Source organism: Amphibalanus amphitrite, unplaced genomic scaffold (genome assembly GCF_019059575.1).
Source record: "Amphibalanus amphitrite isolate SeventyFive unplaced genomic scaffold, NRLGWU_Aamphi_draft 000718F_arrow, whole genome shotgun sequence".
In the NCBI taxonomy this organism is placed as follows: Eukaryota; Metazoa; Arthropoda; class Thecostraca; order Balanomorpha; family Balanidae; genus Amphibalanus; species Amphibalanus amphitrite.
Genome location: NW_024882212.1, coordinates 51,617 through 123,231, shown reverse-complemented (window position 1 = coordinate 123,231; position 71,615 = coordinate 51,617). Strand labels below are relative to the sequence as shown.

The 71,615-nt window shown below is 49.7% G+C and overlaps 2 protein-coding genes and 2 long non-coding RNA genes across 6 annotated transcripts; 1 reads left to right on the top strand and 3 right to left on the bottom strand.

Moving 5' to 3' along the window:
* Positions 1–24,730: 24,730 nt before the first annotated feature.
* LOC122365139 lies at positions 24,731–55,457 on the bottom strand. Its single transcript, XM_043336112.1, has 3 exons — positions 55,419–55,457; positions 38,510–41,795; positions 24,731–26,374 (listed from the first exon to the last, which is right to left on the bottom strand). Exons 1-3 carry the CDS (start codon positions 55,455–55,457, stop codon positions 26,031–26,033), a joined length of 3,669 nt encoding a protein of 1,222 aa, XP_043192047.1. The 3' UTR covers positions 24,731–26,030.
* LOC122365140 (ATP-dependent DNA helicase pif1-like) lies at positions 25,097–25,915 on the bottom strand. The gene has a single exon (XM_043336113.1). It carries the CDS (start codon positions 25,913–25,915, stop codon positions 25,097–25,099), a length of 819 nt encoding a protein of 272 aa, XP_043192048.1.
* Positions 29,246–31,889, top strand: LOC122365137. The gene is made up of 3 exons (XR_006253683.1): positions 29,246–29,329; positions 29,846–29,958; positions 30,817–31,889. It is a non-coding gene; the product is annotated as an uncharacterized LOC122365137 (long non-coding RNA).
* On the bottom strand, positions 32,524–36,669 carry LOC122365138. 3 transcript variants are annotated; one of them, XR_006253686.1, is made up of 3 exons: positions 35,967–35,981; positions 34,091–34,355; positions 32,524–33,574 (listed from the first exon to the last, which is right to left on the bottom strand). It is a non-coding gene; the product is annotated as an uncharacterized LOC122365138 (long non-coding RNA). The 3 variants fall into 3 exon arrangements; XR_006253685.1 differs by lacking the exon at positions 35,967–35,981 and adding an exon at positions 35,772–35,786; XR_006253684.1 differs by having other exon boundaries at positions 34,091–36,669.
* Positions 55,458–71,615: the final 16,158 nt, after the last annotated feature.

Genomic DNA, 71,615 nt, shown 5'->3' with positions numbered 1-71,615 from the left:
ACCCGTCTGTAACGGCTCCACACCAGCGTCTATGAGGGCCCACAGCAACGCCTGTATAAAGGACCCTCACCGGTGCCTCTGAGAGAATCACACTAGCAGCTCTGAGCGCCCACACTGGCACCTGCATGACGGCCCCACACCAGTGTCTCTAAAGGCCCCTTACCGGCGGCTCTGAGGGCCCTACCCCGGTGATTCTGAGGGTGCTACCGATAACCGAAGGCACCACACAAGCCCTTAGTGTCGCTGAGCTTTAATCCCATACCGGCCTTCCGAGGGCGTCACGTCACATGCACTCATTGCCCCACACCTCTCCCTCACACCCGGAGCGGGTTAACTGTGTTATACCTATAGCAACGATTTTACCACCGTTGTACGTTATGTATTTCTCAAAGTTGTTTCAAAATGGTCCAGTATAAAATCTGGCCTGCCAAACTTATGGCCAAGGTCAGGGCCAAACCCAAGAGGGATGACCATAGCAGATGTTGTCAAATCGATACTGTATCAGCAGAAACCATTCAGGATGGCAGTTGATGTTTAGATGTATAAAGGAATCAAGAAGGAAAGAAGCCCGGAAAAGGGAGGAAAGATCCTTTCTCGCTGCCTCAAAGTTGAGGGGGCACCGCCCCCTCGGCTCTCAAGTTGGGGGGGGGGGGGGGCAAGCGCCCCCGCTGCCCCCCCCCCCCCCCCTGTTCCCGGGTCTATGCGCTGGCTTTAAAATTTTAAATTCAGGCCCTACCGGACTTTTGGTAGGTCCGTGCTTAGGCAGCCTGGTCTGCATAGCTCTGCACGAATGAGCATATATTGAGGGCTATCCAACATGACGCCTGACGGGACAGGCTCGATGGTTAGGTACTCTCCGGACATGGTTCTCGTGAAATATTGCATTTTGTTCCTGGAACTTAAACCTCGCCGGCACAGGCCATTTTGCGTCCTTCGATGGCACAAGGGAGGGGGGGGGGTTGGTAAGACCCCCCTCGCGTTTGGCCTCTAATCGAGCTAGAGCTTCGCGGAAAAAAAACGAGCGTGTTGCCCGTCACGAGAGAAAGCCGATGATACCCAATTTTAAGGTCCTAGGTCATCGGTTGACCTTCCAGGTCAGGTCAGTGACCCAAAAATCGGGGAAATCGTGACCTGTTGGAAAGTCGTAAACTGTGGCTGCTATGGGGTTTCCGGGGTGCTGATCACGAATATCGTGTTAATTTTGATCACAGATGATGCCTTTAAGCATTTAGACCAGGTCGGGTCAGGTCAGGTCAGGTCTACCGGTAGGGGCCGTGACGGATATTTGTAGTACGTGTCAACCGCCTCTGACAGCTTCGTAACATGTTACGAAGGCACCAAAACTACTTCGTAAATGTTCATATGGTTGCTAAATTCGAATTCAGCTCCAAAAACTGGCCTAGAAACATGTAAAACTCGAAAAAGTGAACCGAGGTCACCAAAGGTAAATGACCTGACCTGATCTTCAGGTGACCTTGACATCCACCCTAATGCATGGGAGCAACATCAAATCACATGTTTGAACGTTTGAAACCACGAAAAACTTGCAAAAGCGCGGCTAAGGCTAGCCGGCATACGCCGAATCGCGATTCCGGCCAAACATGGTCTCGGAAAGTAGGTTACAGGTCAAAGGTCATTTCGGTCAGGGTCATGAAATTTTTAGAGTAGGTGTAAAATTGATCAATGCGAGGGAACTGAAAGTTTCGTCGCGATCGGCCGCTTTTTACGCGAGTTATTCGCGAAAAAACCTTAGGGGGGTTGCATCAACCCCCCCCCACTCCTGTGCCGGCGAGGGTTAAATAATAACGCTATATTTGCCGTGCTATATTTACATTTATTTACTCAAAAATGATTAAACTTGATTAAAAATGTTTAAAAATAGCACATTGATTTCAATAAACGAAAGTCATAGATATGCTGCCGGATGCTGGGGCTCCAAATGAGGAGCATGGAGATGCCAGCTTGTCCACCTCCAGCGCGTCTCGAGCACAGGGCGATACTATGCGCGTTCAATGCTCATGTTAGGTCCGTCCTCCAATACGGAAGTGTCATTTGTAGCGGTGCAGCCCAGTCCCACCTGGTACGGCTGGAGCGGCTACAGCACTGCTTTCTCATGTGGCTAGGGGCTAAAACGCTAAGAAGCTGTCATGGACTATCGTAGTCTACTGCAAACCTTTAAAACTGAGTCCATCAAAGCCCGCCTCATTCATACCGATGTCATGTTCTTGTACCAACTCCTTCACCACCGTACCGACTGCGCTTAGGTGGTATCGATGTTTGGCCTTAACCCTCGCCAGCACGGGGGGGAGGGTTGATGCGACCTTCCCCCCTCGGTTTTTCGCGAATAACCCGCGTAAAAAGCGGCCGATCGCGACGAAACTTTAAGTACCTTCGCATTGATCAATTTTACACCAATCCTTAAACTTTTATGACCCTGAGCCAAATGACCTTTGACCTGTGACCTACATTCCGAGACCATGTTTGGCCGGAATCGCGGTTCGGCGTATGTCGGCTCGCATTAGCCGCGCGTTTGCAAGCTTTTCGTGGTCTCAAACGTTCAAACATGTGATCTGATGTTGCTCCCATGCATGGTGGATGTCAAGGTCACCTGATGGTCAGGTCAGGTCACTGACCTTTGGTGACCTCGATTCACTTTTTCGAGTTTTACATGTTTCTAGGCTAGTTTTTTTAGCTGAACTCGAATTTATCAACCATTTCAACATTTACGAAGTAGTTTTGGTGCCTTCGTAAAATGCTACCGAAGCTGTCAGAGGCGGTTGACACGTTCTACGAATACCCGTCACGACCCCTACCGGTTGACCTGACCTGACCTGACCCGACCTGGTCTACATGCTTAAAGACATCATCTTTGATCAAAACTAACACGATATTCGTGATCAGCACCCCAGAAAACCCCATAGCAGCCACACTTTACGACTTTCTAACAGGTCCCGATTTTCCCGACTTTTGGGTCATTGACCTGACCTGAAAGGTCGGCCGATGATCTAGGACCTTAAAATTGGATATCATCGGCTTCCTCTCATGACGGGCAGCACGCTCGTTTTTTCCTCGAAGCTCTAGCTCGATCAGGGGCCAAACGCGAGGGGGGGTCGTACCACCCCCCCCCCCCTTGTGCCGTCGAAGGACGCAAATTGGCCTGTGCCGGCGAGGGTTAATGTGCCTGGGAGGCGTAACCGCCGCACGGGCTTGTTTCATGGGCCCTTCGGGAGAGTGAACACCGTAAAGAACTGTCTTTCTGTGCATATTCCTCGGTTGTGCAATCAATTTTTGGCACAAGGTCCGTCGGTGGACTTTTACCACCCTTCCACGTCCTTCCGGCGTGAGGCTTTCCAGTACGCCCAAACACTGGGCAGCTATGGGATCTCTCTGTCATCATGTCCCACTTGATTCATTGACCCAGGTTGTGTTGTACTGAACTTTTAGAATATTACAGAAAATTGGATATTGTTAGGCTGGCGGCTGCTTATACATGCTTGTATGGTTTACCCAAACAGAGGAACTAAGTATGGTGTTGTGAATGTCGATAAATTTTACAGCCATTGACATTGTTTGCCAACCTTCATTTATGTTAGATTGGAGATCTTACTTAGTCCCAAGCACCATAATATCAGATGTAATGTAAACACAAATATCATGCATCTTAATTTGTGGTAATTTGTTCAATGTATATTCTCTTAGTCACTGAATTGAGTAAGCATAGTATTTGCATGATTCACTGAGCTCATTACAGAAGAAAATTATTGTTACTGGAGAATACTGGAGAAGAAAATACTGATTATTGAGGGCCTTGAGTCAGCTGGGAATGTTTTGATGAGGCTGGGGGTGCTTTAAGGAGGCAGGGGGTGCTTTAGGGAGGCAGGGGGTGCTGAGCTCAGGATTGGGGGTGCTTGAGCACCCACAAAGAGATATAAAGTTACGCTTATGACCTTGGGGTAAGATGCCCCCTGTGCTGATGGGGAAAGACGCCCCCCCCCTAAATCCGTAGGCTGTCCTTCAAGCAGCCCGTCAACTCATTTATTACATACTTGTGATGAGAGACAAAAGCAAATCTGGGACTATTGAGAGTCCAGTACGGTCGGGTGCTCCCCATGCCGGTCTCTCGGCCCACACAGCGACTTTTTGGGCGGCATCTGACTCTGAGAGCCCTCACGACGGCCTCTGTGGGCCCCATTATTGGCTCCAGGGCCCCTCACGACATCCTTTGAGGGCTCCCACGTTGGCTCCACGGGCCGCGCTGGCATCTGAGGTCCCCACGATGGGCTCGAGGGCCCTCAAGCATCATGAAGACCTATAAGGGCCCCACAGTGGTCTCCAAACGCCACCACGGAGGCTTGTTTGGCCGCGCTGGACTATGATGGCCCTAACGATGACCTCTGAAGCCCCTTACGACTACTTTTGAGGGCCCTTACGATGACGTTTGGTGTCTACTGCAGGCTCACAGCGGGAAGAAAGGTGACCGGATAATTTCGTTACACCCCATATCCTTCTATAGGCTATTTTACTGATACGTCAGTCATATTACCCTAATTATGTCACTTTTGTCATCCTGAGGCTCTAAATGAATGCTTAGATCAAAAGGAATGACAAAATCGTAACCAGTGACTTCAAATACAGCAAATGAGACTGATCATGTGTAAACGTCAACCAAAGGCCATTCGAGGTCACATGAGGTCAACATAAAACTTGACCTTTTCAAACAACCTATATGTGATTCGACGTGTCTTGACATGACCAATGCGTTGGTACCACTGCTTTAGGTCTAGGACGTTTTTTGGTGAAGAAATCTGCAAAAAAGCCGCAGCTCGGGGTCGCTAACCTAACCTTTGACCTAATGTCGCTAACCCTTTGACCTAATGTAGGTTGGTATCAATTCTTTTTTTTGTCCCATAGGTACCTATTGAATTGTCCAGTGTCCACCATGCGAAACATAGTGGAACAGGTATGCAGGAGTGCCCTTCCATGCCCATGTGACCTGGCTACGTTAAATACCATAGAACTTCATTCAACGAGGGGAATTCAAGCACATTAGGTCACATCACTCCCCGCTCTTTTTTTAGCTATGGACAGCCCGCCACCACAGGTATTAGTAAAAAGGTTACCCCTGGGGACCCAGCAGACAGATAGCATGGCTAGTGACGTCCGCTGAGTACCCAGGGCTGACAATGGTTAGGTAGGATAAGGACAAAAAGAGACGAAATATGAAAAAGCAAACAATGCATGTAAAATGTGTTTCTATTTTTTCCCCAAAACCACGAGGCATTCGGGGGCTATCGCAACTATTCGTCCGAGGTGTGTATGTGGGGGGGGGGGGGGGGGGGGGAGGACGAAAAACACCCTCCCTGGGTCCGCGTGGGTTAACGCATCTGACGAGTATTACGGCTGACAGAATATGTCCGTACAAGTTGGGGACCCGTGGCGACGCCCCTGTTGCTTCCTTTGTCAGAAATTTTACCATGCCACTTCTGGTCGTGTTTAATGATACGGTATTTTCATGGTCATTGGTCAAAAATCACAATTAGGTATTTGCGAGAATTCGAGGCTGACAAGTTAACCCTCGCCGGCTGAGGAAAGGGGCGGGGCGGGGCCCACCATCGTACTTTTTTGCGATAGCTTAAACCACGCTTGTGATAGAAAGTTAAAATTTATCATATTAACTTTTGACTCAAGCCAGATCATGTGACATCAACCGCGTTAGGCGCGTTTTCAGGTCAGGTCAGGTCACTGACCTATGACGTCATACGTAAACTTCTGCACGGTGCTAAACTGTGAATGTCACAAATCCGCAATGAACCTAATGCCAGAAGAGCTTTCACAGGGAAATAAAACGGACAGGACCGTGTCCTCCAGAGGCCTCACAACTTGTATTGTATATCTCGGATTTTTCCTCGAAGGCCACCTGAGGTCAGAGGGGTGTTCACGGGCACCGCACACTGCTGCGTGCGGTGTGTGCGGTGCGTCCAGCAGGCGTGGGGGTAGGGGATGGGTAGGCGGTTCTGACGTCACGGCTGCGTGCGGTGGACGGTCCGCTGTGGCCAGTCCCGACCGGCCACAGCGATCGCTGTGTGCGGTGACGGAAGGCTGACGTAGGGACGAAGTGGGCGGAGCTTCGAGGCTGTGTGCGGTCCGACCGCACACAGGGCCCGTGAACAGCCCTCTGGTTACTCAAGTGACCTTGTCATCATAAGCCGACATCATAGGGGGGATATGGAAACTTCAATGCCGATTGGCATTTGGCCGACGACCGAGGTCGTGCGATGGTCAGCACACAGAAGACGCGTTTACATTGGGTTTGTTGCTGTAGCGGCGGAACACCTTCAATTAAGGGGGGGGGGCACTACCGACTTTTGTATACAAGCGACACCACTGCATAATTACATACCCAAACGCCGAAGAGTGAGATGTCGTACTTACCACTTCATTGGTCATCAAATTTGTGGTCGATCTCGTGGTGGATCTCTGTCAATCGGACTTATAGAAGCCGAGTTATGCCGCCGCGGTCCAACCCGTACGACCGACCACTTTGCAATCTAGCTGGATTCCGCTGGATGGAGGCACATCGGTCACAACTCACATGCAAAAGCTAGATTTGAAAACTGTTGAATCACCCAAGGCTATCAACCAACAGCTGAGGATCACGGGGCGGCGCTGTTTTCTGCTTGATATATTTAGGCAAATACGTTGATATTTTTTTATTCAAATTAAAACTAGCCTTTTCAAGATTTTTCAAAAGATGTTTTTTCTTTACCCAGAGCAAATATGTATTTCAAGCTAGCAATTTTCTACCACGACAATATTTCTGCTAGATTTAGTAAAAGTAAGGTTCTTGAGAACGGCTGTTCACAGGCCCTGTGTGCGGTCGGACCGCACACAGCCTCGAAGCTCCGCCCACTTCGTCCCTACGTCAGCCTTCCGTCACCGCACATAGCGATCGCTGTGGCCGGTCGGGACTGGCCACAGCGGACCGTCCACCGCACGCAGCCGTGACGTCAGAGCCGCCTACCCATCCCCTACCCCCACGCCTGCTGGACGCACCGCACACAGCGCACGCAGCAGTGTGCGGTGCCCGTGAACACCCCTCTGCTGTAAGCAATCATGTTTGTCGACAATTGCAAGACACCTAAAGACAATTGCGAAGAGGTTCACTGGTCCCTTGTACTTTATATGCACGTGGCATTGCCGCTACCTGACCGCTTGGAACAGCGTGAGAGTTCCGGTTAGCACCTTGGTCCACTGGATGTGGTGCTTAACCCAAAACCAACCAACCAACCTTGTACTTTATGGCATCTTGCTATTTGACTGGGGAGCATTCCGGTCTAGGGGTAAGTTACTTGCCTGTACACCTTTTTAGGCGCAATTTCAAAAATTTAAAGACCAAATTCAAAAAGTTTACATTCAAAATGCACGTGAACGTTTTGAATTTGGTCTTTAACTTTTTGAAATTGCGCCTAAAATGCTGTAGATTCGGCCATCCGGGTTCGATTCCCGGGCAATGTGAATGCATGTGGCATTGCTGCTACCTGACCGCGTGGAATAGCATGAGAGTTCCGGTTAGCGCCTTGGTCCACTGGATGTGGTGCTTAACCCAAACCAACCAACCAAGCGATTTGAATAACTTATAAAGTGCATACAACCATTTATCATGAAAAACTTCAAATAAACAAATATAAACAAATTATCCACAAATAAATTGAAATAAATTGAAATGAAATGTGTTCAGCGAACAAGTGACGTTATCGGCCAACTTTTGATGAACAAACAGCAAACAGCAGAGCTCACCAACGCTCATGAACTGCTCATGAACACGATGAAGAGGGGGTGAATAATGACCCTCAAGAATCTGTCATGCCATTTTGCGGCAGAATTTGGGCAGAATATTCTGCTGTGATGTCATACATTGGAAGCTCTGCCCCTTGCTCTGCCCACTGATGTAACGACAGGACCTCGACGATCCTGTCCTGTCGAGGCCAAGCCTTAGTATACGGGAAGGCCGGGGAGGTCATGACCCCCACCTTCGAGGTGGGGGGCCAGCAATGTTAACTGCCCCCTCCCCCACTTTTTGCTTTCATAGGCATAAGAACAGGGCAGGGGGGGCCATGGCCCCCACTTTCGGAGGTGGGGTAGCAATGTTGTGTGCCCCTTCCCCACTTTTGCTGACTTTTGTGTCTGTCTGTACTTACCACCCATCAGTGGCCTTAAAACTTGACGATTCTCCAGCTTCCCCTTTGATGAAGATTTCCTTTTATGTCCCATAATTACCCGGACATTGTTAATTAGCGTATAAAATAAGGCAAACATGATTGCGCTTTCCTCTTTTTATCGTCCTATATAGTCAACTAGGGTGGCTGTGAAATAGCACATGCAATAGATACGCTTGTTACAAGATCAGCCGACAATGATGGAAAATGCCGGCCATTGCTGGTCTTAGTTGTTTTACGGGTCTCCCGAAACTGGGTGTAGGCCTGTTTTCTTTCACCTCTTGCCGGAGGATAATACGATCATATAAGATAAACTTGACATCAAAGTGTTCCCAGGCCATAAGGTATTATCCCCCAAAACAAAAATTTCTGCCTACGCCTCTTTTGCTGCGTTTTTTTACATCTGGGGTGGAGAAGCTCCATGTCTGAACATTGGACAACTTTGGCTTCCAACAGATTTGATTTCCAAAACAAACCCGTTCATGGCCATTTGGTTCACGGCATCCAGTTTTCGCTCTGGTAGAATATTACCGCAGTAGTACTCTGTGCTAACGGTTGTCTTTGGGCCATCATATCAAGCCCAATGAGTGCGCGATGACTACAACTGATGTATCTTGGTGAGTTATTGACTACAACTGATGTATCATGGTGAGCGTCGTGACACGTGCGACGTGAAGGGCCAAGAGTGTTTGTTATTCTGCTGCAGTAGCGATTTTGGGTTGCTCATATATCTTGAACCCTGAACTGCCACGCCGATTGCGCTCAAATTTGGTACACTGTTTGGGACTGGTTGATAGGGATGTGTTTTTTTTTATAGCGCGCATGTGTTTTTTTATAGCGCGGAGAAAAAAGTAGGGATTGTTAGGGTTAAGCAGGGAGTCACCGATGTTAGATCCCTCTCTGGGTCTTTTCATAGGGGGTCACGGTCCTGACCCGAGATAGCTGAGCTGTGTCGCAGCCCTGACCTCAGACAGCTGAGCTGTGCACGCCGTCGGCTCGGCCGTCAGTCGCCACAGCCGCTGACGCCAGTGTACAAACAGCTCCAAACAATATCCGGCCCTGTATAGCAGGATAAGCCATCAGAGGCGGGAGGGATCACCGGGACGGGCTGCATGGTACAGGACGGGCTAGGAACACGTCAACTCCAGCATGACGTGTTCCCAGTGTACCTGCATGTAGTTTCTTTATTCCTCAGCAGTTGTCATCCCCTTGGCGTTAGTGTTTCGCGTCCCTCCATTGATCACTCCCGCCTCTGATGGCTTATCCTGCTATACAGGGCCGGATATTGTTTGGAGCTGTTTGGACACTGGCGTCAGCGGCTGTGGCGAATGACGGCCGAGCCGACGGCGTGCACAGCTCAGCTGTCTGAGGTCAGGGCTGCGACACAGCTCAGCTATCTCGGGTCAGGACCGTGACCTATGAAAGGACCCAGAGAGGGATCTAACATCGGTGACTCCCTGCTTAGCCCTAACAATCCCCACTTTTTTGTCCGCGATATAAAAAACACATGCGGTTAGGCTACCTGTGTCGAATCAATTAAAGATTATTATGTCAAAGTTTCAAAACATCAATCCGGTCTGCATGTCTGACTGCTCGCAGAACGGTTCTAGAGGCAGTGTCAGCTCGCGCGGAACGGTCCTCAGATGTGTCGACTTTCAAGCGCGGAACGGTCCTACTGCGCCACCAGACTCCTCTCCCTCTCCCCTCCCCTGACCTTCTCAGGTGCCAGCTGAGACGCTGGTCGGCCTACAGAACCTGCTCGTTCACCTGCGGGCAGGGGCGGATCCAAGGGGGGGGTCACATGGGTCATGGCCCCCCCCCTTGAGGCCCGGGGGCCCAAAGACCTGCCAGGGGCACCACCGGCCTATCAGGGGTATCACAGTCCTGACAGGGGCACCACAGGACCGCCAGGGGCACCACAGGCCTAGCAGGGACACCACGGGCCTGGTGCCCCTGGGCCCTGACAGGACTGTAACGCCCCTGACAAGCCTGAAGTGTCCCCGGCAGGCACGTGGTGCCCCTGACAGGCCTGAGGCGCCCCTGCAAGGCCGATGGTGCCCCTGGCAGGCCTGTGGTGTCCATGGCAGGCCTGTGGTGCCCTTGCTAGGCCTCTGGTGCCCCTGATAGGCTTGTAATGCCCCTGGAAGGACTGTGGTGCCCCTGGCAGGCCTCTGGTGCCCCTGACAGGCTTGCGGTGCCCTTGGAAGGACTGTGGTGTCCCTGGGCCCTGACAAGCCTGAGGTGCCCCTGACAGGCCCGTGGTGCCCTTGTGAGGCCTGTGGTGCCCCTGGCAGGCCTCTGGTGCCCCTGGCAGGTCTGTGGTGCCCCTGGCAGGTCTGTGGCGCCCCTGGCAGACCTGTGTTGACTGGTGCCCCTGCTAGGTCGCTGGTGCCCCTCACAGACCTGTGGTGCCCCTGGGCCTTGACAAGCCTGAGATGCCTGGCTATGACAGGCTCGTGGTGCCCCTGATAGAACAGTGGTGCCCTTGCTAGGCCTGGAGTGCCCCTGGCAGGCCTCTGGTGCCTCTGCTACCCCTGCACCCGGAGAGGACTATGGTGCCCCTGAAAAGCCTGAAGTGCCTCTCGACAGGCCCGTGGTGCCCCTGACAGGCCCAAGTTACCCCTGCGAGGTCGGTGGTGCTCCTGACAGGCCTCTGGTGCCCCTGGCAGGTCTGTGGTGCCCCCCCCCTGGCAGGCCTGTGTTGACTGGTGTCCCTGCTAGGCCGCTGGTGCCCCTCACAGGCCTGCGGTGCCCCTGGAAGGACTGTGGTGCCCCTGCCCCTAGGGGTGCTCATGGGCCCAACAGGCCCGTTGTGCCCCTGACAGGCCTGTCGTGTATACTTGCTAGACCTGTGGTGCCCCTGCTTCCTGGCAGGCCTGTGGTGCCCCTGCTTCCTGGCGGGCCTGTGGCGCCCCTACAAGGCCGTAGGTGCCCCTGACAGGTTTGTGGTGTCCCTGGAAGGACTTTGGTGCCCCTGACAAGCCTGAAGTGTCAAGGACAGACCCTTTAGACGCCAGGGTCAAGTTCGTCGGACTGACAACGATTCGCTTACCTGATAACGTTCCTGGTAAGTACTCACTACTCAGCGTCCACAACATATATACACATAACACATTCATACATATATACTTGCTCAGTGTCCCAAAATTTACCAGTTTGGGTGGGAAATGACATCCAAATCAAAATAATTTTCCACTCTCACCTCCAACTTTCCAGAGCAATTTTTCACTCCCTATTTTAGCAATAAAGAGCATCTGCGGGTACCTTTTACCTCCCTCCATTTTCGATTCAATTATCTTATAAAGCAGCTCCCACATCCTTCAACATTCACAAATACATTGTTGATCCCTGTTTTCCGCTCTTTTTTGTGCCTTCCTGACTGGCATTTTTCCACTCTCAGCCCTCGTTCTAGTGACGAATATTCCCCTCTGACACCCAAGCCGAAATATAATTTTGGGACGCTGTACTTGCTTACAATTGGTAAATGTGGTTGTGGGTAAGAGTTAAGATACTGACTAAAAAAAAAATAAAATAAAAAAAACTGAAAATGGGGGCACCACCAAAATGAAGTGGACGAAATCCGTTGAGTTTTTAATTTTGGGTATAGGTAGGGGCACCACTTCGATTCATGACCCTCCCCTTGGAGTTTTCCTGGATCCGCCCCTGCCTGCGGGACGTCTCGGCAGAGAACGCGCACCTCTACCAGTACCGACTCTGGGACGCTAAGAGGGTCAAGGTGGAGACTGCCCAGAACAGGGTATGTAACACAGACCGTAACACAAACCGTAACGCAGGTCGTTACACAGCGCGTAAAATAGATTGAACACAGACCGTAACATAGATCGAACACAGACCGTAACACTCATGGCTGCGTACGTGCGGGCACTCGGCCGGCCGGAACTGGGCTGGACCCATTGGGCAATGAACAGGTGCTTTCTCTGACAGCGTCACCGTTGCAGGTCAGTCAGGGACACACAGACACTGCACCCGGCGCCCTTGTGCATGGTACACGTCTCGCGGGTTTTAGCGGTAGGTTTTGCACCTAGAAAATTTAGTGTACTTCAGGCTATATCTTCGTCGTCTTAAGCTTTTAAGTGTTGAAGATGCGATCGACTTGTTGGGTAACAAGCCGGCCATGATCGTGTAAAATGGCTTCATCGTAGATCGATTAGTTTCTGAGATATAACCGGAAATGTAAAAGTGCAAAACCTACCGCTTAATCTCGCGAGACCTGTACCTGAGCCCTGAGCGCGCCCATGTGTCGCCCCCAGGTCGTGTCGCCGGACGGTTCTGTGTGTCGGACTGAAACCTGAACCTGCCTGAGTGTTATGCTATGACCCCCCAGGGCGTGTCGCCGGATGGGGCGGCCGGCTACCGGGACGGGCTGCGGCGGGCCACCAACGGCCACCCGCTCTCCGCCGAGGAGGTACAGAAGGTCGTCAGCCGGGTGAACCAGCTCTCCAGCTAGCGGCGCAGAGGTCAGTCACCGCACCGGGCGTATTGCACGGGGACCCTAACAGACGCCTCACTCCTTTCCCTCATCTCAGTTGTTCTTTCATTTTTTTATTATTATAAATAATGGAGATAGACCAGAGCATTTTCGGTGCATTTATTAGGGTCATGTTACTCCAACGGGGTTGCGTTGTCGGCACAGTCCTGTCTGGTCTGTGTGCTGCGGCGATGCTCTGCTATCCGGTGACCCAACGCCACTGTCCGCTGACCGAGTGTCGGCTCTCTGCTGACCGTGTAACGTCTGTCCGTCAGGGTGGTGGCCGTGAACGCCTGTCTGACGGCGCCGGAGGGCAGCGCCGGCCGGCTGCTGTCACTGCTGGACCAGCTGCGGCCGCCGGACACCGGAGCGCTGCCCGACTGGGGTCTACATCCTGGTACGTTACTGGGAGCGGCACGGTGTGTGTTGGGTGCTTCTGACGGTCAGTTGTAGTAACTGTTAGTTCCTCTACTGGCCACCAGGTGAAAAGCGTATTAGCTGTACAGCAATGTAGAGTTGCTTCAGCTTTGGCGTAAACTTTCTCCTCTTCCGCTCACCATTCACCACCAGAGTCAGCAGCGTCTCGGCTGGCGGTCCAGTCAGTCAGGGCGAGTGTCTTCACTCGCCACAGCGGGCCGGACCCATTACAGGGCAGCAGAGTTACCAGTTACCAAGCCTTGGCCTATAAAGAAAACCAGGAAATAGTAGCAATTGCATATATGTAATGATTCTACTCTATTACGATTGAGCTAGCGAAGCGTATTCCTGTAACGTTTTTAATAGGCTTGTAAGTCAGCAATCGCTGGGCTGATTGACCTGCGTTACTCTTTGTTGCGTAATCCTATCCCTTCCATCTCGTTATTGAGTACAACTGATGTATCTTGGTGAGTTATTGACTACAACTGATGTATCATGGTGAGCGTCGTGACACGTGCGACGTGAAGGGCCAAGAGTGTTCGTTATTCTGCTGCAGTAGCGATTTTGGGTTGCCCATATATCTTGAACCCTGAACTGCCACGCCGAATGCGCTCAAATTTGGTACACTTTTTGGGTCTGGTTGATAGGGATGTGTTTTTTTTTTTATAGCGCGCATGTGTTTTTTATAGCGCGGAGAAAAAAGTAGGGATTGTTAGGGTTAAGCAGGGAGTCACCGATGTTAGATCCCTCTCTGGGTCTTTTCATAGGGGGTCACGGTCCTGACCCGTGATAGCTGAGCTGTGTCGCAGCCCTGACCTCAGACAGCTGAGCTGTGCACGCCGTCGGCTCGGCCGTCAGTCGCCACAGCCGCTGACGCCAGTGTACAAACAGCTCCAAACAATATCCGGCCCTGTATAGCAGGATAAGCCATCAGAGGCGGGAGTGATCACCGGGACGGGCTGCATGGTACAGGACGGGCTGGGAACACGTCAACTCCAGCATGACGTGTTCCCAGTGTACCTGCATGTAGTTTCTTTATTCCTCAGCAGTTGTCATCCTCTTGGCGTTAGTGTTTCGCGTCCCTCCATTGATCACTCCCGCCTCTGATGGCTTATCCTGCTATACAGGGCCGGATATTGTTTGGAGCTGTTTGGACACTGGCGTCAGCAGCTGTGGCGACTGACGGCCGAGCCGACGGCGTGCACAGCTCAGCTGTCTGAGGTCAGGGCTGCGACACAGCTCAGCTATCTCGGGTCAGGACCGTGACCTATGAAAGGACCCAGAGAGGGATCTAACATCGGTGACTCCCTGCTTAACCCTAACAATCCCCACTAGAGGTGGCAAAACATGAAAATTTTGGGAACTAGACTCGAACCAGACCCGGCTGGACATTTCTGAAACCAGTCGGACCATGTCTTAGTTGGAACCGGAACCAGTTGGACCCGTTCCCCAAAAGTCAATTAATACAAACTACTTGTAGGAATCTTTAGTTGCATCAAGTGAAACAGCCTATTTCCCAATGGGAATACTCATGAGCTACTGTGTGCAAAGAAACATTCGCTTCATTGACTTCATATTTTGCAATAATGTGTAGTGTGGAAGATGTAAAGTTTGTAGGACCCGGTTGGGCCCGTCCGAAAATTTCCAGGAACCGGTCTGGACCCATATGGGTCCAGACTGGTTCTTTGGACCGGGTCCTCGGGTCCACATTTTGCCACCTCTAATCCCCACTTTTTTGTCCGCGATATAAAAAACACATGCGGTTAGGCTACCTGTGTCGAATTAATTAAAGTTTATTATGTAAAAGTTTCAAAATATCAATCCGGTGTGCATGTCTGACTGCTCGCAGAACGGTTCTAGAGGCAGTGTCAGCTCGCGCGGAACGGTCCTCAGATGTGTCGACTTTCAAGCGCGGAACGGTCCTTCTGCGCCACCAGACTCCTCTCCTTCTCCCCTCCCCCTGTCCGCTGGTCTATGTCAGACACCAGTACACCACTGACCTCCCCTACCCTCCCCTGACCTTCTCAGGTGCCAGCTGAGACGCTGGTCGGCCTACAGAACCTGCTCGTTCACCTGCGGGACGTCTCGGCAGAGAACGCGCACCTCTACCAGTACCGACTCTGGGACGCTAAGAGGGTCAAGGTGGAGACCGCCCAGAACAGGGTATGTAACACAGACCGTAACACAAACCGTAACGCAGGTCGTTACACAGGGCGTAAAATAGATTGAACACAGACCGTAACATAGATCGAACACAGACCGTAACACTGGCTGCGTACGTGCGGGCACTCGGCCGGCCGGAACTGGGCTGGACCCATTGGGCAATGAACAGGTGCTTTCTGTGACAGCGTCACCGCTGCAGGTCAGTCAGGGACACACGGACACTGCACCCGGCGCCCTTGTGCATGGTACAGGTCTCGCGGGTTTTAGCGGTAGGTTTTGCACCTAGAAAATTTAGTGTACTTCAGGCTATATCTTCGTCGTCTTAAGCTTTTAAGTGTTGAAGATGCGATCGACTTGTTGGGTAACAAGCCGGCCATGATCGTGTAAAATGGCTTCATCGTAGATCGATTAGTTTCTGAGATATAACCGGAAATGTAAAAGTGCAAAACCTACCGCTTAATCTCGCGAGACCTGTACCTGAGCCCTGAGCGCGTCCATGTGTCGCCCCCAGGGCGTGTCGCCGGACGGTTCTGTGTGTCGGACTGAAACCTGAACCTGCCTGAGTGTTATGCTATGACTCCCCAGGGCGTGTCGCCGGATGGGGCGGCCGGCTACCGGGACGGGCTGCGGCGGGCCACCAACGGCCACCCGCTCTCCGCCGAGGAGGTACAGAAGGTCGTCAGCCGGGTGAACCAGCTCTCCAGCTAGCGGCGCAGAGGTCAGTCACCGCACCGGACGTATTGCACGGGGACCCTAACAGACGCCTCACTCCTTTCCCTCATCTCAGTTGTTCTTTCATTTTTTTTTTATAAATTATGGAGATAGACCAGAGCATTTTCGGTGCATTTATTAGGGTCATGTTACTCCAACGGGGTTGCGTTGTCGGCACAGTCCTGTCTGGTCTGTGTGCTGCGGCGATGCTCTGCTATCCGGTGACCCAACGCCACTGTCCGCTGACCGAGTGTCGGCTCTCTGCTGACCGTGTAACGTCTGTCCGTCAGGGTGGTGGCCGTGAACGCCTGTCTGACGGCGCCGGAGGGCAGCGCCGGCCGGCTGCTGTCACTGCTGGACCAGCTGCGGCCGCCGGACACCGGAGCGCTGCCCGACTGGGGTCTACATCCTGGTACGTTACTGGGAGCGGCACGGTGTGTGTTGGGTGCTTCTGACGGTCAGTTGTACACCTTTTTTTCAATCCGAATCGGCATCCGGTCAGTTAGTTTCGGCAGATCTGCATTAGGAACGTCAGCTGGAGTGCGCTTTCGACAAACCACGCTCCAAACTCGGCATAGTGCAGAGGCGTGACATGGGGCATTTAATTTCGACACTGAGCGTGGTTTCGACACTGGCCAATGGATTTCGGCACACGGCATAGGACTGTGACATCGGGCATCAGAAAAAGGCAAATTTCATTTTACAATGGCAATGGTCATTCAGTTTCGTTGCCGTTATAACAAGCAAAATCAAGCAAATTTCATACAACATTTTGTGTATTGAGGTGTTTCCAATGCTTACCACTTGAATTTATGGCATTTCATCCTTTTGTTAGACTTCCCTTGGTTAATGGAACACAAAATACGCCAAGGCCGCGGTTTTAAGGTCTGAACGTTTTTTTCTTCTGTGAATGGAGGGTGAGTAGGCTGGCAAGCCATGTCAGAGTCGTGAGATGAGAGGATCATGCGGAGGAAGCATCATTGGGTGTCTACCAGTGACCGGTGAGCTGCGGCGGCTGACAAGGCGCCGGTATAAAACTGTCCCGCTACGGATATGCAGCCAAAGCGATCGATGGGTCAGCCCGTAGGGTTTCCACCTTTCCAGAGGGCAGTTTTTTTTTGTCCGGAAATACAGTTGACCATGACTGACCACACCGCCGTCCTGCAAACATTGTTGCCGCTCTCCGGTGACATGCCTATTCCCATCTCGGCAGACCTGAACCATCCGCGCTGGTGGTCAGCGCCACTCACAATGTGTCGACAGGTCGACACAAATGAAAAAAATCAATATTTTTGTTTTTCATGCAAGAAATACGGCTAAAACATTGTCAGCTTTGGATGCGTTGAAAGGAGCGAGGCCCCGAATGACCCCCGTCAACCTTTGAATTCGCCAGGAGCGTGGCCCCGAATGACCCCCGTCGCCCTTTGGATTCGCCAGTGCTTCCACATTGTCACAGAGTGACGCACGGATGGTGACCTCGAATGAGGTCAGCTGGTGTGCCGGAAGCGGGTGATGTTAGGGACGAACCGGTGGTAAGGTTCCAGAGCGACTGACGAAATTAGGTGCCCGTTGCCGTATTCCAATGAACGGTTGCCGATTTGGATTGAAAAAGGTGTGGTTACTTAGCAACCAAGCGCCCATATTGAGTGTCTCTTTACAGCACCGTGGAACATTTTAACGCACATTCTTAAAATGCCTTTCCGAAAAGATAAGAGTTGCTTAATTCACTGATGAGATAAATTGACCATTGTCTAGCTTGGATGCAAGCTGCCGACGTAAAATGCAATATGACAAAACAGAATGCCCTTTGTCGATATTAAATGCCCCTGCCGTTGTTCAATGACCCTGGTCGAATATCAACAGATGCTAGTCTAAATCCGTAAAACGTGTCGAAATGCGTGCTCCAGTGTCGAGTTGTTGGAGTGCCTGTCGAGATAAGGTGCCCGCTGCCGTAATTGAATGAACGGATGCCGATTCGGATTGAAAAAAGGTGTAGTAACTGTTAGTTCCTCTACTGGCCACCAGGTGAAAAGCGTATTACACCTTTTTTCAATCCGAATCGGCATCCGGTCAGTTAGTTTCGGCAGATCTGCATTAGGAACGTCAGCCGGAGTGCGCTTTCGACAAACCACGCTCCAAACTCGGCATAGTGCAGAGGCGTGACATGGGGCATTTAATGTCGACAATGAGCGTGGTTCCGACACTGGCCAATGGATTTCGGCACACGGCATAGGACTGTGACATCGGGCATTGGAAAAAGGCAAATTTCATTTTACAATGGCAATGGTCATTCAGTTTCGTTGGCGGTATAACAAGTTATATCGAACAAATTTCAAACCATATTTTGTACATTGATGCGTTTCCAATGCTTACCACTAGACTTTATAGCATTTTTCCTTTTCTTAGACTTCCCCCTTGGATAAATGGAACTCAAAATACGCAAATGCCGTGGTTTTGAGGTGTAAACATTTTTTTTTTCTTCTGTGATTGGAGGGTGAGTAGGCTAGCAAGCCACGTCAGAGTCGTGAGATGAGAGGATCATGCGGAGGAAGCATTTGGGTGAGTCTACCAGTGACTGGTGAGCTGCGGCGGCTGACAAGGCGCCGGTATAAAACTGTCCCGCTACGGATATGCAGCCAAAGCGATCGATGGGTCAGCCCGTAGGGTTTCCACCTTTCCAGAGGGCAGTTTTTTTTTGTCCAGAAATACAGTTGACCTGACTGACCACACCGCCATCCTGCAAACATTGTTGCCGCTCTCCGGTGACACGCCCATTTCCATCTCGGCAGACCTGAACCATCCGCGCTGGCGGTCAGCGCCACTCACAATGTGTCGACAGATCGACACAAATGAAAAAATCAATATTTTTGTATTTCATGCAAGAAATACGGCTAAAACATTGTCAACTTTAGATGCGTTGAAAGGAGCGAGGCCCCGAATGACCCCCGTCGCCCTTTGGATTCGCCAGTGCTTCCACATTGTCACAGAGTGACGCAAGGATGGTGACCTCGAATGAGGTCAGCTTGTGTGCCGGAAGCGGGTGATGTTAGGGACGAACCGGTGTTAAGGTTCCAGAGCGACTGACGAAATTAGGTGCCCGTTGCCGTATTCCAATGAACGGTTGCCGATTCGGATTGAAAAAGGTGTGGTTACTTAGCAACCAAGCACCCATATTGAGTGTCTCTTTACAGTACCGTGGAACATTTTAACGCACATTCTTAGAATGCCTTTCCGAAAAGATAAGAGTTGCTTAATTCACTGATGAGATAAATTGACCATTGTCTAGCTTGGCAGCAAGCTGCCGACGTAAAATGCAATGTGACAAAACAGAATGCCTTTTGTCGATATTAAATGCCCCTGCCGTTGTTCAATGACCCTGGTCGAATATCAACAGATGCTAGTCTAAATCCGTGAAACGTGTCGAAATGCGTGCTCCAGTGTCGAGTTGTTGGAGTGCCTGTCGAGATAAGGTGCCCGCTGCCGTATTTGAATGAACAGATGCCGATTCGGATTGAAAAAAGGTGTAGCTGTACAGCAATGTAGAGTTGCTTCAGCTTTGACGTAAACTTTATCCTCTTCCGCTCACCATTCACCACCAGAGTTAGCAGCGTCTCGGCTGGCGGTCCAGTCAGTCAGGGCGAGTGTCTTCACTCGCCACAGCGGGCCGGACCCATTAAAGGGCAGCAGAGTTATCAGTTACCAAGCCTTGGCCTATAAAGAAAACCAGGAAATAGTAGCAATTGCATATATGTAATGATTCTACTCTATTACGATTGAGCTAGCGAAGCGTATTCCTGTAACGTTTTTAATAGGGTTGTAAGTCAGCAACCGCTGGGCTGATTGACCTGCGTTACTCTTTGTTGCGTAATCCTATCCCTTCCATCTCGTTATTGAGTACAACTGATGTATCTTGGTGAGTTATTGACTACAACTGATGTATCATGGTGAGCGTCGTGACACGTGCGACGTGAAGGGCCAAGAGTGTTCGTTATTCTGCTGCAGTAGCGATTTTGGGTTGCTCATATATCTTGAACCCTGAACTGCCACGCCGAATGCGCTCAAATTTGGTACACTGTTTGGGTCTGGTTGATAGGGATGTGTTTTTTTTATAGCGCGCATGTGTTTTTTTTTATAGCGCGGAGAAAAAAGTAGGGATTGTTAGGGTTAAGCAGGGAGTCACCGATGTTAGATCCCTCTCTGGGTCTTTTCATAGGGGGTCACGGTCCTGACCCGAGACAGCTGAGCTGTGTCGCAGCCCTGACCTCAGACAGCTGAGCTGTGCACGCCGTCGGCTCGGCCGTCAGTCGCCACAGCCGCTGACGCCAGTGTACAAACAGCTCCAAACAATATCCGGCCCTGTATAGCAGGATAAGCCATCAGAGGCGGGAGTGATCACCGGGACGGGCTGCATGGTACAGGACGGGCTGGGAACACGTCAACTCCAGCATGACGTGTTCCCAGTGTACCTGCATGTAGTTTCTTTATTCCTCAGCAGTTGTCATCCCCTTGGCGTTAGTGTTTCGCGTCCCTCCATTGATCACTCCCGCCTCTGATGGCTTATCCTGCTATACAGGGCCGGATATTGTTTGGAGCTGTTTAGACACTGGCGTCAGCGGCTGTGGCGACTGACGGCCGAGCCGACGGCGTGCACAGCTCAGCTGTCTGAGGTCAGGGCTGCGACACAGCTCAGCTATCTCGGGTCAGGACCGTGACCTATGAAAGGACCCAGAGAGGGATCTAACATCGGTGACTCCCTGCTTAACCCAAACAATCCCCACTTTTTTGTCCGCGATATAAAAAACACATGCGGTTAGGCTACCTGTGTCGAATTAATTAAAGTTTATTATGTCAAAGTTTCAAAACATCAATCCGGTCTGCATGTCTGACTGCTCGCAGAACGGTTCTAGAGGCAGTGTCAGCTCGCGCGGAACGGTCCTCAGATGTGTCCACTTTCAAGCGCGGAACGGTCCTACTGCGCCACCAGACTCCTTTCCCTCTCCCCTCCCCCTGTCCGCTGGTCTATGTCAGACACCAGTACACCACTGACCTCCCCTACCCTCCCCTGACCTTCTCAGGTGCCAGCTGAGACGCTGGTCGGCCTACAGAACCTGCTCGTTCACCTGCGGGACGTCTCGGCAGAGAACGCGCACCTCTACCAGTACCGACTCTGGGACGCTAAGAGGGTCAAGGTGGAGACCGCCCAGAACAGGGTATGTAACACAGACCGTAACACAAACCGTAACGCAGGTCGTTACACAGGGCGTAAAATAGATTGAACACAGACCGTAACATAGATCGAACACAGACCGTAACACTGGCTGCGTACGTGCGGGCACTCGGCCGGCCGGAACTGGGCTGGACCCATTGGGCAATGAACAGGTGCTTTCTGTGACAGCGTCACCGCTGCAGGTCAGTCAGGGACACACGGATACTGCACCCGGCGCCCTTGTGCATGGTACAGGTCTCGCGGGTTTTAGCGGTAGGTTTTGCACCTAGAAAATTCAGTGTACTTCAGGCTATATCTTCGTCGTCTTAAGCTTTTAAGTGTTGAAGGTGCGATCGACTTGTTGGGTAACAAGCCGGCCATGATCGTGTAAAATGGCTTCATCGTAGATCGATTAGTTTCTGAGATATAACCGGAAATGTAAATGTGCAAAACCTACCGCTTAATCTCGCGAGACCTGTACCTGAGACCTGAGCGCGCCCATGTGTCGCCCCCAGGGCGTGTCGCCGGACGGTTCTGTGTGTCGGACTGAAACCTGAACCTGCCTGAGTGTTATACTATGACTCCCCAGGGCGTGTCGCCGGATGGGGCGGCCGGCTACCGGGACGGGCTGCGGCGGGCCACCAACGGCAACCCGCTCTCCGCCGAGGAGGTACAGAAGGTCGTCAGCCGGATGAACCAGCTCTCCAGCTAGCGGCGCAGAGGTCAGTCACCGCACCGGGCGTATTGCACGGGGACCCTAACAGACGCCTCACTCCTTTCCCTCATCTCAGTTGTTCTTTCATTTTTTTAAAAATAAATAATGGAGATAGACCAGAGCATTTTCGGTGCATTTATTAGGGTCATGTTACTCCAACGGGGTTGCGTTGTCGGCACAGTCCTGTCTGGTCTGTGTGCTGCGGCGATGCTCTGATATCCGGTGACCCAATGCCACTGTCCGCTGACCGAGTGTCGGCTCTCTGCTGACCGTGTGACGTCTGTCCGTCAGGGTGGTGGCCGTGAACGCCTGTCTGACGGCGCCGGAGGGCAGCGCCGGCCGGCTGCTGTCACTGCTGGACCAGCTGCGGCCGCCGGACGCCGGAGCGCTGCCCGACTGGGGTCTACATCCTGGTACGTTACTGGGAGCGGCACGGTGTGTGTTGGGTGCTTCTGACGGTCAGTTGTAGTAACTGTTAGTTCCTCTACTGGCCACCAGGTGAAAAGCGTAATAGCTGTACAGCAATGTAGATTTGCTTCAGCTTTGGCGTAAACTTTCTCCTCTTTCGCTCACCATTCACCACCAGAGTCAGCAGCGTCTCGGCTGGCGGTCCAGTCAGTCAGGGCGTGTGTCTTCACTCGCCACAGCTGGCCGGACCCATAGGGCAGCAGAGTTATCAGTTACCAAGCCTTGGCCTATAAAGAAAACCAGGAAATAGTAGCAACAAGCGACTTTGTCGCTTGCTTTGCGTCGCGAGGATATGGTTTGCGCATAATTGACCAGTTCGAGTAGTGGATGTTTCACGTCAGTGGGACATCTATAAGCAAAGATGTACTCGAAAATGTGAATTTATGGCCACTTGCTATTAATATGGCATAAGGTCAGTATATGGGTCAAGTTAGGTCCGTTGGATTATGTCAGGACGCGCTGAGTTGTGCCAGTTCACAGTGGTCACTGAAAGTCGGTAATCACAGGGGTTACCTTTGGCCACGCTGGAGCATGTCATATCAAATGGGTTATATGGGGTCAGGCCACCGTCACATCGGTTCGTGCCATGTCACAGGTGTTATATGTACTATGTCAAGCCAGATCGCAGGGTCTACCTCTGCCTGTGCCCGGTCAGTCCCTCACTGGGCGAGGCCTTATATTTATTTGATAATTAAGAAGTTTTAAGCGGGGCCCAAATGAATAATTGCAAATGTCACTGAAGAAGAACTTTACAGAGAAGGGCGGTGCAAGAACGCTTTGATACTTTTCTTTGCATTTTACCAATTCTATTTCGATTTCCCGACGTGACCGTTTTACACAGAAACATATATGCATAGACACAGACATGGTCAAGGACATTCAAGCGTTCAGCCGCCGATCACCGCAGCGGTGACGCAGCATGCTCCCTTGGCAGCTACAGAGACCCACCAGAACGCTATACTCGGATAATCTTTCTGCATATGCTCTCGTGAAGATAAAAGAAATATAGGTAGCCATTACGCTTGCGCTCTTCACCAAGAACGTCTGTCTCTTCGACGCAGCTGGGCGTCGTAGTGGTACCATTTATCACGGCCCACACCGTACACATCGGATACATAGTGACCTGAGTGTGTACCGCCACCGTAATTACTCACAATACCACCAGTATAGCGCCTTTTGGGGCGACTAACGGAGCGAGCGGGAGGGTGAGCCTTGCACGTGCGAAATTTCGAGGGGGTACCTCCAACTGACTTGTGCACGGCACCCTACTAACCGGTCTCTAGCGATGTGCCAAATTTGAGCACAATCGGCCCAGCCGTTTTCGAGATCTGGAAGCGGCACCCTGCACGTGCGCACGTGCAGAATGGGTCCTAACTGACTTGTGCACGGCACCCTACTAACTGGTCCCTAACCGTGTACCAAATTTGAGCGCCATCGGTCCAGCCGTTCTCGAGATCTGGAAACGACCCCTGCACGTGCGCACGTGCAGCAGCACCCCAACTCTGGCACATGGATATGCAGTGTCTAGTGGGTGCCTACCTACATGCCAACTTTCAGCGCAATCGGCCGAGTAGTTACCGAGATATTGCAACAATTATAAAACTGACACCTCTTCGTTTTGCGCGTGGCACGTGCATATGGGGTCACCCACATGCATAGGGAATAGTTCAATACTTGGTAGAAGGAATGAAGCTACCCTACAAAAATTACCCCGTGTAAATCGGTCAAGTGGTTGCTGAGATATAAGCCTCGCAAAAGCGTGACCACGGCCGGCCGGCCGGCCGCTCATACTCAGAAATTTCCGTTAATCTAAGGAAAGACTACGCTCGCTTCGCTCGCTCCGTAATTACGGTGGAACTTGCTCTCAGTTTGTTATCCGATGTCAAGTCTTATACGATTTTCAATGGATGGTTATTGTTACGCTCTCCCCAAACCACGTCTCTGGCAAAAATTGGGTTCAGGCGCTGATGTAGCATTATGCCGATGTTAAGACTCACAGACATATCAAGATTAATATATGACCAAGGACCTATTGTCATGTCATTCACAATTGTCCATGTATCAGATGTTCCTGGCTCAGTATTTATTAATAGGTGGTTTCCCCCTCAACCATCGTCTCGTATTTTACGTTTTTCTCAGCCCTCCTTTTTCGCTGTACATTTCGCTGTGTCTATTTCCGTGTTCCGATGTGAAATTTTCCATGATGGGCCCTTTTGTTTGTCCTCATAGATCCTATGTGTCGTGGATCGCGTTCATTTCCTCACCTGTCGAGTTCCAGAATTTGCTGTTCCTGTTCCCTCACGCCCATCGTCAAACCGCAAACCTCCAGAATAAAGAGATGTAGATAACGTGAAACTCCATATATGTGCGTGTCCACTTCGGCATTATGTTTATGCACTCACCTTCCACACTATTTACATGCAGCTGTGCAGCCTGTCTAAGTACGGCTAAGATACACGTGCATTTCATAGCAATACGTGCATGCAAATGTTATAGCTCAGCGTACATACACCATTGGCGGCTATGACACACACCTTTGGAGGACAGATGTATAAATACCGACAATTTTCTGTACTTTTACAACAAATGTGAATATCAAAGCTATAAAACATCACTTATCATACAAATATAAGAAACATCCAATAAAGAAGATATAAAAAGGTCGAGCAGACGGTGCTCACCGGCGGCAGACTCTGGCTGGCAGTGCCCCTCTAACGTAGGACCTCGGGGTAGACTACTTTGCGGGTCGTTGGCCCGCCGAACAGCTCTATGCCGCCAATGCTACCCACTCGGGACATTGCGACATAGAGCTGTCCGTGAGAGAACACGGGGTTCTTTAGGCAGACTCCCACACGCTTCTTCGTCTGGTCCTGGCTACGGCTGATCGTCATCCCGAAGGCCACGCTCACGGGGAACTGTAGCCTCCGGAATGAAAATCCCAAGCCAGAGTCAGCCGAAGACTCGAGTGGGAGTCGCGGAACAAAAATACTGTTGCCGCGGTCCGGTCCGGTGAGCACCGTCAGCTCCAACACGTTGTGCATCAGCGTCTTTACGACACAGAGGGTGCCGTTGACAGCCCGAGGTGCATCCAAATTCCTGATCAAAATGACCGGAGCGCCGGTCTTCAGACGAATTTTGTGGGCCGGCATTCCAGAAAGTTCGATGTTGTTTAGCACCTCGGTTGCCAGCGGCACCGCGTCAGGGTCGGCCATGGAGTCCACGCTTGTGTACTCCATCTCTGGTCCAGGCATACGCGCGATGACCAGGTCGTTGACCTTCTTTGCGTCGGAATTTAGGACGGTCAAAATGGCGCGCTCTTCGAGCCAGCCCAAGTTGGGCAAATTTTGGGCCAGATCGGGGTATATCCGGTCTATCAGCTCGTCCAGAGTCCGAGCCGGACTCAGGACGGCTGGCGGGAGCTGTACAGTGTCGGGTGTGCCTGGACACAGAGGGAGCCGACCCGAGCCAAGCTCGGCCAGGAACTGGGCGTACTGGCCCGCCCCCGCGTCGCCCTGGAGCTGCACCCGCATGTTGGTGTGCAGCTCCACACACACCACCTCTCGCCAGAGGGGCGACGCCTTCAGAGAGGCGGCCACTACCTGGTGGCGGGCAGCGCCGCGCACCACCGGCAAAATCTGGTGCCAGTCACCGGCAAAGAGCGTGAGCAGCCCCCCCAAACGGCCGGTCGCACCCCCGAATGTCCCGGAGGGTCCGATCGACCGCCTCCACTGCCCAGCGGTGGGACATGGCAGCCTCGTCCCACACCAGGAGGCGGCAGCGCTGGATGCTGTCGGCTGCCTCCGTCCTCTTGCGGATGTCGCAGGTGGATGTGGGAGTCAGTGAGACGGGGATCTTGAACCGGGAGTGGGCGGTGGTGCCGCCGTCCAGGAGGCTGGCGGCGACGCCTGTGGTAGCGACGGCAATGGCCTCGCCACCCTCGGCTCTGACGGTGGCCAGGAGGGTGTTCTCCAGGAAGGTTTTCCCGCACCCTGCGGATCAAGCAATAAGGCTATACTGTGGAATAGTGCTTTCAGCAAAGGACAGATAGCGATGCTTTAAAGGAAGTTGCAAAGTTGTATACGAAAATCAAAATGCGATATAGGGCAGTGTAAGAGAATGGTCTCCACCTTTTTGCTTGACGACAGTCAGCACAGGACACACCACGAACCGGAACCATCATTTGTTTTTCTTTGTATTTTTATATCCCCGTTCTTACATCAAACGCTTATGAATAAATCGGTGTTGACATTGCTACACGCTATTTGAGGAAGGGGAGAGCACTAAATTAACGCCATGAAATTTTCCAGCATTGATTAGCAGGACGTACGCAGTTTTCGGGCCGTCACGTTGGTGCTAGAGGTGTCAATTTCAGAAATTTCTTGTCCGATGTCCGTCCAATGTCCAAAATCCTAGCTCACTTTTGTCCGAAAAATGTCCAAGGCATGGATTTGTCCGAAAACTGTCCGAAAGCTGGATATGGAAAGAGAGGATGGGTGAATTGATCTATATTAGGTATATGTTATTATGTACCACATGATAACTAAATAACAGATATCCGCCATCTGGTTTTGAGTGCAAAATATTGGCAACTAAAAATGTTGAAGCAATATCATATGCAGTAGGGAATGGGCATTTGGGCAAAAGGCCTAATCTGATATACAACACAAACACAGCATATTGTGACAAGCCTATTCTTCTTTAAAATGTGCTACAGCCTACAACTGAAGCTGAGTAGGCAGGAATAATGCAAAACATTGCCTTATCCCTCAAACTTGTGTTCTCAAATATTGACTTCTTGCCGCATCCCTTTTTTGACACTAAGCCACTTGATGATGAATTAATACAGCAATAATGCAAGAAGCTAGTCACTTACAATAATGCATATCTTCATCTTATATCACACTGGCTGACATGTAAAGAAGAACACTTTTTGCAAAAGCAAAATAGTTCAAGTTCATGTAAGAAGAAAAATGTGAGATAGGTAGGTACATCTGGAATAGAGTTGCAAAATTTCCCTACCGCACTACCGGCATGCCGGTAATTTTTCACTACCGCAGGTTTTTTCGTGGTATTTGGCATATTCTGCCGGTAGCATGCCGGTATTTTTGATTTTGCACCAAAAAAAAAAAAAAAATATCAGCAAATGATTCAAACTTTGGACACTAAGAGGCTATTGAATTGTAATAACAGCAATCTTAGCCACTGCAAAATACATTTTGTGGTAGAAGTTCCATTGCTAAGGGTAATTGTACACATGAACCTCAGCATTTCACAGGTTTGGCTCTAATAAGAATTGTCAAGAATCTAGGTACTGTGGTCTATCAAAGGAAGAATACTCATTCATGTTGCAAAAGCACAACCAATTAGTAAGTCTAATGGTAGGTAATAGGTATAATGCAATAAAATAAATTAATGTTGATGGCAACATTCCCTAGGCAAAATGCAGAATCAAAACAACACAAAACACATTGTTTGGAAACTGGCCTTGAGTCCTGAGATGTGGTCTGAGATACTCTACAAAGAATTTGACACTGAAAATCCAGCTGAAAAGGCAGGTGTTAGGAAGCCCTGAGCCTAACTTCGGTCCCAAAATGAAATGAAAATGAATTAAACTGGCATTTTGTCTTATCTTTACAAGAAAACACAACATGCAGACCAAATGAATACAAAGTGGCGCAATATGATCAGCTGATCAAGCAACCAAGGATTGACTTTTAAGATCCTCTGTCCCCTAAAAAAAGGATGTAAGCTGATGACGTAATATTTATTCATATGCCCTTTTGGTTGAATTACTCAAGAGAAGTGGATTTTCTTGTAGTGAATAACACTCACAGTGTTGATTTTATTGGATTTTAATATCGTGTTGGATGATTTTTATCAAAAAAATCATTCACGAGGCAGTAGTTTGCAGTCCTAAAACTTTTTTTGCAGTGTTTTAATCAGCTGGTTAAAAACTGTGTTATGGCGCATATGTTTCGATCCTTTATAACCTTGTGTTTGTTCCTGCGTTTGAGATGGGAGAGGATATTATATCGTTTTTATACATATTATTTGGTGACTTCTCAGGACAAGTGAGTTATTAACACATATTTTTACATGATTCGTATCTTACTCACGAGCCAGCAAGCCATGGCGGATAGGAAAAAGCAGATGTTGATCTCGCTACCTCAGTTAGGAACATGGCTTAATCTGTAGTTTTTTTATATTGTGATTTATGACTAGCTATAGTTCATTTTAGGGTAATGTGGAAAATAAGAACGCTTGTGGTAAATGTGATTGCTGCTCACTGTGCAGTCTTCAGGAACACATTTCAGTAATTCAAGTTCTTTTTGACCTTGCTTTTTTGATGAATGTGTGTAGGCTTTTTGTAGGCAATACCTCTTTGATTCCAGGTGATATTTTAACAGCTGTAAACTGGAGTTGAGTTTCAAAATTGTGGTATTTGTGGGGCTAACTCAGCCAAAATCAGGCTGCTGGAGTTTTGGTTGGACAATGGGTGGCTGCTGGGTGGGGCGGTAACTGAAATTGCCAAAATGTGGCATCTCAGTAGGGGTAAGCCAGAATTAAGAATGCAGGTTTTTAAAGGAAGACTGCCACCTTCAAAAAGTTTTCTCAGATCGGCCCATGATTTTTTCCCTGGATAAAACGAAATTTTAGAATTCACCTGGCAAGCTATCATCACGTGAATCGCGTAAAAAATTATCGATTATCATAAATTATCAATCGGATAATGTCTAGCGACAATGTTGACACATCACTAGACTTCAAGGTCATAAGATATGGAAGCGGGTTTTGTCGCCATAAACGGCGCGCATGTTACAATTGAAATATACAATGATCCTTGCTTTGGTTATGTATGTCGTGTTTACGCTTTTGGAATTGCCTGTTTTAATGAGTTATGTTATCTATATCTTAAAATATTCCAATTCTGATTCATCTGATAGGTATATATATACATGTATTTTGGCATGTGATATTAAAAGCTAGACTATTTCCAGGTTTATATGAATAGTGATAGACTAAGTTGAGACAAGTGCTATTTGAATAACAAATACCTATGGTATTGGAAAAATTGTCATGAATCTGATAGTGTTTCCATTCCAGCACCAATTTCCCAGTCTTCAAAGTGTGGCAGGGAGCTCAATCCGTGACAAGATGTTTGGGACAGTCAAAACATTGCCCCAAGCGGAATGCCGAGACCTGGGCAACCCAATTCCTTTCATGAGGGCCCCTCATGAATATGATGAAAATGATATAATTATGAAGTGCATCATTTACTAAGTATGAGAAGCGAAATGAATCAATGCTGTGACAAGCTTTCAACTTCTGCCCCAGATTTCCTTGCTTCTGCCCCAAAATTCCTCAAACCTGCCACAACCTGTGGTGTGTGCCCTGACAACATATTGTCAAGACCTGCCACGTTTTGCAGACTGGCCCATTTCTGTATGCCTACCTTCCAGGTGAAGATGCCTGGTGAGCGAGGGAGAGGACGAGGACGGGTGAGGAGAGGAGGTGGTCGAGGGGCAAGAAGAATTCTCAACTTTTCACCCACCGCCCAGCCCGAGCCCCAAAGGTAAATAACTGAATGTTTCTTACGATGCGATGTGAAAGTATGAAACAATTGTTAATATTTATTTAATTGCCATGTGTGGCCTAGCCTTTATCTAGGTTGCTAGCCAATATATATTTTAAGGTGATTATTGCAATTAAAATTATCATGTACCTACCTTGAAAAGTCAGGTACACTACAAGCAGAAATAATACAACCTAATCTAACCTTACCTAACCTTACCTAATGTAAGATAATCTCACCTGACTCATTGTGTGGTTTGGTGGAAGTTATAAATGTTTTGTGAAAAAAAAAAATATGGTTAGTACACAAAACATTTCTAAGGATGTGTTCTTTCTAATCATGTTTTAATTTTGTGAGTCTCTTCATTTTCTAAAGAGTGCAAAAGGAGGTATTCAACTCTGCTCATGATAATTCAAAAGGAATTCTTAAATACAATGCACCCATAAATCACTGATTTTCACTTTGTGGTTCATCAGAAAACACATTCAACATCATTGTCTTTCTATAATGAAAGATGGCACTAAAACATGAACCACTTTTCTTTCAGAAAAGTGGTGCTAGGTGAACTTGATACAGGTGAACTTATTACTTAATACTTAGGACACATGTCTTGACACAAGTCTTGATCTTATCGTGGGAGGCGGCTCGGGTTGGAGATACACGTACACTGGTTATTAGGGAGACCATTAGGTACCATTAATGATTTTACATTGCTGTGCGATACGAGGTTGTACCTAGTGATGTTGCGTCATTTGTGGACTTCCCCCCTGCGAGTTGTCTGGTCCTAGGATTTCATGCACATCTTCCTTCACTTCAAACTGGGATTTACCGGTGACGTGTTTTCTCTGTGTGCGCCAGGTGTACCAGTGGAAGCTCCTGCACCACGTCTTTAAGGACCACCTTGTGATGCTGAACCCGGTGCACCTTTCCCTACAAGTGCACCGTCTGTACGGCCACATTCGCATATGTATACAAACAGTTCGAGAATGACGTCTACAGCCCTCACTCTGTCGTCGCCAAGAAGATTATGGAGTCGTTTGGCCGTAGGAAGGCAGCTGCGGCGGCGGCCGCCACCGGACAGCCCATCAAAATCAACAACGAGATCACAATTCACAATCATCCCTCACACGGGCTCGGGCGGTGCGGCAAAGGGCTCGTCTCAGGCCAGCTCGACGCCGGTGAAGCGGCGGCGACCGGAGTCGGCGCCGGCTCCCGTGGAGCGTGAGTGCGAGCTGTGCGAGCATCGCGCGCTGCCGTGGTGCAGCCGCGGCCGCTGACGGAGCACTACGCCTGCACCAGGGCCGGCCAGAGCTCGAGTTCACGCCGCTGATGCGCGACCCCAAGTGCGCCACCTTCGTCACAGAGGAGATCTGCGAGCAGCTGCGCCGGCGCGCCGCCGCCGAGGACTCCGACAGTGGGGTCGAGGTGGAGGTGAGCGACGCGAAGGACGGCGCGGCCGGCGGCGCCCCGTCCGCCTCCGGTGGCAGCGCGCTCAGCAAGCTCAACGAGGAGACTCACGCCTATTGCCGCGGCGCGGCCCCGCCGGCTGGTGACCGTCCGGAAACCCAAGCCGTTCATGGGTGACTGAGTGAAACGAATGGACGTGCATGTGCGTTTTTGTTCTGTGTATGCGTGCGTTTGGAAATGGCGTCTCTATGTGCGTGCTTGTTTTGTAGAAGCGCTAGCGGTGCCGACGGACCCAGCGATGGCGCGGAGGGCTTTGATGTACCGTGTGTCTTTGATGTTGATGCATTCTCGTGTTTTGTTGGTCGCGCGCCCAGCAGCACCGTGTACATAGCCGGGGGCGTTCCTGCTCGACGCCACGTTCTGTTCGTTGTATCTCAATGCCAGCTTTTTGCTCCAAGTCCCGCTCGTGGAACACGCGACTCGCTCGATTCAAATAATAAATATACACTTTATTTCTCTGACAACCTGATGTCCTCTCTCTCCTCTCTCCTCTCTCCATATAAAAAAATACGGCCACGGTGAGTAGGTGCCGGCCGGCGTTAACTGCCTCCGGCCGGACGGTTCTCAGTTGATATGTGACAACAGTTAGGAATGTAACACCGCCATAGTACCCTCCATCACTGCCGGGCGCGGCGGTCCCCGCACACAGGACCGGCGGGGGGGGGGGGGTAGCGACCGCCGCCAGCTGCTGGCCGCCCATCAGCTGCAACACCAGCTGCTGCAGATGGACAAGCTGCTGGCGGTCCTCGTTTAGCACGATCAGCTCCTGTTCGCGCGCCGCCGACACAGCGTTCACAGCGCCGCCGCCGATGAATTGCTGCAGCCGCGCGCGCAGCTCCTTTCGCTCTCTGATGAGACTGAGACTGAGCCAGCCAGAGCCAGAGTCGAGACTGAGCCAGCTGAGTCTTGACAGACCGGACAACACACAAGGCGCCAAAAACGAAGCAACATGATTGGTCGACACATCGAACCGTCTGTCACAGCGACTGTGCTTGGACCACGGCCATCCCGCAATAGTGACAAGACAAGGCATTATCCTGAACACGCGCAGAATCACGCCCAAAGTCAATCGACACACCAAGAAACGTAAAAACATGCAACGGAACGAGAACTAATTTATTGAAATTAATACACAACCCAACACTAGTCAGAAACGCAGCGATACCATTCAGCGTCCTTGGACATGAAAAGAAAATCATCTAAATACGCCAAACACCTGACGTTAAATCTCGACTCTACAAGTTCACTGAAAGCATCTGTTAGGTACTGCATCTCCGAAGGAGATGCAGTACCTAACTGCATCTCCTTCAGTACCTAATAATGCAGTACCTAATAATGGTACTGCATCTCTACCTAATAATGCAGGAGATGCAGTACCTAATAGGGCCCATTGGTAACAGAGAAAGGGTATAAGCACGTTTTACCATCATACAAAACACCAAAAGGACGTGTGGAACGTGCGCGAGAAATGTGATGAAATCCATCTTTTAAATCAATCTTGATACCGGTATAAACCCCAAAACGATAACTCTAACGCATCCCCAATAGACGGCAAAGAGCACGGCCGGCACGGCAAGAGGGGCGTAAGCACTGACAAATCGTATACCAGTCTGGCCACAGTCGCACTTTTTGGCACAGTAGCAGGCCAACTAAACAGCGACTCGCTCGCGACCGGTGCCGACGGCGATGAAGATTCGTCGTCACCAGCGTCCTCCCCAGGCGCGCTGCCGACGGGGCACGCCGCCACCGGCCCGCCAGCATCACCGTCGACCGATGATGTCTTCAAAGAAGAGCCGTTCCCCTCAGTGGCGGCAGCAGAAGAGACCGCAGGCGGCGGGGACCCGGAGCAGGGCACAGAGACGTTGCCCCCCGCCGCGCCTCAAACGCCGACCTAAGCCGGACGTCTCGGCGAGCCGGGCCCGCGGCGCGCGGCGGAGCGCGCAGGCTGGACGGCCAGGCGGGGCGCGGGCGTCGCCAGCTCCGCCGTCGGGTGAGCTCCGGAAATGATGATGGAGAATGATGGAAGGATGATGTCATGGAGCCGCGGATGCTGCTCCATGGCAGAAATCACCTCTGCAGCTGCGCCGTGCGGATGTTGGTGGCGAACGCCCCCTGGGCTCTGAGTCAGCTGGCTGGTGGCTTGCGCGCTCTGTGGGAGAGCAGGACAAGGTGTAAAATGCTGCTACGGGACACGTAAGCAGATGTAATACCTCTGCTCGAGCTACCACATGCAGATAAGACTAAAGTCTGTTCCATTTCAAGCCTGCAGCCGAAGTACCATGCTGTAAACAACACATGCTTTATGTGTGCATAGCTCCTACATTAACCCTCGCCCTGGCAGGACATTTTTCATAACACGGCCTGGCAGGGGGGGTGATGCGACCCCCCTCGCGATTGGCTCCTATGGCACCTAGAAACACCAAATTTGGTAGGTAGGTGGGCCCCCTGGAGTTCTCGCCCCTGCGCAAATTTGGTTGCTCTAGGTCAATATTTAGGGGGGTTTTGGGGGGTATAAATGTAAAAATTTTGCTGCAGTATGCTCGAGGCACGTCCATGGTCAAAATAATAGATAAAGCCCAATTTGAATAATTCTAGCAGAAAGACACCAGAATCACCCCTCAAGCAAAAAAGAAAAGGTTGTCATAAATAGGTTGCCAGTTCTCACCTGCTTCCACTCCACCGCCGTTTACCAGCTCGCAGCTGATGTCCATGCGGTGTTGACACCAGCGGCGCAGGTGACGTCGCCGACCTCTCCGGCACTGGCAGAGTCGACGCCACGGCCGTCGCTGGATGGTCCAGTGCCGCGGATGGTCCAGCTGGTGACGGCGTCACGGCCGTCGCTGGATGGTCCAGGGCCGCGGATGGTCCAGCTGGTGACGGCGTCAGGGGTTCCGCGGAACTCGCAGGTGACGTCGCCGTCGTCTCCGGCACTGGCAAAGTTGTTATACAATTAATATTAAGAGGTGCAGCATGACAGCTTTCAGCATGTCTGAAAAACGTGGCTGCCACGTTTTTCAGACTGAGTCAGGTCAACGGTCGCTGAATGGTGATTGACAAATACTAATTTTTTATAACTATTTATAATTATAAGCATTCATATTTAAATTATTTATTCCTAGTTTGGTCATAGCCCTGCTCACTTCAACTGTTTATTGGTCGATCAATATTTGGATTTGCGCCTAGTAGTTTCCCAGTCTGCAAAGCATTGCAATTTTGACAAAAGCTTGTCGGTGCAGGCTTGTTCAGCTGGTGCTGATCTGATGCGGCGTGGTGCGGATTTGGCTGGTAGGGTGCAGATCTAGTGTAGCCCAGTGTCCCAAGATTTGGGTGGAAAGTGAAATCCTTGTGAAATTGAATAGTCCACTCGGTCCACTCTCACCTTTAATTTTCCAGGACAAGTTGCCCTCCCAACTTTAACAACTAAGATCATCCGCATGTACATTTGCTGGCTGGCTTGTACCTACATTCAAATTCCATTAAATCATCGCAGCTCCCACATCCTGTAACATTCACATAGAAAATGGTGATCATGTTTTCATTCTTCTTTGTATCTTTCTGACTGGCAATTTTCCACTTTCAGTCCTCTTTGTAGTGAGGAATTTTACCCTCGAACACCCAAGCCAAAATATCCCTAATTTTGGGACACTGGTGTAGCACATTGCAGATTTGCTTGTTGATGGACATGACAGACCAGACAAGATATATGAGGAAAATTGAAAAACATTGCTGAAGCTGAAGCCATACTTTGCAGCCGTGCGCAGCCATGCTGCAAAGTATCGCTCGCATGTCGACGAAGGGCACTAGCCCAAGTTCACAATCCGCACCAACCCTTCAAAACCGGAAAATCCACCCCAATGTGGGCTGAGGGTAAAAGATCCGCACAGAACCCAAAAATGACCAGCAGTTGCACACTCATTGAAACCCAGGGGACACTGAATTACACATAAAAGCTCCAGCAATGTTTTTCGATTTGCCTCATCAATATCGTCTTGTCCGTCAAGTCCATCGCCAAGCCAAATCTGCACTGTGATCCACTAAATCCGCACACCAAGCGAAATCCGCACCACGCCGCAACAGCTGAACAAGCCCGCACCGACCAGATCTGGTCGAAATTGCCATACCTTGCAGACTGGCAGTTTCCAGCATGGGTAGTTTCCCCAAGTCAATTGTATAAATTTAAGTTTTGGCATGCTCATCCTCAATTGCATGATTAGGTATTCACTATGCCAGCATTTGTATTTATAACTTCAAGTTCAAAAAAGAGATAATCGATCTTTTTCCAAAACTAAGTGCACACCCGTTACTTGTTACTTGAGAGATTCCGGCACCGTTGTATATCAACTTACCACGATGAAAACCATTAAATATTAGCGCACAGAGACCGTAGAAATGAGGATGAAACCACTTTCAGCATCGCCTATGAATTAGCAATACATTTGACACGTGCCCCGAAAAAGTCTTCAATTTTATCGCGTCGTGTTTGAAACAGAGGTGGAAACATGCAGAACATGGTAGCAAACCAAAAATCCTTTACCACTTACCTTTGTCATAGGGTCTGCTCCCTTCACTAGTGTTGAAGAGATCGGACCTCAGGTCTTCCCTTTACCACTTCCCTTCAAGTAAAAAAAAGCATTGTCTTCTACCACAAATTTGCTAATTAACAATTTATCGCCTTTGAATTGAATATGTGTGAATAAGAAAAGATAAATGAAACCCTTTTGACGAGTTTTTCCTTAAAATTTGTATAAAATGCTCTTAATTAAAATCGACAAAGTTTTTCCTTTCCCTGAAATCCTTCACAATGCTAAGAGATCGGCCTTTCTTCATGCTAGTATACTAGGAAACCTTCAACATTAATTTGCTAAATGTACGTCTTTGCTGTTGAAATTAATATTGGTATTACGAAATTTGTCACAACATTCAAGAAAAATAACAATGAATCTCTATGATGCCAAAATGTAATGAAAAGTGTCATACATGCTATCGTAGTGATGAGCATTTTCACCGGCGAAAAAGATGGCATCAAATGGAACTTTGGGAGGCGATTGCGCGTTACAGGGTGAGGATAACGGAAAATGGACTGGACATCTGTGGTGAGGGCGGGCACCTCTTACGAAAACCGGTAAGTGAAAAAAAGGTGACAGTCTACCTTTAAGTATGCCGGTAATTTGGCGGTGTTTTTGCTTGGGGCGTGGTAGCATGCCGGTATCCCAGAAAATTTTTGTGGGGCGGGGCGGTGCCGGTAGCAGCACATAGGGAAAACTTTGTAACTCTAATCTGGAAGAAACGTGCTCTTCAGTGAGCCACACATCTCTGAATATCGAAACAAAATAAGCGATTACAAAAACGAAAATACTTGCTATGATTTAACACAAATTCACTGAAATTCACAAGCAAAAATTTGTAATCCTCGGTAGAAAGGAAAACACATTTCATGCTACCATTCTCGGTAGAATGGAACATGGTATCCGGCTTTGAGTCGATGATGTGAAAGTAAATCAATAATATGACGTCATTATCAGATAATTTGTCCTATTGAAGTGCATTTACCATTAGTTGTTTATTATAAATTCAATATGCATTGAAAAATATCATATTTTTTCGAAAATTATTCAATTGTTAAGCAAACTGACTGTATTTATTATTTTAGACGTCATTTTGTGTCTCCCCTGATTCTCATCCGGGGGCCATCTTTCCTTAGGTGACATTTATGACGCTTTCGCCGCATTTCATCATCTTTTGGTAATCAGTTTATTTGGATAGGCTATCGGCATTATGTAGCATTTATTGTATTTGATATTTCGGCACGGATATTTTTGGGGGGGAAGGGGTGGAAGGGGATGATTTATGATAGGAGGTTCTAGGTAAGACTCTTGTGCTACTTGGCACACCTTGATATTTGCAATTTTCTTCAGCCTCTTCTGTTAACTTTCAAGTGAGGCAAATCTATTTTTGGATTTCCTTCTTTACTGCTTTGGTGTCTAGTGCTTCCCACAGGTCAATGATTGTACCTACATCATATTCATAACTGTGTTATCTTATGATGGGCTTACTGACAACACTGTCACCTATTGGCTATTGCCATTCGTAAACACATTTTCAAATTTAGAGTTAAAAGTTGGCAAAGTATATGTAGGTATATATTTGACTCAGAACTACCTGCTACATGCAATTATGTTTATGTTCATCTTGCACTATAATTATTAATGATGTATGAACCACATATCCCCTGCCAATTTTGATGACATGTTTTGCAATTTGCATTTTGATAATGGAAATGAGTTTGAACTTTAACTTATTTAAGAAATTTGTTATTTTCAACTAGTTTTCCGAATATGTCCGAAGTGTTTGTCACTTGTCCGTCCGATTTCCGAATCGGAATTCGGAAATTTTCGGAATTCCAAAATTTTCGGTTCCGATTGACACCTCTAGTTGGTGCAGATTCATGCGTTCTATCAAGGCGTTCGGGTAGCCTTATATCAGTGTGTATAATTACTTTTGAATTCGATTGTCTACTTGAACTGTATGACATTAGCTGTCCTGATATTTATTTTTGGTAAGAGGCACACCAAAAATAAATCTCAGGACGATTTACTAATGAATCTGTTCACATTAGACTGCACTTCTACCAACTACCACCTTAAATTTTTGCAGTGAGCACCAAGCATTACGTTTGTTTGACATTGAAATAAAACACTGCAGGATGAAAATTATCTTCACATTTTATTGTTCTCCTTGGAAACGCTGTTAGCTGCAAATGAGTATCCGACGGCTGACGTCTGAAGAATGAAATGTGTGGGTAGACTGTTCCGCAATGCACACGTGTATGGCGGAACACGGCGAAAACGTAAAGCGGCAATATGCTTTCGGCACTGGTGGAACAATGAATTAATCTGCATGGGTAGTGTTTTGAATGGTGCAAAATGTAACTAACGATCAAAATGCAGCGACTGGGATTTAAGTGAAACCATATTTCATTCATACGGCTTAAAGTGCATGTTTCAATGTAAGTACGTTGTCCAGCAGTTAACTGTTTCACCAATGAAAGCGGTAGTTTCTTTCCGCTGTGGCCTGTGGAACTTACCTCCTGGCGCCTGGAGAAACATGAGTCCTCCCTCGCCGGTGGCCAGTCGTCGGCCGACCTCCTCGAACACGGCGCGCTGGTCGGGGGTCAGCAGCGGCACGTGCTCAGCCACCAGCTCCCGGTGCCGTGCTGCCGGGTCTGGCTGGTCCGGTGCGGCCTCGTCCTCCGGCGGCTCCTCAGCCGGTGCCTCCGGTGGTTGCGGCAGGCCGACGGTCGCCAGCGTGTGGCCACCGATGCGGAGGACATGTCCTCCGATCAGACGGAGCGCTTCGGTGTAGACGGGGTCATTTAGGCCGTCTCCGTCCTCGCCGTCGTCGCCGTCCTCGCCGTCGTCGCCGCCGTCGCCGCCGTCGCCGCCGCCGTCCATCCGCCGTCCATGTCTCTGAAGCCGCCGTCGCACGTCCTCAGACATGGCGGCCCGGTAGGTGCGCCACAGCAGCCGCAGGTCGCAGGTGGCGCGGCCCTCGATGGCGATGAGGGCGAACAGGCGCCGCAGCTGCCGGGGGAAGCAGATGACGGCCGCCTCCGCCATGGCCCGGTGCCAGTGCTGGCCGTCTTCCAGCAGGCCCAGCGCCGAGCAGGCCTCCTGAAAGGTGGCGCAAAGGCGGCCGTCCACTGTCCGTAGATCCGCGTAGGACCGTGGCCCAGGCACCTGGTGAAGCAGCACGCGCATGAAGAAGGCCTCTCCAGCGCGCGGGCTCACGCTGAACACGCGACCAATGGCCTGAGCGACAAAGATGCCGGCTGCCTCTGGGTGAGGTGCACCTCGTCGCCGCCGCCGCCAGCTGCGCGTCGGCTGCTGCCAGGTGAAGTAGCGCGGCACCTGGTGGTACAGCAGAGTGGCCGCGAACTCATCTTCAGCACAGAGCTTGAAGAAGCTGGTTAGCTTGGTGTCCGCCCCGCGCTGCACCACCTCGTCCAGCCTGTCGCCGGCGGCGAAGCGCAGCGGCTGGTCCTCGCCGCCCAGATGCACCGGCAGCTGCTCCACCGTCGGCGCGTGGTCGTGGACCGGGTAGGCCAGCAGACGCCAGGCCGCCTCCATGGCGCTGAGGTAGCGACTCCGCTGGTAGGTGGCGATCTCGTCCACCACTTCCTCCCCATCCGCAACCCTGAACATCACCTGATCGGCGCCCTTAGTGACATATTTGATCACATATTTTATGCACGTGAAGGCGTGAGTTATTATTTCGACATTCACGTGGCAGTCCAGGGCGCGGCTGAGGAGGGGGTTATAGGGGACGACCCAGCGGTTGTCAATGACAACCTGGCGGCCCTGCCTGTCGAGCACGACGGTGCGTCCACCGTCCGCTGGGCTCCGGCGGCGGTACTGGGGGTACCCATTGTCGGTCACCGCGGTGACAGCGGCGAACGACTTGGGGTACCGTTTGCTGCACACGCCGTCCGTCATGCAGGAGGCTGCCGGCCGGTGGGCGCCGCACGGGCCGTGCACCATCTTGATGGTCACGGTGGCGTGCAGCTCTGGCTCCGCCACCGGGTCGGGGATCTCGGCCGACACGAACTGGTCGATTGTGTCCGGCCGCGGCTTATCTTCGGGGTCGAGCCAGAGAATAATGTGCGCGTGTGGCAGGCCGCGCTTCTGCCACTCGATGGCGCACACGTAGGCTCGGACGTGTCCAAACACTGCCCCCTGCTGCAGCAGATGGATGAGGCCGCGGATCTTCTGGCGGAACACCTGGGAGACGATCTCCGGGTGGTCTGGAGACCGCTGCCCAGGGTAGAGACGGTGGAGGGTCTCTGTTACTTCCGGCCAGAGCGGGTTGCAGGTGGCGGTGATGAACAGGTCGCCGCCGCCGAACTCGCGCACGTACGCCAGCGCGTCGTTCAACTTTTCCACCATGTAGCGTTTGCCGCCGGTGAACGACGCCGGCAGCACGATACGTCCGACGGCGGCTCCCTGGACGTCGCCGGCGTGGATGGCGTCCGTCAGGCCGCGCACTGTGTCGGCCCGGAGAGCGTCCTGGTTGTGGCGCAGATAGCAGAGCCGGTCCGACTCCACCTTGGCGAAGGCGTCGACCAACAGCTGCTGGAAGAGCATGTAGCCCCTGGAGATGAGGTTGAAGTGGCCGGGCCGGTACCGCAGGTGAAAGGCGTAGTACTGCCCGGCCGTGACGCCGAGCTGGCGCTTCATCTCCAGGGACCAGCCGTCGGTGCCGTGCGGATGGAGCAGCACGTAGTGGAGCGGATCGTAGCTGCGGTGGTTTTCGCTGATCCGCTCCAGGTGGCCGTCGCGACGGTGCAGGACGATATCCCGCTGCCCGTGCGGTTCCTCGGGCAGCAAGAGCGCGACCTCGCCGGTCTCGGGCAGATTGAAGCGCCGCTCGTGTTCGTTGGCCGGCCGCCGCCTAGCGCTAAACACGATCTTGATGTCGTTCTGCTCGGGCGGCAGCAGCTCCATCGCCGAGCGCAGGCCGAGGACGTACACGTTGGTGGCGTGTAACATCTCCTGGAGCTGCTGCAGCACGGCCGGCTCCAGGTCGACAAAGACGTTCCGCCGCGCCTCCAACGCCTGGTCGTAAAAGTACACCTGCATGTACTGAGGAGGCTGGTCGCCCTCAGCCGGGAGCAGGCTACCGATCCGGTGGCAGACGTTGCCGTGGACCGTGAAGGTCGGGTTCCATCCCGGCTGACGGACCTGCTCGCAGCCCATGCTGGCCAGCTGGAAGGCGCGGTTGTAGGCCCTGATGTTGTGGGTGAAGTGCCGATGGTATGGCGAGTCGGGAGACAGGAGCTGGCACAGAGCTGGCGGAGGCGGCGGATGAAATGGCAGAGCCACCTTGCCGGCGTGGCAGCAGGCGCCGGGCGACTCCTGCCGCCAGCGGAGCGCACCGCAGTGGGCACAGATGACGTCCATCTGGCCCAGCTGCAGCCGAGGTGGTGCCACGTAGACCTCGCGGCTGTAGTGCAGAGCCAGCTTGTGCGGCGCGCGCCGACGCAGCTCTTCTCGTTGAAGACGCTGCCGCTCGGCGTCCGCTGCCAGCAGTGCAGCGCGGTCCTCCCGCTGTCTGGCGGCGGCATGTCGTGCAGCATCTTCAGCCAGGCGCTGCTGGCGTTCCGGAGTCGGCTCCCGGTCCCGAGCGGCGGCATGTCGTGCAGCGTCTTCAGCCAGGCGCTGCTGGCGGTCCGGAGTAGTCTCTCGAGCTCGGGCGGCAGCTTGGCGAGCAGCATTTTCTTGGAGGCGCTCCTGACGCTCTCCCTCGGTCTCCAAAGCTCGGGCAGCTCGTTTCCTCGCAGCGTCTCCAGAATAATCACGGGGGGGGGGGGGTTCCTGGATGGAGTGTGGACTTCACTGCCGTCCTGAAAAGAAGAAAAACGAAAAGGTTGTTCATATGAACAGAATCGGCAATTAAAGTCATCACATATATACACTGGGTTACTTTGTTGTTTGGTTGAAACTGGGAGCATCGCCCCCTGAACCAATGAAGTAAAAATCAAAATTCCAAATCCGTCTTTGGCAGCGTGATGTTAACTGGTTAAGGGTTGGGGAGAAGGTTGTCGCCTTTTTCGATTATTAAAAAAAAAAAAATGGGTGCAGAGGGTACCTGATATTGCTCTTTTCATATGTTACTAACCAACTTTGACAAATATTAATCAACGCCGTAGCTTTTTGTATGAAAAGTTCGTACATTGCAATTGTACACAAACCTAACAAACATTTTGTACTTTTACTTACAGTTACACGTTAATTAACCCTCGCCGGCACAAGGGGGTTGATGCAAGAGGGTTGATGCAACCCCCCGAAGGTTGTTGGCGAATAACTCGCGTAAAAAGCGGCCGATCGCGACGAAATTTTCAGTACCCTCGCATTCATCAATTTTACACCTTCCCTGAAAATTTCATGATCCTGTCCCAAATGAACTTTGATTGTGAGACTCTCGATCATACTACAAGTAGTTACCGAGATATTGCAACAATTACAAAACTGACACCTCTTCGTTTTGCACGTGGCACGTGTATAAGGGGTCACCCACATGCATCGGGAATAGTCCAATACTTGGTAGAAGGAATGAAGCTACCCTACAAAAATTACCGCATGTAAATCGGTCAAGTGGTTGCTGAGATATAAGCCTCGCAAAAGCGTCCGCACGGCCGGCCGGCCGGCCGGCCGCTCATACTCAGAAATTTCCGTTAATCTAAGGAAAGACTACGCTCGCTTCGCTCGCTCCGTAATAAGATCCTGTAAGTTTCATCTCCCTATGAAAGCTCTGCACTGAGGGTGTTGCGAAGTTGGAACATTTTAGGAGTGTGCACACAATCCTAAAATGTTGAGGACAGTTTAGGACAGTTTCACACAGTTCATTTTAGGACTGCTCATTTATGACGTCATAGATCAGTGACCTGACTTGACTTAAAAATGCGGTTGACGTAAAAAAATCCGACTTATCAAATCCCGACTAAAAAAATCGACTTATAATCCGGTTTATCAAATCCCGACCATGTTTTTACCTGGCCATTAAAGGGACCCTCCCACCTTCAAAAAAGTTAATGAATTGGCATAAAAGTGATGTAGCGTGAATCACAAAGAGCGAAAATGAACATCTACCAAATTTTACCGGAAAATATTCACCCGTTTTCGAGATATAAGACTTTTATTTTTGTTTACTTTTTGGGAAATTCGCTGTTTCTATGACGTCACATAAAGGTTTTCTTTACGTCGGCATTTGGAAGCAATAGTTTGGTATCAAAGTGCGACAAATATTGCGCGAATGATGCGTTTATCTTATCAAGGTCAATATATGATGGCCAATGATTCCAGGACAATTCTTATGGCATTTCTTCGTATCGCAATTCTTCGTCTGCAAATCTTCGTCAGGGCATTTATTCGTACCTATCGCATTACTTTGTCTCGCACCAGGGTATATGAAAATCGGCTCGCATTTCTTCTTCAACGCAAATATATGCAAGAGTAAGCATTGAGGGACAAATAAATGCACCGACGAAGATTTGTAGACGAAGAAATGCGGACGAAAAATTGTGCTACGAAGAAATGTCATGCGAGGATTCGTTCGGGTACCATGACATTTATGTGATTTCAAAGTCAAGGTTCACAGCTGATCTGCTAAATCAAGCCAAGAATCCAAACTATCAAAAAACTATAAATATTTGTTTGTCTGTCACAGAGGTCTCAAGCAATATAAGGTTGACATGTTGAATCAAAAATCTACTGCCACAACTCACATCTCCTGCCTTAGTTTATCATTGTTGTTTTAACTTGTTTTCAAGAGAAACAGAAGCCAGTATCTGATATCACTTCAGATGATTGTTTCAAGATCTGAGTTCAAATGGAAATAAAAGCAAGATCAAGATGAAACAGGGATTATTGCTGTTAAAGTAGTTTGGCCATGATACAACAAGCACATAAATCATTAGCCAAATCAAATACTGGCTGGTTTGTCAAGATGTTTGTTGTCTGTCGTCTGTCGAGCTGCTATGAACACTGAACGCTCTCACTCTTACTTTAAAGAGAGTAGTTTAAGTTGAATGGTAGTGAGCTGTAATTAGACAAAGCAGCTATTCAGTGCTCACATCAAGCCAGGCTAGGGAATGGCATCAACTGTGGTGGGAGGAAGCAGGTTCGGCAGCCCTATGTTGTAAACTTCTGTTATGTCTTGTGTTTGATCAACTGATGTTTTCTGCTCTGTTTTGTGCAGTGATAGTAGCAGGTAACTGCATGCTTGTCAAATTATGTGAATAAACGAATTCATAACATTGCATTTTTCTCTCCATGCAAGGAACAAGTAAGATGTTGTAGAAAATGTAATAGAGGGCTGCATTGCTGATTTTGCACTTTATCAGAGCTTTATTTAGAATTGCTTTCCTGAAAGCTACACACAGGCCACAGTGCTGAAATTCACAATGTCATAGCTTTTGGCAGAAAAAAGAAAAGACTTACATAGGTAAAATTGGCTGAAAGTATGGCAGAGCAGGTCTTGATGCGTATGCCCATCCGTGTGCTTGCCGAAGCCGAACTGACTGCAACACATTTAACTCTGACCCACCATGGTGGCTGGCATATCCTGAACTTTCACCACTCTAAACAAGACAACTTTCAGCCCTCAGCATTGTATTAAAACACTGTACAAAACACTCAAAATTTGTTTCAGTGCCATCCACGGACAACATCAGTCGCCATTCACCAGGCCAGTAAAAACAGAATAGATAATAGCTTCAAACCCATGTAGTCAGAGTTACTAGGTCTGCACCTCAAAACAAAATCCAGGTGACATTCACCACGCCAGTAAAAAACAGGTACTTAGGTAACGTAACAGCTTCAAATCTGGTAACGTGTTGGTCGGACTTTACACTACCATATTTACATGGAATAATATGATACTAAACAATAGTGCAACCATTCTGGACAACAATAGTGTATGATAAAATTAATTTAGAATACTCTGGCAGCATGATTTACGAGCACAGGCAGGTGTTACCTACCAGCCTTCTCAATGCTCGTAAAACCAACATTGTAGTTTTGATTTTACCTTACATGATAACACTTGGCTGCAATGGCACATTTAATTTAATACTGTGAAAAGACCAGTTATAACCACTTCACAAGCACAATTGCACCTCATGCCGACATCCTTTTCCAAAGACAGTCAGCAGCGTCTTTCGTCAAAACTGGAAGATAAATCCCCTTTCAACTGTTAACATCAAAAATATTTCTTCATGGTGTGACTGTGATCTCCATATGGAAACCTTGCAGGAAAAGAATTAATGTCAATTGTCAGCTCTTCAAATTTCTTTGGACTTTAACTTGCAGTACCATACCTATCCAGTTTGCTTTGATATTTTGTTTTTTATTCCATGTTGAAGTTGAACACCAAGCTCCAGATATAGCAGGCAGCTTGATCATCTTCGGCCTTGGTATAATATCAGTCCAAGTTCCAGTGGTGGGTATCTTCTAATATTCAAATTAAAATGAAAAGCAATAGGCTTTCTCAGCGCCGACGACGGATTTCACGTTGATAAAAAAGGGAGCTCAAGGTCAGCAAAACTCGGGTTCAAGGAATGGCGGGCGTTGAAATGACTGCTGACGTCATCAAAAAACCGCTAATGGTTAAGAGATAGGGACTAAGCTGGTCCCACCCTGCAAGTAAAGGGAAGAAATTTCTTGAACACCATAAAGCTGCGGGGGTTGCGACCAGGAAAAATGATGGTTTCTGAGCCTGGCCGCAAACTTGGCTATCTCAACTCAAAACTAATGTTAAGGTGGGATGGTCCCTTTAATGTTCTAACCTTACAGGTGATTGTTTGAACGCGGAAGATGCTGAATCTTGGTTAACCCCATACTTATCGTATGATAAAGAACGTCAGTGTTAGAAAGTTAATTAACAATTTTATTTAGGATAGTTTAATTCAAGTGGGTATAATCCGACTTGACAATTTACTAGGAGGGTTTTGCAGCGCTATTAGTTCGGCATTTAATTAAAAATCATTGCTAACTTCGATCCGGATATCGTTATTCAATGCTGGCCTTTGCGTCCTCAGAAAGTCGTTTATAGTCATGAAGGCTTGCATTGACCCATACTTTCCATTTTTCAGCACTATTATTCGCCGTAGTTGACCAGGTGTTTTCTTCATCTCTCCCCTGAATCCTTGGCTTAGACCTGGCGTATCACCCGTGCATCGCAAGACGCACCTACCACACACAAGTTCATGATCCCCACGAACCCACATCAGCGTCCGTTCGCTTGGTGTGTGACCCCTTGACCTTTGGCCGCGACAACTGCCAGCTTGCTGGAGCACCCCTCCCTACACGCGCTGCCCCGCCCGCTCCCCTCCCTCCCCCCCCCCCCCGGGGTCGTGTCACGAAGGTTCGGGCTTACGCTACTACCGGCCGCTGCGCAGCTGTCACCTAGCGCCTGGGAATGTGTGGTCTGGAGCGGATTCAGCCAACTACGGCTCGCGACACCAGCGCCACGTAGTGGCGACGGTACATTCTTTTTAGACACACTGTACCTACTACGCGATGTGCGGACACACAGACAGACGGATTCTGTTCGAATAGTAAGTTAGATTGCATATATGTAATGATTCTACTCTATTACGATTGAGCTAGCGAAGCGTATTCCTGTAACGTTTTTAACCCGCGCCCCGTAGGGGGGGGGGGGGCCGAAACGGCCCCCCCTGTCCTTTTCGGTCGATATCTCCTAAACGGCTGGAGATATCGCCACCAAACTTTCAGGACCCCTCCGGGCATCAATTTTACACATTGTGACCAAAAATTTTACCAGAGGCTATGATAGGTTGGCCACAAATGACGTCAGAGTGACGTCATGTTCTGTCATTTTCGACCGAAAAAAGACCTTCGCGAGAAGACCTGTCAGGACTACAGCTTTGAAGATACAGAAAAATGATCGAAACATAAAAGGTGTAGAATTGACAGGGCTACAAAACTGCTATCTCGAATTTTTGAAATTTTTGAGTTTTGACCCCCAAAAATAAAAAAAGCATTTTTTTGGATATATTCGCCAAAAAATCCAAAAAGTTTTTTGAGTTTCGAAAAAACCGGAATATATGTGATAGTGCCTACCGTCTTCTATCTACATACCAAATTTCAGATCGATACCTCGTTTTTTGGCCAAGTTATAGCGAAAAAACTGTTCAAAAATGATGACGTCAAATTTTCAAACTCAATTTTTGGCAATTCTAGAACTCGTAGAGCAAAACGAAGACCACCATTTGACTCCCCGTGACGAGCTGCATCGAATCGATACCCATTTTATGCAAAAATATCAACTTTGAAATTTGACCTAATTTGACCTGACCTTGACCTGACCTTCACCAAAACGTGACCTAGGCTGGCCCCAAAGGCTGCCTAACCCACATAATCGCATTTGTCATGTAAAATGGACCATAAAACATGTATCACACGACACATTCATATTGTGACCCCCGGTGACCTGACCTCGCTGTGACCTGACCTGGTATCAGTGACCTCAGATAGCAAAGTATGTGTTTGAAGAACAATGTACCATCGATGGTTTTCAATAAATTACCAATTTACTCGCTTTCACAGCACATTTCTTGAATTGCCTGTGAACGGTGAAAATCTGACCTTTGACCTGACCTGTGACGTCATCGGTTTGACCTAGGTCAATGAAATTTGGTCACAAGTTAGTTCCCGGGTGGGGCTATCGAACGCCGTTTGAATTTTGAAAATCGGCCGGTAACTTTCCGAGATCTTAGGGGCGGGGGCGAAACGGCCCCCCCTACGGGTGGTAGGGTCCGCCGGTAGCCCTACGGGGCGCGGGTTAATAGGCTTGTAAGTCAGCAACCGCTGGGCTGATTGACCTGCGTTACTCTTTGTTGCGTAATCCTATCCCTTCCATCTCGTTATTGACTACAACTGATGTATCTTGGCGAGTTATTGACTACAACTGATGTATCATGGTGAGCGTCGTGACACGTGCGACGTGAAGGGCCAAGAGCGTTCGTTATTCTGCTGTAGTAGCGATTTTGGGTTGCTCATATATCTTGAACCCTGAACTGCCACGCCGATTGCGCTCAAATTTGGTACACTGTTTGGGACTGGTTGATAGGGATGTGTTTTTTTTTATAGCGCGCATGTGTTTTTTTATAGCGCGGAGAAAAAGTAGGGATTGTTAGGGTTAAGCAGGCAGTCACCGATGTTAGATCCCTCTCTGGGTCCTTTCATAGGAGGTCACGGTCCTGACCCGAGATAGCTGAGCTGTGTCGCAGCCCTGACCTCAGACAGCTGAGCTGTGCACGCCGTCGGCTCGGCCGTCAGTCGCCACAGCCGCTGACGCCAGTGTCCAAACAGCTCCATGTTTGGATGGTTTTCAAAGGGGATAGACGTATTTACAACTGTTGCGCGATTTATTGCTTTTTGCCGTAACGAGCTGATGGGCCATCTTAAAAGTTACATGTGCTTAAACCTATTTTACCTTAAGGTATTTTAACGTAGAATCTTTCCGTGGTAGTTTGGGATGTCGGTATCAACAGGTTTAAGAAATATTGGGGTCTAAAAATTCTATTTTTTTCAACAAAAATATAAAAATTGGGCCTCGCTGACCTCAATTCCACCCTTGATTTTTCATTCCAAGTCTCGCGCCTCAGCGGCTGAATAACTCGCGGAAGAAGGCACAAGAAGCGGTTAATCCCGTTCAAATTAGGAATCATGGAAACTGACAGCGAATCTGACAGTTCAGTAGAAGGCTACGATCCCAGACAAAGTGCGTGGCTAATAGCCGGCAAATCCAAAAGGAAACAAAAGAGCAAAACTGATAGCCGTCTAGTGAACGAGCTCGACATGGAACCAAAACAAAGTAATGGCAATGCAAACAGTGCCAATGATATGGCGAATAGTGAGAAAAGTCAAGAAGATGCCTCATTTGAAAAGGCATGCAACAAATGCAATCAAATGGTAACAAAAACAGCAGTAGGACTGAACTGTGACATCTGTCTTAATGCCTTCCATTCGAAGTGCATCAACTTGTGCAGTGAGGCTCACTCTGCAATCAACAAGCTAAATCTCTTCTGGATTTGTCCTCAATGCGAATCAATGAAAAGTGATTTTCAGCTCATAGTTGCCCAGGGGAAAACAAAGGCGGAAAAAAAAGGACGACTGAACTGAAGGATGCCTTGACGGAAATCGAGAGATCTGTAGAAAGTTTAGCTTCGGCAATCATCTCTCAACGGCCACTTATCATCGAAGGTTTCACAAGCGTGCATCAAGCGCTGAGCAAGTCAAAGGGCGACAGCACAACTATGGAAGGTGTCGAGGAACGCGTCAAAGAGGTCATCCAAAGGGAGAACGTTCTGTATTCCGATATAGTAAAGAAGCTTGATGGGAAGGTGACAAAGATCGAAGATAGACAAACCTCACCAACAGCAGAGCAACAGGTCAAATCAGCGATGATGGAGTGCATGCAGCAGGAAAAACGTAGGAAAAATATCATAATATATGGAGTCCCTGAATCTGATGGACATTTGTCTCATGAGGAGAAAGACGCGGTTGAGCTGTCAAAAGTTGAAGAAATTTCAGCGAAGATTCTTACACAAAAAAATCAACATAACGCGAGCATTCAGAGTAGGCAAAACCAAAGAAGGGAAGCACAAACCACTCGTGGTGGAACTTGGAGTGGAAAAGGAGAAGTGGGATATTCTCAAAGCTGCCCCAAAGCTCCGCTTGGCTGGGGAAGCGTACAAGTCTATATACATCGCTCCCGACCTAACGCTCAATGAGCAGAACAAGATGCGAGCTCTCAGGGCTGAGCTTCAGCAACGCAAAGCCCGCGGGGAAGGCGTTATCATAACCAAAGGGAGGATAGCGCCAAGAAAGCCTCAAAACGCTCAGAGCAAGTATACAGCAAGACAGCAAGTCTGACTAGGCGACCAAGCAAGTCGAGCGAGTCATCCATCAGCAGAGGTAGAAAAGAGACTACAGAAAGATACCAGTGAACATCATAAAATATGTATCTTGACCACCAACGTCAACGGCCTTTGCTCTAATAGTAAGCAGAGTGAGTTAAGCATAGTGCTAAACGCTCATGAGGTGGATATCGCTGTCATAACGGAAACCCACCTAAATGACACAATACATGAAAGACGGATCCGACAGCGCGGCTACAGCACCTTGCGCCACGACCGAAACTTCGCGGACGTGAACAAATGCAAAGGGGGAGGCATTATTATCTATTTGAAGCATGGCCTTTCATACATAGAACCAAATGTGCAAGTCCCGAAACAATTAGAAGTGTGCTGGTGCGTCATCAATCCGAGTCAACCGGAAACTGTTATTGTGGCTGCTGTATACCTGCCACCTAATTCGTGCTCTGCGATAAGGCAGTTGCTAATGAGCCATCTTATCACAACCGTAGATCTCCTCCGATCAACACGACCCAGATCGAAAACGATTTTGCTGGGCGACTTTAACAAGATGTTTGACTCGAAGTCGTTGTCCTTGCAGTTTGGTATTCGGCATGTGGTAACTCAGCCGACAAGAGGAGCAGCGATACTTGACCAAATATTCAGTGACATTAACAGCACCTCTCCACCTTTCACTATAGCACCGCTTGGCACCGCTGACCACAATACTGTCCTCTGGTCTGCCTCCGTTCAGCAGAAAACGATTAACCAGATGCGGGCAGTGAGGCCACTGACAGACTCAGCTATTCGTGAGTTTGGTAGGTGGATCTGCTCCCAAACCTGGGAGGACGTAGTCGGCACAAGAGACCTCAATACGGCTGCCGAGGTTCTGCAGACTAAACTTCGAGAAGCATACGAAAATTTCTTCCCAGAAACTATATACCGTTGCAAGAGTAGGGAACCGCCCTGGATGACGAAGCGCATTAAACACCTGATCACAGTAAGAAACCGTGCACAAAGTCGCCGTCAAATGGACAGGCTACAACGATTAAAGGGACCATCCCACCTTAACATTAGTTTTGAGTTGAGATAGCCAAGTTTGCGGCCAGGCTCAGAAACCACCATTTATCCTGGTCGCAACCCCCGCAGCTTTATGGTGTTCAAGAAATTTCTTCCCTTTACTTGCAGGGTGGGACCAGCTTAGTCCCTATCTCTTAACCATTAGCGGTTTTTTGATGACGTCAGCAGTCATTTCAACGCCCGCCATTCCTTGAACCCGAGTTTTGCTGACCTTGAGCTCCCTTTTTTATCAACGTGAAATCCGTCGTCGGCGCTGAGAAAGCCTATTGCTTTTCATTTTAATTTGAATATTAGAAGATACCCACCACTGGAACTTGGACTGATATTATACCAAGGCCGAAGATGATCAAGCTGCCTGCTATATCTGGAGCTTGGTGTTCAACTTCAACATGGAATAAATAACAAAATATCAAAGCAAACTGGATAGGTATGGTACTGCAAGTTAAAGTCCAAAGAAATTTGAAGAGCTGACAATTGACATTAATTCTTTTCCTGCAAGGTTTCCTTATGGAGATCACAGTCACACCATGAAGAAATATTTTTGATGTTAACAGTTGAAAGGGGATTTATCTTCCAGTTTTGACGAAAGACGCTGCTGACTGTCTTTGGAAAAGGATGTCGGCATGAGGTGCAATTGTGCTTGTGAAGTGGTTATAACTGGTCTTTTCACAGTATTAACCCGCGCCCTGGTGTGGGTCTGAGCCACCTTCGCCCTGGTGGGGGGGGGGGCCAAAATGACCCCCCCCCGTCTAACTCGAAAACGAAGAGGGCTAGGAAGACGCGGAAAAAAGCAAACGAAAGCCCATAACAAGTACGTTCGAAAGTATTTCGGTCATTTTTTCGCTAAGGTCAATATTGAGGTCGCTAGAGGTCATCATAGGTCAAATTTCAGTGTTTTCGGTGTTGCCGGACATATTCCGCTGTAGCTCGGAAACTAGAAGAGCTAGAGAGCCGCGGAAAAAAGCAATCGATAGCTCTTTTCAAGCTCTTTCGCCAAGGTTCGTCAGATTTGACCTCAGCTCAACGGTTTGGCCTACAGAGGTCATGCAAGGTCAACTTGGCAAATTTCGTTGAAAATGTTTTTAACTATAGCATGCATTCACGAGAAAATAGAGAAACGATTCATGCACCATCGTGCTTGGCTCGTCGAGACGCGTCGAATGATATATAGTTTGACCTCGAAAGGTCATTTTGAAAATTTGACCTCAGGTCAAGGTCATGACCTTACCGAAATAGGTCATGCTGCATATCATTCGATCCGCATTGACGAGACAAACACGATAAACGTCGAACGGAGTCTCTATCTCTATTCAATAACAAGTAAGTGCAGAAAAACCGCTGGTGACCTCTGGTGACCAGGGAGATGACCTAGCGTGACCTCAGCGAGGTCACAAGCAAATGGTTTCACATGGGCTGTGATTTGCTGACCCAAGACACTTCAATAACGAAATATAGGAACAATCACGCCCGATTTAGCTGAAAAACAACTACTTTTCGATTCTCCCATTGACTTATAATGGGGAGCAGCGATGACCTGACCTGACCTTAGGTCACATTTATAAAAAATCCGAGATAGCCATTTTGTAGAGCTGGGTGACATCTTCAAGTACTGTAAATTTTACATCGATCGGATAAAAGCTGTGCCTTTGAGAGAGCTTTGAACTTTTTTAGAGGTGGTGTCAGTTTTGGTGACCTTGTGACCTGACCTGACCTGACCCGAACCCCCAAAAAAAGGACATGATGTAAAAATGTTGAATAAACAGCTATACAAAGTTTCAGGGCGCTAACTCAAGTGGTTTCTGAGTTATCGCTGAAAAACCACAGGGGGGGGCCAAAATGGCCCCCCCCCACCAGGGCGAAGGTTAAATTAAATGTGCCATTGCAGCCAAGTGTGTTATCATGTAAGGTAAAATCAAAACTACAATGTTGGTTTTACGAGCATTGAGAAGGCTGGTAGGTAACACCTGCTTGTGCTCGTAAATCATGCTGGCAGAGTATTCTAAATTAATTTTATCATACACTTTTGTTGTCCAGAATGGTTGCACTATTGTTTGGTATCATATTATTCCATGTAAATATGGTAGTGTAAAGTCCGACCAACATGTTACCAGATTTGAAGCTGTTACGTTACCTAAGTACCTGTTTTTTACTGGCGTGGTGAATGTCACCTGGATTTTGTTTTGAGGTGCAGACCTAGTAACTCTGACTACATGGGTTTGAAGCTATTATCTATTCTGTTTTTACTGGCCTGGTGAATGGCGACTGATGTTGTCCGTGGATGGCACTGAAACAAATTTTGAGTGTTTTGTACAGTGTTTTAATACAATGCTGAGGGCTGAAAGTTGTCTTGTTTAGAGTGGTGAAAGTTCAGGATATGCCAGCCACCATGGTGGGTCATAGTTAAATGTGTTGCAGTCAGTTCGGCTTCGGCAAGCACACGGATGGGCATACGCATCAAGACCTGCTCTGCCATACTTTCAGCCAATTTTACCTAGGTAAGTCTTTTCTTTTTTTCTGCCAAAAGCTATGACATTGTGAATTTCAGCACTGTGGCCTGTGTGTAGCTTTCAGGAAGGCAATTCTAAATAAAGCTCTGATAAAGTGCAAAATCAGCAATGCAGCCCTCTATTACATTTTCTACAACATCTTACTTGTTCCTTGCATGGAGAGAAAAATGCAATGTTATGAATTCGTTTATTCACATAATTTGACAAGCATGCAGTTACCTGCTACTATCACTGCACAAAACAGAGCAGAAAACATCAGTTGATCAAACACAAGACATAACAGAAGTTTACAACATAGGGCTGCCGAACCTGCTTCCTCCCACCACAGTTGATGCCATTTCCTAGCCTGGCTTGATGTGAGCACTGAATAGCTGCTTTGTCTAATTACAGCTCACTACCATTCAACTTAAACTACTCTCTTTAAAGTAAGAGTGAGAGCGTTCAGTGTTCATAGCAGCTCGACAGACGACAGACAACAAACATCTTGACAAACCAACCAGTATTTGATTTGGCTAATGATTTATGTGCTTGTTGTATCATGGCCAAACTACTTTAACAGCAATAATCCCTGTTTCATCTTGATCTTGCTTTTATTTCCATTTGAACTCAGATCTTGAAACAATCATCTGAAGTGATATCAGATACTGGCTTCTGTTTCTCTTGAAAGCAAGTTAAAACAACAATGATAAACTAAGGCAGGAGATGTGAGTTGTGGCAGTAGATTTTTGATTCAACATATGTCAACCTTATATTGCTTGAGACCTCTGTGACAGACAAACAAATATTTATAGTTTTTTGATAGTTTGGATTCTTGGCTTGATTTAGCAGATCAGCTGTGAACCTTGACTTTGAAATCACATAAATGTCATGGTACCCGAACGAATCCTCGCATGACATTTCTTCGTAGCACAATTTTTCGTCCGCATTTCTTCGTCTACAAATCTTCGTCGGTGCATTTATTTGTCCCTCAATGCTTACTCTTGCATATATTTGCGTTGAAGAAGAAATGCGAGCCGATTTTCATATACCCTGGTGCGAGACAAAGTAATGCGATAGGTACGAATAAATGCCCTGACGAAGATTTGCAGACGAAGAATTGCGATACGAAGAAATGCCATAAGAATTGTCCTGGAATCCTTTATTGGCCATCATATATTGACCTTGATAAGATAAACGCATCATTCGCGCAATATATGTCGCACTTTGATACCAAACTATTGCTTCCAAATGCCGACGTAAAGAAAACCTTTATGTGACGTCATAGAAACAGCGGATTTCCCAAAAAGTAAACAAAAATAAAAGTCTTATATCTCGAAAACGGGTGAATATTTTCCGGTAAAATTTGGTAGATGTTCATTTTAGCTCTTTGTGATTCACGCTACATCACTTTTATGCCAATTCATTAACTTTTTTGAAGGTGGGAGGGTCCCTTTAAGAGAAAAGGTTGGCCTAGAAATTCGCGCCGCGAAAAACCACTGGTTGAAGCGGCAAATGACGAAGATACTCGGAGACGGCAATAAATCATGGTACAGTCAAATCAAAATATTGACAAACAGACAACCTTCTCGGTGGAATTTTGAGTCAAACAACGCTGAAAATGACGTTTTCACAGCCGAACTGGTGAACAATTACTTTGTGGATATCACAACCACCTATGAACCACTCTGCACTGACCAACTACCAGCCTTCTTACCTGCTGAGGACACCCCCTTTGAGATAATGCCCTGGCAAGTGGTACACAAGCTGACACATTTAAAACAGAACATGGCTGTACCAACGGACGACATTCCCGTACGCCTGATGGAGGAATTTAGCGTTGAGCTAGCCATACCACTGTCTCACATCTACAACGAGTCACTTAAGCGAGGTGAATTCCCCTCGCCGTGGAAGCGTGCGATGGTGATTCCCATACCCAAGAAAACTTCACCAGAGTCGCCGGCTGACCTACGGCCTATCAGCCTCACACCGACTTTCGGCAAGGTGATGGAGCAGTTCATGGTACCTCTCATGACTGCAGACATCAGAAAACAAGTGGATAAAAGGCAGTACGGAAATGTAAAGGGAATGTCAACTGCAAACTACTTAATAACGTTCATGCACAGCCTTCTGTCCGAGCTGGAAACGTCCGACAAACTCTTTTCTGCAGTTATGTACGATTTTAAGAAAGGGTTTGACCTCATTGATCATACAGTGCTCATGCACAAACACTGGCGGATCCAGACTTGCGTTTTGGGGGGGGGCCAACTCGTGCAAGGAGCCAAACCTAGGGTACCCCCAAATCCTGTTTTCTCATCGGATTTAGGCCACTTATTTTTCGTCACAGCCCTGAAACGATAATTTTTTTTAACTAAAAAAAAATAGAGAAATGGTAGCCCACTCAACCCGTGCCTTAATATTACTTTGAAAACACTTCAAATTGCTTTTGTCGACCACCGCTCCGGGTCGGTGCTTGGCGCAGCCTTCGCGGGCTGGGAGGTGTCGGTTGAACCTCTCTGCCGTTCGGCCCCTGATCAAGCTAGAGCTCGCGGAAAAAACGAGTGTGTTGCCTGTCAGTGACGAGAGGAAGCCGATGATACCCGATTTTAAGGTCCTTGGTCATTGGTTGACCTTCCAGGGCGGTGGTTCACGGTCGCGCTGCCAGCCGCTGCCAGCGCATTCCGCGAGTTAAGGTCAACCTTCGGTAGTGTTGTAGGTATAGGCTAGTTGATGTCTCCATGGAAACCAAAAGTGCCAACAGCGCTGGCAGCGTGCCGTGAAACACCGCCCAGGTCAGGTCACAGACCCAAAAGACGGGAAAATCAGGGCCTGTCAGAACCTCCTAAAGTAAGGCTGTAATAGATTTTTTTGTGCTGATCACGAATTTCATGTTAGTTTGGATCATAGATGATGTCTTCATGCCTTTAGGCCATGTCGGGGCAGGCCAGGTCAGGTCAACCAGGTCAACCAGTACTTATGGGCGTCCGTGTAGCAGGTGTCCGACTACCACTGGCAGCTACGTAACATGATACGAAGGCATCAAAACTACTTCGTAAATGTTCAAATGGTTGCTAAATGCTAAATTCAAAATCAGCTAAACGAAACTATCCTAGAAACATGTTAAACTCGGAAAAGTGCACCGAGGTCATCAAAGGTCAATGACCTGACTTGACCCTAAGGTGACATTGACACCTACCACAATGGTTGGGACCAACATCATTTCACATGTTTGAGCGTTTTAAACCACGAAAAGACTGTAAACGAGCGGATAATGTGAGCCGACATACGCGGAATCGCGATTCCGGCCAAACATGGCCTCAAACATGGCCAAACATATGGTGCGTTCGGAGAGGCACATTCCACGTGGAATCCGTGGAATACTCCATGCGCGCGGAACATTCCCGGAGATTGGCCGTTCAGAGAGATACGCCTCCGAACACGGCACGGGGAATATTCCAGGGGACGGTGAATATTCCATGCTCTCCGAACGCACGGATAGTCTCGAGAAATAGGCCACAGGTCAAAGGTCACTTGGGTCAGGGTCATGAAATTTTCAGACTTTGTCAACATGAGGGTGCTAAAGTTTCGTCGCGATCGGATTCATGATAACTTACACGATAACTTCACGCGTCGATCGAGAGGTAAAGTATGCAATAAGAACTTCTTGGGTGAAGACGAGACCAACACTCAAGCTCACATATTTTTAATGATACGGTAGTTTCTACCTACTACGCTACTTTCTCACATTAATATTTCTTAAGTGTTTTTGGGGGCCAAAATACATGTTGCCCCCTTTCAGGCTTGGGGGCATGACCCCATGGCCCCCCTGGATCCGCTAGGCCGAAACTAACTAGGCCGTTTTCAAACGGTCTGATATTTCAGGTCATGGTTTGCAAACGGCCGGTGTTTTCAGGCTGTTTCATATGCCCTGACTGGGCCAGGCCGTTTGCAAACGGACAATTTTCATACGGCCTGTAGGCTGTAACATATATTCATATTTCACCATCTGTCGCAGCATCAAATGCTGATGTGGTGCACTCAAAAGCCGGAATTGGTCCTTGGATGCCGTAAGGACCCTTTTAAGAAATAAGTGACCCGACTGACCCCTTAGAGATTGGCCTGAGCTCTGACCGAAATAAGTCTTTTACCGTTTCACGGGAAGGGACAAAAAGGTCCCTAATATGCTTCTTGTACAATTACCAAACAAAACAAGCTTTTCAACGCCAACTCAGTGAGTGTTCCTAAAAATTATTGCGCATATTCCGTGACTGAAAAATTGCCGGGTCATGTCAGGTCAGGCTGCCAGAGCAAGTTTGTTAACTTGACAGTTCAATCGATATGTATGCAATAAAACCTTCTCGGGTGACGACAAGACATGACGACACTTTATGAAGGAAGCTAGTAAACCCGGTGGTTTCTCCATAGGCACGGGAACCGGGGCAGTGGGGACAGCTTGCCCACCCCCCAACTATGGGGCCGTGGGGGCGGTGCCCCCACAACTTTCAGACGGAATACCCCATTTTTGCAAATGTTTTCTTTTTTTGTTGAAAAAAGCCAAGGGATGAAAAATAAGTGGCCTAAAACCACCGGTGAGAAAACTATATTTGGGGAGACCCTAGGTTGATCTCTATTATGGTGTGCCCCCCCCCCCCCCCAGTCTGAAAGTAGTTCCCGCACCCCTGAGTTTATGTAAAGCCCGCGCCTGTAGGAATAGGTTTTCCTGGTCGACGGGCGCCGCGTCGGAACGCGAGGCTGGCTTTCACCTCGGGCGGGCTGACCGTTCCGACTCCCGCCTCGAGCTGGGTTATAACGCGTGAGCGCCGGCCGATCGGGGCTCTCGTGTGGTGGCTTCGCTCGAGGTAGGTGTCCCGCTGACCCGGAGGATGGGGCTTTGTGCTCACCCCGCCTCCCTAGCTAGGCTAGGAGCAAGGTAAAGTAAATGTGTAGATTGCGCGTGTTAGGGTATGTTAGGCTAATCTGCGCGTTTATTCTGAGGCGACGTAATTTCCCGTAGACGTACATTCCCGAGCAGTCTTGTTTCATTCTTTGGCGTTATACTTGTTTTATGTAAATAATAACGGAGCAGAAATCTTTATCTTGTTTGGCAGAGAGAGACATTCGAGACGAAAGACGAAAGACGGAGATAATGAATGAGTCACGGAGTTTAAACATTAACGTAACGTAAATGTAATAATAACGTAACTTGCAATTAAGTCGGTGTAATGCACACCGCAACCCACGAGGGTGCGCGACCCAACCGTGTGTGCACAAAGGTGATGCATTCCCTGTCCACCGGATGCCAAAGTAAAGTAAATGCAATAGTTGGACCACCACGGCCGGGTGGCAGACGGCTGTCGGAGGATAGCACGGGTGTTGGCGGTAGCGCTGCCGCTAGCATCACGGGTATATTACATTTCTCTACGCTATTGAATCACGCCGGTGATTCTAACTTTTAGGTATCTACTACGCAACCTTCTCACATTAATTTTTCTTCAAGCGTTTTGGGAGGGGGCCAAAAGATATGTTGGCCCCCCTTTCAGGCTTTTGGGGGGCCATGGCCCCGGTGGCCCCCTCCCTGAATCCACCAGTGGGGGGCGGTGCCACCACAACTTTCAGACGGAATACCGCCCTTTTTGCAAATGTTTTCTTTTTTTTGTTGAAAAAGCCAAGAGATGAAAAATAAGTGGCCTAAAACCGGTGAGAAACTAGATTTGGGGGGACCCTAGGTTGATCTCTATTATGGTGTGCCCCCCCCGGCCCCCCCCCCCCCAGTCTGAAAGTAGTTCCCGCACCCCTGACTTTCTCTACGCTATTGAATCACGCTGCTGATTCTAGTAGGTATCTACTACGCAACCATCTCACATTAATTTTTCTTCAAGCGTTTTGGGGGGGGCCAAAAGATATGTTGGCCCCCCCTTTCAGGCTTTTGGGGGGGGCCATGGCCCCGGTGGCCCCCCCCCCTGGATCCGCCAGTGTGCACAAAGTCTTAACCATGGGGCTTCGTCCCAGCTTCGCACAATGGTTTGCTGACTTTCTGCGCGGTCGATCGCAACAAGTACGCATGCCGGATGGGACAATGAGTGCATGGAAGGAAGTCCACTGCGGTATACCTCAAGGCACCCTGGTTGGCCCATTAGCGTTTCTGGTGATGATCAATGATGCTGCTTCAGAAGAAGAAAACAGATTGAAATATGTCGACGATCTCACCATATACCAATCCTGTCCGATCAACACAATACAAGATAGCACCAAGCTTCAGACTACTGCCGATAGGCTATGTGCCTGGGCAACAAAGAATAAAATGGCGCTTAATGAAGAAAAATGCCAGGTTATGCATTTTATGACCGCGAAGAAGCCCATTGTAGGGGAAGTTGGGGCAATGCCGGAGTTGGGGCAAAGCCGAAATTCGAGATATTTCGAAAACCGTAAGACATGGATGCCACCTGTCAGTGATGCTCTGACGCTTAAGTGACTACAATTATCGCATGTTTGTTACGAGTCGTCATTCGGAATACTTCGACTGTGAGGGCGCCAAGAGCGTTTTCAAGGTACGTTTCCCTTGTACTACATGCGCCTTTGAAGCTGCATTTTTTACTCATTATGCTACCGTTTGTCTGGCCAATTCGGTCAAGTAATCTTTAGCATGTCTTTGCATAAGTGTGCTGCCTATTTGAAATTTATACAGCACGTTGAAAAGTTATGGGCCTGCAAATGAAAGTATGGCTGGCTGGGGTAATGCCGAAAACGTGCGATTACGCACGTGTTAAAAGCACGCTACGTGGACTTTACTGCTGTAGAATAGCAACGCGTATTTTTAGTCACACAAATTACACTTTCAACCGACACAACGGCCTGTTACCTATAAGGAATGATTTACCTGGCATTTTCTTATTATATCACACAATTATAACTTCCAGTGTGCACCGCGTCCTCAAGCTCTTGAAACGTGTGTCAGCTTTGATGAATTCGGGATAAACTTTGAGATAAAATGGTAAAACATCAATGTCGGCATTCCCCGTAGATCATTTCTCCCATTTTCGGCTTTCCCCGCAGTCCGGGGCAACGCCGAAAAAGTCACTTCTTTGATATTTTTAGTTTTTGCGCTTAACGGTGTGCGAATTCATCAAATGCGCCTGGTATGCTTGAAAGGCAAAAAACTGGCCTCTCGAATGACGCCAACAAGAATAGCGTATGTTGTCTACCTTGCGTGCTACGGGCGTCAGAAAAAAAGTCTTCGGCGTTCCCCCAACTTCCCCTACTTCCTGACATCGTTATGCATGACCGTAGCTTGCCAGTTATCACTGAAACAAGACTTCTAGGCGTTAACATATCCTCCGACCTGAATTGGCAAGCACACGTGGATGATATAGTAAAAAAAGTATCGAAGGCCCTGTACATGATTTACATTTTGAAGAAATATACAACATCAAAGGACCAGCTGGTAAAAACATACACTACGTACATTCGTCCATTGCTGGAATACTGTGCGCCTCTTTTTCATGCAGGTTTAACAGCCAAGCAAGCAAGCCACCTTGAAAAGGTTCAAAAACGAGCACTTAAATTGATCGGCGGACTTGACCTATCATATAGACGGCTTCTTGAGACACTGAAGCTGGAGTCACTGGCAGACAGAAGGGAGAAGTTATTACGGAGCGAGCGAAGCGAGCGTAGTCTTTCCTTAGATTAAAGGCGGCCGCACACTGGGCCATTCGGCGGGCGAGATTCCGCAAAAGCGGAATGTCGCGGGCGACATTCCTACAGCGGCTTTCCGCTTGTTTTCAGCAGTTTACAGGACCATTCGGCGGTGCGATTTTCTACTTAGTATTTTCAGGAACTTTATGTGAAACATTTTATGATAAATATAAACGAATGCGAACTAAATACATTTAAGCAAATACAATATTTGCTTATTTAATGCGATTATGCTATATTTCTGTACAATAAAGTTTTAAATATCTATTAATTTGACATAATTTCTGGAGGAAGTTGCAAAAAAATAAAGCTCGTGATTAATTACTGAGCGAGCGAAGCGAGCGTAGTCTTTCCTTAGATTAACGGAAATTTCTGAGTATGAGCGGCCGGCCGGCCGGCCGTGCGGACGCTTTTGCGAGGCTTATATCTCAGCAACCACTTGACCGATTTACACGGGGTAATTTTTGTAGGGTAGCTTCATTCCTTCTACCAAGTATTGAACTATTCCCGATGCATGTGGGTGACCCCGTATGCACGTGCCACGCGCAAAACGAAGAGGTGTCAGTTTTATAATTGTTGCAATATCTCGGTAACTACTTGACCGATTGCGCTGAAAGTTGGCATGTAGGTAGGCACCCACTAGGCACTGCATATCCATGTGCCAGAGTTGGGGTGCTGCTGCACGTGCGCACGTGCAGGGGTCCTTTCCAGATCTCGAGAACGGCTGGACCGATGGCGCTCAAATTTGGTACACGGTTAGGGACCAGTTAGTAGGGTGCCGTGCACAAGTCAGTTGGGACCCATTCTGCACGTGCGCACGTGCAGGGTGCCGCTTCCAGATCTCGAGAACGGCTGGGCCGATTATGCTCAAATTTGGCACATCGCTAGAGACCGGTTACTAGGGTGCCGTGCACAAGTCAGTTGGAGGTACCCCCTCGAAATTTCGCACGTGCAAGGCTCACCCTCTCGCTCGCTCCGTTAGTCGCCCCAAAAGGCGTTATACTGGTGTAAACAACCGTGTTTGTCGACAAATGCAAGAAACCTAAAGACAATTGTGGAGAGGCACATAGTAACCCATTATTGGAATAACCAATGAAGTGTATAAAAACCATTTAATATGGGGAAAGAAGTGCCGCTACGATTTTTTATCAAGTGAAGTCTATTTCTCGGCTGCTCCATCAATAGTTGGTGAGTTTCAAGTTCCACAATTTCGGGTGTCCGCGGCGTCGCCGCGGAAAAAGCTGAACCGGTCCAGCTTTTTCCGCAACTCCGCGGCTGTTCGCGCGCATGCGCACTCTACCCGCGGACAGCTAGCTGGCAGCGGTCGGCTGATAATTTTGTCGTTTCGGCAGCTGATTCGGCGTCCACGAAAGCGTAATGTCGCCACGGAATTGCGTTTTTGCGGAATGTCGCCCGCCGAATGGCCTAGTGTGCGGCCGCCTTAACGGAAATTTCTGAGTATGAGCGGCCGGCCGGCCGGCCGTGCGGACGCTTTTGCGAGGCTTATATCTCAGCAACCACTTGACCGATTTACACGGGGTAATTTTTGTAGGGTAGCTTCATTCCTTCTACCAAGTATTGGACTATTCCCGATGCATGTGGGTGACCCCTTATGCACGTGCCACGCGCAAAACGAAGAGGTGTCAGTTTTATAATTGTTGCAATATCTCGGTAACTACTTGGCCGATTGCGCTGAAAGTTGGCATGTAGGTAGGCACCCACTAGGCACTGCATATCCATGTGCAAGAGTTGGGGTGCTGCTGCACGTGCGCACGTGCAGGGGTCGTTTCCAGATCTCGAGAACGGCTGGACCGATGGCGCTCAAATTTGGTACACGGTTAGGGACCAGTTAGTAGGGTGCCGTGCACAAGTCAGTTGGGACCCATTCTGCACGTGCGCACGTGCAGGGTGCCGCTTCCAGATCTCGAGAACGGCTGGGCCGATTGTGCTCAAATTTGGCGCATCGCTAGAGACCGGTTAGTAGGGTGCTGTGCACAAGTCAGTTGGAGGTAGCCCCTCGAAATTTCGCACGTGCAAGGCTCACCCTCTCGCTCGCTCCGTTAGTCGCCCCAAAAGGCGCTATACTGGTGTCTAAAACTGGCGAAGCAAATGCTACACTCTGCTAACCATAGAAGCCTATTCCCACCTGAAAGAGGAGCAATATCTGGTAGGGAAACAAGAAATTCCCAAACGCTGGAAAATTTCCGCTGCAGCGCCAGATTGCGCAACTCAAGCGTGCCACACATGACCTCGCTGATTAATAGGGACATGGCGATCTAAACAAGATGCTCCTTACCACACGTGCATACCCATTGAAACCGTGTTTAGCTGTGTGATGTGTTTGTCGCAGCGACCGCTGCGGTGACCGGCAGAGGCTGCTGTCTGCTGTACCAGCGCGGGCGGCATTTTCGCGCTGGGACTATGTGTACCTGCACTTACTTGACAACGGCTCCTTTAATCACGTTCTTAAACGCCACACATGCATGGCGTAATACGAGCTACATATATGAGCTCCTGAGCTCGAAGCCGTATAGTGTTTGTACATCAAATAAACCGTATCTCTCTCTCTCTCTCTCTCTCTCTCTCTCTCTCTCTCTCTCTCTCTCTCTCTCTCTCTCTCTCTCTCTCTCTCTCCTCTCTCTCTCTCTCTCTCTCTCTCTCTCTCTCTCTCTCTCTCTCTCTCTCTCCTCTCTCTCCTCTCTCTCTCTCTCTCTCTCTCTCTCTCTCTCTCTCTCTCCTCTCTCTCTCTCTCTCTCTCTCTCTCTCTCCTCTCTCTCTCTCTCCTCTCTCTCTCTCTCTCCTCTCTCTCTCTCTCTCTCTCTCTCTCTCTCTCTCTCTCTCTCTCTCTCTCTCTCTCTCTCTCTCTCTCTCTCTCTCTCTCTCTCTCTCTCTCTCTCTCTCTCTCTCTCTCTCTCTCTCTCTCTCTCTCTCTCTCTCTCTCTCCTCTCTCTCTCTCTCTCTCTCTCTCTCTCTCTCTCTCCTCTCTCTCTCTCTCTCTCTCTCTCTCTCTCTCTCTCTCTCTCTCTCTCTCTCTCTCTCTCTCTCTCTCTCTCTCTCTCTCTCTCTCTCTCTCTCTCTCTCTCTCTCTCTCTCTCTCTCTCTCTCTCTCTCTCTCTCTCTCTCTCTCTCTCTCTCTCTCTCTCTCTCTCTCTCTCTCTCTCTCTCTCTCTCTCTCTCTCTCTCTCTCTCTCTCTCTCTCTCTCTCTCTCTCTCTCTCTCTCTCTCTCTCTCTCTCTCTCTCTCTCTCTCTCTCTCTCTCCAAACAATATCCGGCCCTGTATAGCAGGATAAGCCATCAGAGGCGGGAGTGATCACCGGGACGGGCTGCATGGTACAGGACGGGCTGGGAACACGTCAACTCCAGCATGACGTGTTCCCAGTGTACCTGCATGTAGTTTCTTTATTCCTCAGCAGTTGTCATCCCCTTGGCGTCAGTGTTTCTCGTCCCTCCATTGATCACTCCCGCCTCTGATGGCTTATCCTGCTATACAGGGCCGGATATTGTTTGGAGCTGTTTGGACACTGGCGTCAGCGGCTGTGGCGACTGACGGCCGAGCCGACGGCGTGCACAGCTCAGCTGTCTGAGGTCAGGGCTGCGACACAGCTCAGCTATCTCGGGTCAGGACCGTGACCTATGAAAGGACCCAGAGAGGGATCTAACATCGGTGACTCCCTGCTTAACCCAAACAATCCCCACTTTTTTCTCCGCGATATAAAAAAAAACACATGCGGTTAGGCTACCTGTGTCGAATTAATTAAAGTTTATTGTGTCAAAGTTTCAAAATATCAATCCAGTCTGCATGTCTGACTGCTCGCAGAACGGTTCTAGAGGCAGTGTCAGCGCGCGCGGAACGGTCCTCAGATGTGTCCACTTTCAAGCGCTGAACGGTCCTACTGCGCCACCAGACTCCTCTCCCTCTCCCCTCCCCCCTGTCCGCTGGTCTATGTCAGACACCAGTACACCACTGACCTCCCCTACCCTCCCCTGACCTTCTCAGGTGCCAGCTGAGACGCTGGTGGGCCTACAGAACCTGCTCGTTCACCTGCGGGCCGTCTCGGCAGAGAACGCGCACCTCTACCAGTACCTACTCTGGGACGTTAAGAGGGTCAAGGTGGAGACCGCCCAGAACAGGGTATGTAACACAGACCGTAACACAAACCGTAACGCAGGTCGTTACACAGGGCGTAAAATAGATTGAACACAGACCGTAACATAGATCGAACACAGACCGTAACACTGGCTGCGTACGTGCGGGCACTCGGCCGGCCGGAACTGAGCTGGACCCATTGGGCAATGAACAGGTGCTTTCTGTGACAGCGTCACCGCTGCAGGTCAGTCAGGGACACACAGACACTGCACCCGGCGCCCTTATGCATGGTACAGGTCTCGCGGGTTTTAGCGGTAGGTTTTGCACCTAGAAAATTTAGTGTACTTCAGGCTATATCTTCGTCGTCTTAAGCTTTTAAGTGTTGAAGATGCGATCGACTTGTTGGGTAACAAGCCGGCCATGATCGTGTAAAATGGCTTCATCGTAGATCGATTAGTTTCTGAGATATAACCGGAAATGTAAAAGTGCAAAACCTACCGCTTAATCTCGCGAGACCTGTACCTGAGCCCTGAGCGCGCCCATGTGTCGCCCCCAGGGCGTGTCGCCGGACGGTTCTGTGTGTCGGACTGAAACCTGAACCTGCCTGAGTGTTATGCTATGACTCCCCAGGGCGTGTCGCCGGATGGGGCGGCCGGCTACCGGGACGGGCTGCGGCGGGCCACCAACGGCCACCCGCTCTCCGCCGAGGAGGTACAGAAGGTCGTCAGCCGGGTGAACCAGCTCTCCAGCTAGCGGCGCAGAGGTCAGTCACCGCACCGGGCGTATTGCACGGGGACCCTAACAGACGCCTGACTCCTTTCCCTCATCTCAGTTGTTCTTTCATTTTTTTTTATAAATAATGGAGATAGACCAGAGCATTTTCAGTGCATTTATTAGGGTCATGTTACTCCAACGGGTTTGCGTTGTCGGCACAGTCCTGTCTGGTCTGTGTGCTGCGGCAATGCTCTGCTATCCGGTGACCCAATGCCACTGTCCGCTGACCGAGTGTCGGCTCTCTGCTGACCGTGTAACGTCAGTCCGTCAGGATGGTGGCCGTGAACGCCTGTCTGACGGCGCCGGAGGCCAGCGCCGGCCGGCTGCTGTCACTGCTGGACCAGCTGCGGCCGCCGGACGCCGGAGCGCTCCCCGACTGGGGTCTACATCCTGGTACGTTACTGGGAGCGGCACGGTGTGTGTTGGGTGCTTCTGACGGTCAGTTGTAGTAACTGTTAGTTCCTCTACTGTCCACCAGGTGAAAAGCGTAATAGCTGTACAGCAATGTAGAGTTGCTTCAGCTTTGGCGTAAAATTTCTCCTCTTCCGCTCACCATTCACCACCAGAGTCAGCAGCGTCTCGGCTGGTGGTCCAGTCAGTCAGGGCGAGTGTCTTCACTCGCCACCGCGGGCCGGACCCATTATAGGGCAGCAGAGTTATCAGTTACCAAGCCTTGGCCTATAAAGAAAACCAAGAAATAGTAGCAATTGCATATATGTAATGATTGTACTCTATTACGATTGAGCTAGCGAAGCGTATTCCTGTAACGTTTTTAATAGGCTTGTAAGTCAGCAACCGCTGGGCTGATTGACCTGCGCTACTCTTTGTTGCGTAATCCAATCCCTTCCATCTCGTTATTGACTACAACTGATGTATCTTGGTGAGTTATTGACTACAACTGATGTATCATGGTGAGCGTCGTGACACGTGCGACGTGAAGGGCCAAGAGTGTTCGTTATTCTGCTGCAGTAGCGATTTTGGGTTGCTCATATTTCTTGAACCTTGAACTGCCACGCCGATTGCGCTCAAATTTGGTACACTGTGTGGGACTGGTTGGTAGGGATGTGTTTTTTTTTTTATAGCGCGCATGTGTTTTTTTTTTATAGCGCGGAGAAAAAAATAGGGATTGTTAGGGTTAAGCAGGGAGTCACCGATGTTAGATCCCTCTCTGGGTCCTTTCATAGGAGGTCACGGTCCTGACCCGAGATAGCTGAGCTGTGTCGCAGCTCTGACCTCAGACAGCTGAGCTGTGCACGCCGTCGGCTCGGCCGTCAGTCGCCACAGCCGCTGACGCCAGTGTCCAAACAGCTCCAAACAATATCCGGCCCTGTATAGCAGGATAAGCCATCAGAGGCGGGAGTGATCACCAGGACGGGCTGCATGGTACAGGACGGGCTGGGAACACGTCAACTCCAGCATGACGTGTTCCCAGTGTACCTGCATGTAGTTTCTTTATTCCTCAGCAGTTGTCATCCTCTTGGCGTTAGTGTTTCGCGTCCCTCTATTGATCACTCCCGCCTCTGATGGCTTATCCTGCTATACAGGGCCGGATATTGTTTGGAGCTGTTTGGACACTGGCGTCAGCGGCTGTGGCGACTGACGGCCGAGCCGACGGCGTGCACAGCTCAGCTGTCTGAGGTCAGGGCTGCGACACAGCTCAGCTATCTCGGGTCAGGACCGTGACCTATGAAAGGACCCAGAGAGGGATCTAACATCGGTGACTCCCTGCTTAACCCTAACAATCCCCACTTTTTTGTCCGCGATATAAAAAACACATGCGGTTAGGCTACCTGTGTCGAATTAATTAAAGTTTATTATGTCAAAGTTTCAAAACATCAATCCGGTCTGCATTTATTTATTTATTTATTTCACATTACAGACATGTCCGTGGAAACACGGCTATTCTATGTCCAAGTCGTTGTGCATATACAAATCGAATGGGATATGACAACAGTCACCGCAATCATTCACACATTCACCCTCATCACGAGTGCTAACTAGGACAGCTAAGTGGCTCGCTCGCGGTCAAACAAATGCTCCCTCAGTGCCGGCTTGAATCGAGCCTGACTAAGAGCGCGCAGGTCCGCCGGCAGCTCGTTGTACCCTGACACCGCAGAGTACAGAAAACGGCGACGTCCGGACTCTGACCTGACAGTGGGGGTCACAAGCATGTCATTGTACCTGGTATCCCGCCCGTGTACACTCTGCCGGGTGACTAGACAGGTGGCGAACTGCTGCGGCTCTGACGTGGCCAACATTTTGTTCACCAGCACGATGGATTGGTACCTGAACAAGCTCTCGGTGTTAAGCCAGCCGAGTTCGTTGATAACATCGCTCACCCGATCATACTTCCTACGGCCTGAGACGACTCGTGCAGCAAACCTAACCAGCTTTTGAAGTCGTTTGCGCTGGGTTACATTGCTGGCACCGTAAACGGACAGACAGTACCTAATAATCGACAAGACGAGCCCCTGCACCAACGTTACCATGACTGTCGCTGGGAGACTGTGTCTACTGTGACTCAGGCCACACAAGGTACCGGTGCACCGCCGCACCACGTCACTGGTATGCGTCACAAACGACATGTCACTGTCAAACCATACTCCCAGGTTCTTGACAGTGTCAGAGCTGGTGATGGTGGAGCCGCAGAAGTTGATGGTAATGGGAGGCAGACGACGAGTCATCTCCGGCGTGCCGAGGACGATCAGCTGAGTTTTGGCAGCGTTTAACTTGAGGCCGTTCTTGCCATACCAGTTCGACAGAACTGATAGACTGCCTTCCAGTGACCGTTTCAGCTGAACGATGTCTCTCGGCTGTCCGGAAACGTACAGTTGGACGTCGTCCGCGTAGGCGATGATGCCGGTGGAGTTGTCGGTGTAGAGCGGCAGGTCATTAGCATACACATTGTGCAACAATGGCCCGAGCGATGAACCCTGGTAGGTACCGATAGGGTTTAGTAGCGGCTGTGAGAGCGTGTGAGCACGAGACGGTCCGGTAGAGTGAAGCTGCACACGCTGATAATGATTGGCAAGGTAACTCCGGAACCAGCGGGTATCTACACCGTAGAGCTCGAGCTTACGCAGAAGCGAGCTGTGTGGGATGCAGTCGAAGCAGCGCGAGCAGTCCAACAGACAGAGAACGGTGACTTCACGCTGGTCCATGCTCCGGAAAACATGATCGGTCAGGGTGAGTAGAGCAGTGTCCGTGGAGTGGTTGGTTCTGAAGCCGTGCTGGTTTGGAGAAAAGAGGTGATGAGAAGAGAAATAGGAATAAAGCTGTTCAGAGACGACGCGCTCGGTGATTTTACCAATAGTGGTGAGAATGGAGATAGGCCGGTAGCTGCTAAAGTCGTCGGATTTTGATGCCTTGGGAATAGGATGGACCAGCGTAAGTTTCCACGAGTCAGGTACAGTATGTGAAGCCAGGCTAGTGTTCACAATGTGAGTCAAGACATGGTACAGTGAGAAAAGGCACATTTTAATAAAACGAATGCACAAGCCATCGGCGCCGCAGGCAGACGAACCGTTCATCCGCCCGACAATGGAGAACAGGTACTCAGGCGTGATGGGTGCAACCGTAAACGAGCCAGTCGACACTCGGGGCAGGCGAACCGGCAGCTCGGGTCCGGAGTCGTCTACCGTGCGTGCCGTGTTCACACCGATATTGACAAAATACCGATTCAGTGCGTCGGCGTCCACCTGCTCGGCTGTGATGGGTGGCTTCCCAGCGCTCTTAGAAGCTATGACAGGCTGCACTCCCCTCCACAGGGAGGCCCGTCCGCGCTCTTGAATGTGCCGCTGCACAGCGTCCCTGGTGTCCCGCCGTATGGCAGCCTGCACGCGCCGGTTCAGCTGCCGGTAGTGGTCGCGGTCACCATCCCGCAGCGCCGCGCGCCGCTCCGCCATCAGCTGTTTGGTGGCCTCGGTCACGGGCGGGGCGGTCGGGTTGCGCACTTTGGTCCGTTTCAGGGGTGCCAACTCGTCCAGCACGGGCCGTGTCACGCCGAGGAAGTACTCCCACTGCTGGGCGGGATCCGTGCTGTGGAATACCGGGCTCCAGTCAATGGTCTGTAGCCGCCGGTTCAGCTCCTCGGCGTTAGTACGGCGCCAGCTGCGAGCTGTCACCACGGTCGGTTTAGGTCGGAGTCCGGTCAGACTGAATGTAGCGCGGGCCCAGTTGTGATCGCTGTAGTCACAGTGCAGCGTGCCCTGCCGCTGCAGCGTGCCGTTGCTGCAGATGACGTCGATGGTGGAGCCAGAGCTGCGGAAGGTGGGTCCGGTGATATGCTGCCGCAGGGCGAAGGCATCCATCAGCTGACAGTATCTCCGCTTGGCAGTAGAGTCGGAGGCCATGTCAATATTAACGTCGCCGGCAATGAAAATCAGCCCACCGTGTCGCGTGCTGACCGTCTCCAGCTGCTCCTGCAGGTCGTCCAGGTCGGCCGTGACGTCATCGGTGGTCGGACGGGGCGGCCGGTATACAGAGCAGAAGTAGATCTGCTGGTTACCGGCACTCACCCGCAGCCACAAAGACTCTAGTTTCGAGCCGGGCACCGGCCGCTCGGAGACAGCCACCTCTGTAGCGCGCAGTCCGTCTCGCACAGCAACCGCCACGCCGCCAGCCGGCCGCCCGCCACAGCCGGGCCGGTCCCGCCGGAACAGCTGGTAGCCAGGTATCGGTATGTACCGGCTGTCCTGTGATGGTCTCAACCAAGTCTCATTAATTGATAAAAAGTCCGGTCCGTGGGTGTCCAGGTCATGACGCAGCGCCAACAGGCTGGGATTCAGGGAGCGTATGTTAAGATGCGCCACGTAGAGTTGGTCGGCGATCGGGCGAGTCCTCCACACACGCCCGCCCCTGGACCCGCGCCTGCGAGCGCGTGCACCCCGCCGCCCGGGCCTGGGTCCGCCGCCGCCGCCGCCGGCAACTGCATGTCTGACTGCTCGCAGAACGGTTCTAGAGGCAGTGTCAGCTCGCGCGGAACGGTCCTCAGATGTGTCCACTTTCAAGCGCGGAACGGTCCTACTGCGCCACCAGACTCCTCTCCCTCTCCCCTCCCCCCTGTCCGCTGGTCTATGTCAGACACCAGTACACCACTGACCTCCCCTACCCTCCCCTGACCTTCTCAGGTGCCAGCTGAGACGCTGGTCGGCCTACAGAACCTGCTCGTTCACCTGCGGGACGTCTCGGCAGAGAACGCGCACCTCTACCAGTACCGACTCTGGGCCGCTAAGAGGGTCAAGGTGGAGACCGCCCAGAACAGGGTATGTAACACAGACCGTAACACAAACCGTAACGCAGGTCGTTACACAGGGCGTAAAATAGATTGAACACAGACCGTAACATAGATCGAACACAGACCGTAACACTGGCTGCGTATGTGCGGGCACTCGGCCGGCCGGAACTGGGCTGGACCCATTGGGCAATGAACAGGTGCTTTCTGTGACAGCGTCACCGCTGCAGGTCAGTCAGGGACACACAGACACTGCACCCGGCGCCCTTGTGCATGGTACAGGTCTCGCGGGTTTTAGCGGTAGGTTTTGCACATAGAAAATTTAGTGTACTTCAGGCTATATCTTCGTCGTCTTAAGCTTTTAAGTGTTGAAGATGCGATCGACTTGTTGGGTAACAAGCCGG

Bases quoted from the DNA above. Each gene is read 5' to 3' on its own strand.
- LOC122365140 (XM_043336113.1), bottom strand. From the start codon at position 25,915: ATGCGGGTGCAGCTCCAGGGCGACGCGGGGGCGGGCCAGTACGCCCAG.
- LOC122365139 (XM_043336112.1), bottom strand. From the start codon at position 55,457: ATGAGAGGTACCATGAACTGCTCCATCACCTTGCCGAAA. The intron at 41,796-55,418 runs GTCGGTGTGAGG...CACTCCATCCAG, and splicing joins GCTCCATCACCTTGCCGAAA to GAACCCCCCCCCCCCCGTGA. The intron at 26,375-38,509 runs GTAAGTTCCACA...CTTGATCCGCAG, and splicing joins GTTTCTCCAGGCGCCAGGAG to GGTGCGGGAAAACCTTCCTG.